Here is a 72,089-nt window from a genome sequence, read left to right as displayed (position 1 = left end):
CAAAGCACTCTTTTATTTACAATAATTTTCTAATGAAAACAAAATTTTAACGAGTTTATACATTTTTGGCAACTATTATAGTGGTATTAAAAGTTTTTGTTATATAAATTAAAAATTTATAATCTAAATTTCTGGAATTTGAAGGTATCTTTTGTACACATTATTTTCTCTGATTGAAATATGTTATTCTTTCGTCAGTACATAGCGAAACGTTTCAGTTAACGTGTATAACAAGGAATTCAAAGAACTTCTTTCTATGTAGAAATCTTACGTAATCTTTATTTTGTTTGTCTTGCGATTTTTCTTTAAATAAGGTTTTAGACTGAACTAATTATTTTCAGACAAGCAGGTAATAGATACCTGAATCCTCAATAACAAATTTCAGTCCGAATCATCTTAAATAAAATGTTTATAATTTCAAAAATTTATGTCCCACATTAGAGTAAGTAGATGTGTAAAAGGCGACAACAGTGTGCAAAAGATAAATCTTTCTTTTTTTGTTCCGAGGTATGTCCTCTATTCCAAAGTAAATGATGAGATGACGAACCTTTATTATTGTACGTTACACATACTATTGTACATAACAATAACCCAAAAGAAATGCTTCTATTAGTTAGCCTTCCTAAATGTATAGTGTGATAATTTCAGTTGCGTCACACATACAGAAGTTCGTATCGTGAAGTATACTTGATATCTCAGTAGACTATTTTATTAATTGAATTATGCCTACCCCCGTGATACATTTCTGCCTGTAACAATAACATGCAAAATATCAGTACAACTATTTACTTTGTATATGTCCTTTTATTTTCAAAGCAGGCTAAATACTCTCCCGCTTTGTATCACACCACTCTCCCTGCTGCCGCAACGACGGGTCGTCGTCCTTAGAACAGCTGTTTGCAGCTCCCTTTGTGTGTGTCTGCACACTACCTAATTAACGTGGAGGAAAATCTGTTGGCGAGTCGCCTCTCGCCAGCACTTCTCGCAAAGCTGAGGTGATAAAAGCTAAAACGTTCTCTTGCGCACACAGCCCTGTGGCGCTGGGCGAAAGTTAGCCTGCTGTATCAGACCACCGTTTACAACATCTGTACAGGGAACCCGCAGCAACGCAGAATAAATATTACTCTTTTGAAAGCTTTTTTAGTAGTAATAATTTATTTCCCCTATGAAATTAAAAGCTGTTTCTTATAATTATTCCATTCTCATTTTTTCCACTACCCATTTCAAACACTCTAAATCGTTTTTATGTATACTGAGATATAATTCAGTATTAAATCGTGGGTTAGTGTGTTAGTAGCGCAGATAATTTTCATGTTTTTATTATAACGAAGAATACTGAATTTAAAGTTAAAGGTTTTTTGTGAATAATGATATTCTTTTCTGTTTTACAGTCAAATGAGATGGACAATTGTGCACAATATAACACTAGTTTACCTTCCATACTCCATCAAGTGTTACGATAAGCTGGTTTGTACAGGTTTTTCTGTGTAATTTTGGATCACATAGAGTAAGGGAGACCTTCACTAGACATCAACCCACCACACTTTATATTAATCCACCACCCATAGCCCAGTTAAGTCTTCAACTTCCAAGTATTGCTTATGTTCAGGCAATGAAATGGATTAAAAAGAACGACGTCAAGCGTCTCAAATTTATCATAAAAGAAGCGATCACTCAATTCTGACTGCAGTTTCCCATTGCGCAAAACGTGCCCTCTTAACTGGACTAAAGCAGTGCTAAGTTCAGTCGTATGTTTGTTCCAACTAAGTTGTCGGCTATGGGCTAGGACATATTTTAGCACTCCTTGCCAATAGGCTGTAGACAGAGCTGTAAAACAACCGTAGACTACCGTAGACGGTCGTAAGCGCAGACTAAGGTAGTTTCGTCACTTAAGGTCGTACCCTCATTAGCTGTACGTTAGATGTGTTGCATATCTGTTGGGCGTTACCTCATTGCGATCGATTTCTTTGTATATTCAATAGGCGTCTCACTAGATTCCCCTGGAAACCGGAAGCGGTGGACTGTCTAGAAAGTAAGTGAGGGCCTGGTAACGTACGAAACATTTTTGTTCTGCATATTTAGCCTCCTGTCTATAAATTATAAGTAAACTATATTTACAGAAAAATTAAAACAGTCATTGTTAAATTCAGGTTTTATTCGAAAATTGTTGACCTGTAACGTGAAACAAGGGATGTTGTAGGAAAAAAAAAAGTTACAGATGTATCATAGCGCTAGACAACGAAATTTCCTCAACAAAGAGATAAAAAAAACAGAAGACAGAAATATATCAAACATCGCTTCAGTGCCTCGTCGAACTTACAAAAAACGTGTTCCTGTTATTCATAAACAAATTTCGCATTTATCAATACTAATAGGAAACTCTTGCCTTTGATTATGATTAAGAACGTTCTAATTAGTACAGAATAACAATAATAATTACATACAATTTCTATGTTCGTGCGTGTAAGCTGTACTTACATCAAAAGCAACTACTTTGGTTACATAAAGGAGTAGAAGTTATGCGATCAACTGATTTTATTGCCTATAAATTGCAATTTATATTTTGTTAGAACATAAAATATACAATGGACTAACACTGAAGGATGTGCGGCTCTAATTATGTGCAAAACAAATAAACAAATGAAAAAATAAAAGAAGTCGTCAACTCCCAGTTCCTCTCCTACACATTCATTTACGTTCGTTTCCCTGCCAATGCTACCATTACTCCTGGTAATCCTACCATTTACTACATCGTTTATGTAGTGCACCTAAGCTACCGAGCCGAAGTTTTGGTAGAGCGAAACTCTAGTTGTAGATCAGTATCGACTACACCGAACTTGATACAATAATGTCAAGTTCATTTTAGTGTTTCAATAGCTTCTAATGAATCCAGTTTCGTCTGATGAACTGTTGTACATTTTTAGTAACATCAATCAAATTGCAGTCTGAGAACACCATATACGAAAACTAAGATCACTGAATACCTCTTACATAGTTCACATGCATAATATATAAGTTAGTTGGCAGCCTGGATTTCCTGATCGACTGGTTATTCACTGACGTCATACGTCATTCACCAAGATAAAGAGCACAATATGCAAACCCCCGACACCAAGGTAACATGAACTAGCACAAAAGCCATAAAAATTATAGCTGTAGAGCATAACTCGTAAATAATTATTTGCTAAAAATACATTACCATCTTTATTAGTTTAATCAAAAAATTAAACACTTTGAGTTCACATTATGCTGATTTCTCGACGACGGACCGAACTTTCGGTCGAGTGTCATATATTTAGATTTTCGATGGCACATGCAACTGAGCTGTGCTCTTGATATGAATAAGAAAGGTGCAGATGGCTTATTCTCATCCAGACCAGTGCAGCTCAGAGTGAATGTTGGTGGCATTACTGACTGACCATTTCAGACCACTCTGAACCATCGCACTATGGCATAATGCTATAGCTCTCATATATTGAGAAATAATAAAAAAATCCTTCGGCAGTATAAAACGACAAACATTTTCCGTAACAGACTGGGGCTGGAAATTTCCGCTGCAAAATGTTTCGGCGGGGAGGATCTTACAAGATGGTTTACTGGTCGAAGTTACCAGTGGGAGGCTTCCGATGTTTTAGAGATAATCTAAGGTGAACATGGTCCGCTGCAAACTTTCTTACTCGTGAAATAGCGCTTCTGGACGGGAGGGACCGTCGAGTTCAGTGGATGGTCAATGTCGTAACTCCGAGAGCTTTTAGCCAGGCAGCTTGATGGTGGCCGTGCTGCGAATGGCTGCGGCCAACGAATGTCGAGGAAGGTACCCGGCTGAGAGGCCGTGGTTATATGGACTGGTTGAAACGGCGGAGTTCTAAACTAAAAAAAAAAGGCTGTTCTGGTGACTTAAAATGAGCATATACACTGCTGGACAATGATAAGGAATATCAAAAGTATTAAGGAAAGAATCTAAAAGTGTAAAATTTTATGGCACACATGGCTAAAAAGGATACGTTTTACTACAAATAAGAAAACTAAATAAAGTAAAATGTCTGTTGCTTTGAGCAGTTCTGACATCACTTCGACGGTTTACGTATAGTTGATGTTGTTTGTTTATTCACGTAGCTACTGATGTGGCCTGTGAGGTTCAGTGAACTTCTTTTTGTCCTTGTCACCGGAAAAAGAATCCCGGGGTGATTACTTGAAATCGCATTAAAGATATTGTAGTTGTAAATTGTCGTAACTGTATTGGGAAAGCACCAGAGCTCCTGAGCTAATATAAAGCACTGAAGCTCAAATAGCTATAGGTACAGAAAGCTGGCTAAAGCAGGAAATAAGTTCAGCAGAAATTTTTCTCAGACGATCAAACAGTGTTCAGAATGGATAGATTAAACACAATTAGTGGCGGAGAATTTATTGCTGACAGAAGTAGTTTGCCTTGTAGTGAAATTGAAGTAGATAGTTCTTGCGAAATAGTATGGGTAGACGTTATACTTGACAATCGGACTAAACTATTAAATGGGTCGTTTTACCGAACCGCCCCCCCCCCTCCCCCCTCCCACCCCGATTTAGAAGATATAGTTGTTGAACAGTTCAAAGAAAACTTGAGTCTCATTTGAATTAGGTACCTCCCTCATACTATTATAGTCGGTGGTGACTTTAATCTACCCTCGATATGCTGGAAAAATTATACGTTTAAAGCCGGCAGCGGACATAAAACATCATCCGAAATTGTACTGAATGCTTTCTCAGAAAATTATTTTGAACAATTAGTTCAAGAGCCCACTCGAAGCGTAAATGGTGGCGAAAGTATACTTGACCTCTTAGCAACAAATAATCCTGGGCAAATAGGACGAATACAGGGATTAGCGACCACAAGGCAGTAGCTGATAGACTGAATACCGTAACTCCTACAACCATAAAAAAGAAACGCAAAGCATATCTATTTAAAAACAGCCGATAAAAATGCACTTAACACCAGTTTAAGAGACAGTCTGCATTCCCTCCGATCTGATCATGTTAGCGTAGAAAAGTGGTGGAATGATTTCGAAGCATAGACAGCAATTGAGAGATATATACCACATAAATTAATAAATAAGTGATGGTACTGACCCCCCATGGTACACAAAACGGGTCAGATAGCTGTTGCAGAAGCAGCGAAAAAAGCATGCCAAATTTGAAAGAACGCAAAATCCCCAAGGCTGGCAAAGTTTTGCAGAAGTTCGAAACATAGCGCGTACTTCAATGCGAGACACTTTCAATAATTTCCACAACGAAACTCAGTCTTGAAATCTGGCAGAGAACCCAAAGAGATTCTGGTCATACATAAAGCACGCCAATGGCAAGACGCAATCAATACCTTCACTGCGAGATAACAACGGTGAAGTCACTGATGAAAGTGCAAATAAAGCAGAGTTATTAAACACGATTTTACGAACCTCCTTCATCATAGAAGACGAAGTAAATATTCCTGAATTCCAATAAAGAACAACTGACAAGATGAGAAACAGAGAAAGAGATATCCTCGGTGTCGCAAAGCAGCTTAAATCACTTAATAAAAGCAAGGCTTCCGGTCCAGACTGTATACCAGTAAGGTTCCTCTCAGAGTATGCTGATACAATAGCTCCATATTTAGCAGTTATATACAACCACTCGCTCACAGAAAGATCCGTACCTAAATACTGGAAAATTGATCAAGTCACACCAACACCCAAAAAGGCAAGTAGGAGTAATCCCTAGAATTACAGGCCCATATCACTAACGTCGATTTGCAATAGGGTTTTGGAACATATACTGTATTCGAACATTATGAAGTACCCCGAAGAAAACGATTTAGTGACACGTAGTCAGAACGGATTCAGAAAATATCGTTCTTGCGAAAGACAACTAGCTCTTTATACTCATGAAGTAATGAGTGTTATCGACAGGGGATGTCAAATTGATTCCAGATGTTTAGATTTCCAGAAGGCTTTCGACACCGTTCCTCACAAACGTCTTCTAACCAACTGTGTGCCTATGGAATATCGCCGCAGTTGTGCGACTGCATTCGTGATTTCCTGTCAGAAAGGCCACAGTTCGTAGTAATAGACGGAAAGTCACCGAGTAAAACAAATAATATCCGGCGTTTCCCAAGGAAGTATTATAGGCCCTCTATTGTTCCTGATCTATATTAACGACATAGGAGACAAATTAACTAGCCGTCTTTGATTGTATGCAGATGATGCTGTCATTTACTGTCATGTAAAGTCATCAGGTGACCAAAACGAATTACAAACCGATTTAGATAAGATATCTGTGTGGTGCGAAAAGTGGCAGTTAACCCTAAATAAACAAAGGGTGAACTCATTCATATGAGTACTAAAAGAAATTCGCTACATTTCGATTACGCGATAAGTCACACAATTCTGAAGGCTGTAAATTCAACTAAATAGTTAGGTATTTTAATTACAAATGCCCTAAATTAGAACCATTACACAGACAGTGTTGTGGGTGGAGCCAACCAAACATTGCGATTCATTGGCAGAACACTTAGAAGGTGCAACAGGTCTACTAAAGGGACTGCTTACACCACGCTTGTCCATCCTAATCTGGACTACTGCTGTGCGGTGTGGGATCCGCATCAGATGGGACTGACGGATGACATCGAAAAAGTACGAATTAGGGCAGCTCGTTTCGTATTATCGCGGAGTAGGGGAGATAGTGCCACAGACATGATACGTGAATTGGAGTGGCTAACATTAAAAAAAAAAAAAAATGTTATGTTTTTCGTTGCGACGGGATCTTCTCATGAAGTTTCAATCACCAATTTTCTCCTCCGATTGCGAAAACATACTGTTGGCACCCACCTACATAGGGAGAAATGATCATCACGATAAAATAAGAGAAATCAGGGCACGCACAAAAAAATAATTAAGTGCTCATTTTTCCCGCGCGCCGTTCGAGAGTGGAACTGTAGAGAGACAGTTTGAGGATGGTTCGTTGAACCCTCTGCCAGGCACTTTATTGTGAATAGCAGAGTAATCACGTAGATCTACAACAGTTATAGAGAATATTTAAATTTGAAAGTTCCTCGCTCATGCTGTAAAATATGTAACATACAGAAAATAACGGAGAAAACCTCTTTCCACCCATGTGTTTGATATCTAAATTTAAAAAAGGTCTTAGAAAAATTTTCCTTTGTAGCCACTGCATAGACTACTTTCCTTTCAGACAAATGAGATTTTTCTAGATATTTGCTAACGAGGTAGCTTTGGCAGTACTGAATATTTGAGTACATTACTGAAAACGAAATTTGAGGCAAACGGAATACTTATGATGAGCATTTTAGGTAATTTTCTTACCTGTATTCAGCCTGGAATTCGGGAGATGTTGGAGCAAGCTGCTTAATCCACCGCAAAGTATCTGAACGGTTTTTCATTAACCATATTGCAATGCAGAATCAGATTTACGCCCGTAATATCATATTTCATGTGAAATTGATAAAACCGAAAGATTACCTCCGTTGCTATTTACCAACATCATGTTGTATAAATAGGGATATTTGCACTATGCTGTGCCCAGTTTGTACTTGGTTATTCTCACCTACGCAATCCACGTGAAGTGAAGAAACGAACGGTGAATAGGTGAATATACTTATAGTGGGTCGTCAGTGGACATAAAATACAAAATAAATTAGTAAAAGATTCAAGATATGTTTATAGAATAATGTTAGAGCTGTACATAGTGACTACCAGGTTGCCAAAGGAAACTAGCGAAAATGTGAATAACTGCAGACCGTACAGAGATGTGCTGCAGTGTTACAGAAAATGTACATGCAGTTTTAAATTTATTATTACAGCAGCTGGAGTAAGTAGAGCTGCTAAACTCTGAGTTCAGGTCATACGACTCATTGGTCTGCAGAAATTATGAATCAAACAAAAAAATGAAACGGTATTATATTGTGTTCCATAGTAACGTGAGGCGTCTATATGGTTTCCCACAGTCACCAGACCCAAGTAGCAAATCCTTTAGGCCCAGCACAGTTCAATGCCTGTGGATTTTCCAAACTCACTTTGTCAACCTGATCAGGCCACAGTTAGCTACTTCATAGGTCGAACAAGTTGTAGCAAAGACTGGACCTAATAAAGATTCAGTAGCAACATTGCTTACAGTGAAACATAAAAACGAGCAAAATAAACGACTTCGCGGGAAATTTTCTTGTGCTTTGCAGCTCCATGCCTGTGATTCCCCACCGCCCTGCTCCGAGAGATCCAGAATTTAGCAACCGCCACTTTGCCAATCTGCCGCGGCTGCAAACATACCGCCAAAGATTAATAGAGCAGGAGATGACTCTCACCTCAAAGAAGTTTGTGCGCTTGTGTTAGCAACTATATGTTATCTTTGCCACATAGTTCAGCAACGAGGAAACCCATCGTGCATTAATTCATTTTTACTGCACAGATGTGCAGACGATGATAACACTGAAAAATCAACGAGACTCCCTTCAAGACCCCGTAAACGAACACACATATTTCAGTGTCTTTCCGCAACAATAAGCACTTTATGATTCCAAATTTCATGCAAAGTAATTATTGGAAGACATTTCTACTTTTACAAAATTTATCTCAGCGACATATACAAAAATCGTACGGCTCGTGAAGAACTAATTTTAAGTCTACTGAGTTTCTAAGAACAGGAGTTCAAATACATCCGTTGTTATCCTGGTAGTGCATTATGCTTCCATTGCTCCTGGCGAACCGTTCATCAATTCATCGAAAACCACTGAATACTACTGTTATCGTTTTCTGATGATTGAGTTAATCAAAGTTTTGTTTTATTAATGATATTTGACCACAAATCGACGAAAGTTGTTAGGCTCTGAAGACCTTGTAAAGAACCAACAGAAATATCTTATAGAAATTCCATCTTCTCCCCCATCATAAGGCTTTAGTTGTAAGTTTGAATCTATTACATCGTAGGCAGAGCTTCCTGATGAAGAAGTACAGGTCATAATTTTCGGAATCGTATGAGTTATAATATATCGTAAATGTTGAAGAAAGATGATTGATACAGGAAATGTTGAGAACTGCATGATAAATTCCCAACGTTATCACCAAAGGCGACGTGAAACTATTCTCGGCTAAATAATTCTTGCTGCTAGTAAGTTGGATCACTCACTGAATCATCACTGCAAAAGTGCCAAATTGATCATCAGCCCAACAGAATGACAGCAACTCGAAGTTAAACATAAATCATCTTTTCCTTTAAAAATCGTTCATAAAGTTATAAGACATTCAGACGGTGACAAAGGAAAATGTTAAAACGAGTGAAACACTATGGCTAATGTATTTTATATTTAATTAAACTACAGCTGCATTTGTTGTGACTTGATTGTACAATTAACAGAGCAAAATAATGAACAAAAGAACACATATTAGCTCCATACGTAAGAAGATAAACAACAAATACGAAAATTACAAATCAAGACTGTGGGGCATATTTTAACCTGGAATGTAAAAGAATTCTTCGAAAAGGAAAGGAATCTTAGAAACTTAGTGGAAATTTATGAAACAAGATTCCGCCTTTCGAAAGAGGTTCGACACAGTACCTGAATGTTAACAGACAGCAAACAAGCGATCCAGCCGATTCTAAATACGTTCGATGAACTGTGTGTGTTACCACGAAAAAGAAAAAAAGATGGCGTTGGGAGTGCTCTAGGCACAAAAGCTGTTGTGGCAGTAGGGTTTCGTCTATGCATGCATTAGAAATCTGTTTGACGGATTGGCGACCACAGATAGTATGCCGGCGATCCACTAATCAGCCGATAAGTATAGTTAAATATAAGAAGTTTGAGAGCAGCTGACATAAAATTAATACAAGCCAAACAAAGTCTTAGCTACAATTTTTACAACTAAACAATTAGTAGGGCAGTTGTCTTCTGGATTATTTGTTGTTTCTGTTGTGGTCTTCAGCCCAGAGACTGGTTTGATGGAGCTCTCCATGCTACTCTATCGTGTGAAAACCTCTTCATCTCCGAGTAACTACTGCAACCTGCATCTGTCTAAATCCGCTTACTGTATCCATCTCTTAGCTTCCCTCTACGATTTTTACCCTCCACGCTTCCCTCCAGTACCAAATTGGTGATCCCTTGATACCTCAGAACGTGTCCTACCAACCGATACCTCTTTCTAGTCAAGTTGTGCCAAAAATTGCTCTTCTTCCCAATTCTATTGAGTACCTCCTCATTAGTTACGTATCTACCCATCTAATCTTCAGCATTCTTCCGTAGCACCACATTCCGAAAGCTTCTATTCTCGTCTTGCCTAAACCATTTATAGTCCATGTTTCATTTTCATACATGGCTACACTCCACAGAAATACTTCCAGAAAGGATTTCCTGACACCTAAATCTATACTCGACGTTAACAAACTTCTCTTCTTCAGAAAGGCTTTCCTTGCCACAGTCACTCTACATTTTATATCCTCTCTACTTCGGTCATCATCAGCTATTTTGCTTCTCAAATAGCAAAACTCATCTATTACTTTAAGTATTTCATTTCCTAATCTAATTCCCTCAGCATCAACTGATTTAATTCGACTAGATTCCATTATCTTCGTTTTGCTTTTGTTGATGTTCATCTTACATCCTCCTTTCAAGACACTGTCCATTCCGTTCAACTGCTCTTCCATGGCCTTTGCTGTCTCTGACAGAATTACAATGTCGTCGGGGAACCACAAAGTTTTTATTACTTCTCCATTGATCTTAACTTATACTCCTATTTTTTTGTTTCCTCTAATGCTTGCCCAATATGCAGGTTGAATAAGATCGGGGATAAACTACACCCTGTCTCACTCCCTTCTCAACCACTGCTTCCCTTTCGTGCCCCTCGACTCTCATAATTGCCATCTGGTCTCAGTACAAACTGTAAATAGCCTTTCGCTCCCTGTCTGTTACCCCAGCCACCTTCAGAATTTGAAAGAGAGTATTCGAGTCAACATTGTCAAAAGCTTACTATAAGTCTACAAATGCTGGAAACGTAGGTTTCCTTTCCTTAATCTATGTTGTAAGGTAAATCGTAGGACCAGTACTGCCTCGGGTGTTCGAGCATTTTTACGGAATCCAAACTCATCTTCCGCAAGGTCGGCTTCTACCAGTTTTTCCATCCATATGCAAAGAATTTGTGTTAGTATTTTGCAACCTGCTTTCTTTGGGATTGAAATTATTATATGCTTCTTGAAGTCTGAGGGTATTTCGTCTGTCTCATACATCTTGTTCACCAAATGGAAGAGTTTTGTCAAGGATGGCTCTCCCAAGCTATCAGAAGTTCTAATGGAGTGTTGTCTACTCCCGTGGTCTTGTTTCGACTTAGGTCTTTCAGAGTTCTGTCCATTCTTCAAGCAGTATCATATGTCCCATTTCATCTTCATCTACGTCCTCTTCCATCTCCATAGCATTGCATTGAAGTACATCGCCCTTGTATAGACCCTCTATATACTCCTTCCACCTTCTTCCTTTCCCTTCTTTACTTAGAATTGGGTTTCCATTTGAGCTCTTGATGTTCATACAGGTGGTTCTCTTTTCTTCAAACGTCCCTTTAGTTTTTCTGTAGGCAATAACTATCTTATCCCAAGTGATATATGCTTCTACATCATTACCTTTGCCCTCTATCCATCCCTGCTTAGTCGTTTTGCACGTCCTGTCGAATTCATTTTTGAGACGTTTGTATTCCTTTTCGGCTTCTTCATTTACTGCATTTTTATATTTTCTCCTTTCATCAATTAACTTCAGTATCTCTTTTGTTACCCAAGAATTTCTACTAGCCCTCGTCTTTTTACGTACTCGCTCCTCTGCTGCCTTCACTGTCTCATCTCTCAAAGATAACCATTCTTCTTCTACTGTATTTATTTCCTCTTTTCTTGTCAATCGTTCCCAATGCTGTCTCTGAAACTCTCTAGAATCTCTGGTTCTTTCAGTTTATCCAGGTCCCATCTCCTTAAATTTATACTTTTTGCAGTTTTTTCAGTTTTAATCTACAGTTCATAACCAATAAATTGTGGTCAGAGTCCAGATCTGTCCCTGTAAATGTCTTACAATTTAAAACATGGTTCCTAAATCTCTGTCTCACCATTATATAATCTATCTGAAAGCTTCAAGTGCCTCCAGGCATCTTCCACAATGTATACAACCTTCTTTCATGATTCCTAAACCAAAGTGCAAAGTTCTACCAAGCGGCTTCCTCGTTTCGTTCCTTACCTCCAGTCCATATTCACCTGGATTATTTATCTGGCGGTAAAACTACGAACACAATAAAATTTAAATAAATGATTTCGGTTTATTTGGATACCTCAAAAAAAAGTGTGGTACATTTGCTTTGGATGTAAAATGCGAAGATTTGCACAACCAACGTGATCTTGAATTTTGTTCGTCGTTCATATCCGTCAAAAGTATCGATTATATCAGGCGAGGATCTGGTCAGCTGCATGCATCCTGTTGTTCGCCGGGCGGGCAAAAAGTCCCTGCAGTCAGCCGAAGGGACTGCTTTGTTATTTTCTGTGCTGTTTACTTCTTAGTTGTGGAGCATTGTGGAGTAGACTGGAAATAGACTCGTATGTACGGACTCGCTTTCTGATTTAGAAATGCTTACACATTGCTTAACTATTGTTATGGATGTGGTACTGAATGAACCTCTGATATATACCTGTGATGACTACGTCACCATCTTAGCATTAACTTTTATAATGGAATATATTTAAGATGTGCCAGCGTGAAACTAACGACTACTAGAGTGTCAGTATCGCGAATATCGCTGGAAAAATAAATGATCGTGTGGCATAGTTGGCCAGGAAGCCCCGTACGGAGAAGTTTCGCCGCCGGAAGCAAGTCTTATTTCAGGTGACGCCACACTGGGCGACTTGAGCGTTCGTGATGACGAGAACAACACAAAACTAGGTCCACGGGGGGAGAAAGAATCCAATCCGGCCGGGAATCGAATCCGAGCCCGCGGTCTGGTAGGCAAGCACGTTACCACTCAGCTAACCAGGCATGAAACGATAGTCGATACTCATCCACACGCTGCAATATTCCCCCCACCCCCTCCATATTGTATTTGAGGTATACAGTTTACATCTACATGGAGAAATGTTTGTGCATTTAAAGTACGTCAAAAACAGTGTTAACTCAATAGGGAAAATAGTGTAATGTTAAACAACAGCTTCGCTAGTGTACCAGCGATGTAGATGAAGCTTTGGGACGTGAAAATCGCAAATGAACAAGCGACACATAAAAACTATATCACACGATTATCATACAATAACAAGTGAAGCAAAACCGTCTGCATCCCGCACAAGCTGTGGTGTCAATCTCAACAAGGAGGCACAGCTCCAAGCGAACAGAAGACAACACTGAACAGCGTTTACTGACCACCCACTGCCCGCCTCATCCCCCGAACTAGCCCAATAGGCACTCCAGCAGCGGAACAATTAACCAAACAGTTCTGAGTTAGTGTAGACTAATATTTTATCTAAAGTAACATCTGTATGCATAAACAACTGATGATAAGCAAACCATGCTTGAAATATGTTAAGTTAAACATACAAGTAAAATAAATAAATATTACTGGTACCAGAAAAATAAAGATAATTACTCCACGCCGTCACGATTCCTAAACTTAGCCAGTATGACCACAATTAATAAGCCTTAACAAATTATGGCTCTGAATAATGGATCCCTTAAGCTTGGGTTATTCTTCTCTGGCTTATGAAACTAATGTTAAAAACATATCAAAGTGGTGAAAAGGCTATGCACTTGATGAAGCGTGCAAGTATTTATCGAATATAGGAAACAACATAGAACCGCGGTCATAATAAAAGTACTGTGCAACATAAGAAACGTGATCTGCAACTGCAGCATCTACTGAAACTTCCTGGCAGATTGAAACTGTGTGCCGGACCGAGAATCGAACTCGGGGCCTTTGCCTTTTGCGGGCAAGTAGAGCATTTGCCCACGAAAGGCAAAGGTCTCCGGTTTGAGTCCCGGTCCGGCACACAGTTTTAATCTACCAAGAAGTTTCATATCAGCGCACACTCCGTTGCAGAGTGAAAATTCCATTCTGCAGCGGCTACTGCTGTAACAAAATCAGCAGCACCAGATCAGATGATTTTGCAGTTAAATAACCAGAGGAACATTCTTTTTAAGGTAAGAATAGTTGAGTCGATGTAAGTTGATCCCTGACAGTTCCAGTGGGTTGCGTGTGGCAGCTTCGCGTGCCTACCTCAATCAATCATATAACGCGATTCTGTAAACGTCTCTACCGCAACAGCACAGTGTCGTCACAGCTCTGTAAACGGCTACTTTTTTCGTCTGCAGTGGTTGGCGCTTCGCAGCTGAAGGCTGGCAACAGTGCCGCTGGGTTTCAGGGATCTTCTTACGCCATCTCGACTATAGTCCTTACCATAACCCCCTTTCCCACCACTTGATGCTCAGTTAGACATTTTATCACTGGACCCACACCACATATTTTAAGGATTATAACCTTGAAGAATCTCACAAACAACGTGATATTTTGGGTAGAATCTTACAGGCAATGAGATATTTTGTTGTCCATTAGTCTGAAAACATCCTAAGTTTCGTCGCAAATAGAATCCCCTCAGTAACCCAGATGATGTAGATATTACAAAGGTTTTTGAGATAAGACTAAAAATTCCTTCACGTAGGTACTCCCAATACTGCCCGCTTTCAGTTCCTGCATTGCAGAAACCAACACCTTTCACCTAGTGGATAATTTACTTAAAAAAACTAAACCGGCGTATTAATTCCAGTGTGCATGCCCAAAGTGTAGGTGTTCGTATGCCAATGCTTTATAACGGATATTTTATTTCGTTATGCTCGAATTAACGCTTTAAAAATACTGGACCCTCACTGAACGACGTATTAGATACAGCACAAGCGAGCGTAATAGCCCCTGCAGCTAATTCGTTATATAGTGAGCTAGTAATCAATAAAGTGCAACACATTCCACAGTATCGTGAAGAGAAACATTTAGAAAACTACAGTTGTTGTACGTTGTTCGCTATAATTAGTAAGGCATGATACAACCCTCTAAAAATAGATCTCAACCAACATCCGCCTCTAACGAGTCAAACAGCACTAAGAAAATAGCGTTGCAATCTCTGTTTATTAGTTAAAGTTGTTCATCTTTCTCGGATATGTCCAGTGGTGACAAAAGGGCAACTCCCACCCGTAGACACGGGAAGATAATTTCTCCATCACAGCCCGTGTGGTTTATTACAAACTACCGTAGAAATGATGCACATTGAGAATCAGTACAAGTGTGTTGGCAGAAACGAGCTATAAGGTGTCTGTCTGTCAAGGAAAATTCCACCGTAGCTCTGCATTTCAGACAGCGCAAAACCAGGATGTAAGCTACGTGCTACCTGTCACAAATGAAACAATGAATGCGCCTCAGAAGTTAATTATCAGGCAAACAGCTAGAGACGGTTCTCTGTTCTCTGTTTTCTAATACGCATCCTTAAAGTAAATAGACACACCTTTCTTTACCCACAGGATGCAATAGATCCCTCTTAGAGTTCAACCAAAGATGGCAGTTGCGTAAAGGAGTGTTCGTATTTTTTAAAATTATTATTATAGAAACTAACGTCATATGTATTCGATAATCTTCACACTTTCATTATTCAGAAATAAAGTAAATGAATGTAGTTCGCACCTGGTGCAAGTTGTTAATGGTCGAGTATCTTTACACTGTTTCTTTGTTAGTGTTTACGCATTTGCATGGTGCAGACACCTAGTGAACATCCAGCACGCTTTTACGAACATGAATATCAGTTTGCAGGTAAATGTCGCCATTTATCATATTTTTTTACGAATTTGCAGTTTTCATTTCAGTCACATTCGTATCACTGACACGTAGAACTGAGATCGTTATTTTTTTACTAGTGATAATCTTATGGGATGAGATATAATAGTTTGATTATACCTGTCAGGTTAATGGCCTTCAGCAGTTTCCTCACATTTCACAAAAGGCACCTCCACAAATCAAGAATCAGCACATTGTTGGTCACCCTTTCGACAGGAATGACAAGATCCACTTTAAATCTGCACCTACGAGGCAAGTAATGAAACGGCTCCTGCTGAGCACGTTAAGTGTTGGCCCAGAACTGCACAGAAATTAAGAGAGGAGTCTTCTGCACCACGATGCCCGTTCCGACGCAGTGATTCCTGGACATCAGCTACTTAACAGTTCTCGCAGATACACTGTATCATCGGATCTGACGACTGTAAATTAATTTTTAGTCTCCCATATGGAAGTATTCCTGGAATGTACATATAACGTCAACGTTTGCGATCACTGCCACGAAAAGCCTTCGCTAGTTGTTTGCAGCAAGTCTGAGTTTTTAAATGTTGTAAAATGTGTATTGAAGACAATGAAGATTACTATAAAGCCCAAAACATCTATTTTGTTTGTATTTTATGTTTTCTTTGTTTTATGATACCATCCACCTAACTTTTTTAGAAGTACTGGAATAAATAAAAGATAGGAATTGTAGAACTTCTTATGCATAGGCAATGACTAGGGCGTCACTCTCACAAAATGCTTAACAGTTTTTTGATGAACGAGCATACTTTTATTTATGTATGTGATCTGAAATACTTTCAGGTTCTGGAAGGTACCGACAAGGATGTGCAGCCATGGCGTCATCAGTGCCGTGGCCCGCTGTGCTAAGTTTTTCGGTTGAGGATCCACGATGCGAACAGCCCGATCGAGATGGTCCCGCAGATTCTCAATTGGGTTTGGATTCTGCGAATTTGGTGGCCAGGGGAGAACGGTAAGTTCCTGGTGCTCTTCAGACCACGCACGTACACTGCGGGCTGCGTGACACGTTACATTGTCCAGCTGGTAGATGCCACCGTGCCGAGAAAAAACAAACTGTATGTAGGGCTGGACATGGTCCCCAAGGATAGATTCATACTTGTGTTGATCCATTTGAGCTTTCAGAATGACGAGATCGCCCAGGGAATGCCACGAGTACATTCTCCAGACTCTAACGCCCCTTCCTCCGGCCTGGTCCGTTTGTGGTAAGTTCCTATGGGACCAAACTGCTGAGGTTCAAAATGGTTCAAATGGCTCTGAGCACTATGGGACTCAACTTCTGAGGTCATTAGTCCCCTAGAACTTAGAACTAGTTAAACCTAACTAACCCAAGGACATCCCATGCCCGAGGGAGGATTCGAACCTGCGACCGTAGCGGACTCGCGGTTCCAGACTGCAGCGCCTAGAACCGCACGCCCACTTCAGCCGGCAAACTGCTGAGGTCATCGGTCCTTAAGCTTAAACACTACTTAATCTAACTTAAACTAACTTAAGCTAAGGACAGCACACACACCCATGTCTGAGGGAGGACTCGAACCTCCGACGGTGGGAGCCGCGCGAACCCTGGCAAGGCTCCCAAGACCGCGCGGCTCCAGGGCCCTTCCAACGGTTATTGCGAGGTGTCGTCCATGTATCCGATGGAGAATGAAACTTCATTCATCTGAGAAATCCATTTGTCGCCGCTCAGTGGACGTCCGCTCGCGGAACTGGCGTGCAAATTCCAGTCTTCGTAGCCGATGAACAGCAGTCAGTATGGGTGCATGAACCAGGCGCCTGCTGCGACGGCTCATACGCAGAAACTTTCGCTAAACAATCGTTGACGAGATACCGTTGATAGTCCCTTGATTCATCTGAGCCGTCAGTTGCTCAACAGCTGTACATTTATCAGCCTGCACACATCCTCGCAGCCGTCGCTCACCCCTGTCCTATCCGGCCGGTGGTGCATCACAGTTGCATGGGCGCCGGTTTGGATAACGCCATTTTGCCATGCACATTATACTTTACCCACGGCGGCAGGCAAACTGTTTACAGAGTTAGCCGTTTCGGAAATACTCCCACCCTTGGCCCGAAAACCAATGATCGTTTCTTTTGTACGTCAGACAAACTGTTCCGTTTCCGCATCACGACAACGACTGCACTCTTTTCGAGGCCTCTCCCCCTCCACCCTCCAATTGCTGGTGCTGCCATCTGCCGTCTGCGAGGAGTTATTGTACGGTGACGTCAAACATAGTAGGTTGTGGTCACACTAATGTGACTGGACCGTTTATTTTACTGTGGAGGTTACCGGCACGCTTACGGCACCGTTGGAGATCAGCTGTGGATGTTTAGGGCAGCAGCAATTATACCGTACATTTGGGATGGGAAAGAAAGTTGTTGAATAAATCTGTAATGGCACAGGTAGTTGTTAAATTTTGTAGAAAAAGGACAAGTGTAAGGTGCTCAGTGAGAGAGTCTTACTGGTTCTGTGATCGAACAGAGCTGTTATTTTAGTGGACAATAGCATCTCCACCTTAGGCTGTATACAGTAGGTTGTCAGCAGGATATAGCACATGGGAGAAAGTGTGGGATATGTGGTATAACTTTTAGGCGCTACAGTCTGGAACCGCGCGACCGCTACGGTCGCAGGTTCGAATCCTGCCTCGGGCATGGTTGTGTGTGATGTCCTTAGGTTAGTTAGGTTTAAGTAGTTCTACGTTCTAGGGGACTGATGACCTCAGACGTTAAGTCCCACAGTGCTCAGAGCCATTTGAACCATTCTTGTGGTATAACTGGATAAAAGTTTCATTGAGGATGAAGGCACTGGGAGAAGATATCCGCTATTAGAATTTTGTTTGAAGAATGGAACGGGTATTGTGGAACGCGGTATTGTATTGCAGTCACGTCCTGTGAACAGCTAAGGTATGGCTTTAGGTTGAGTAAAACTCTTGACTGACATTTTCAAGTGAAATGCCGAGATAATTGAAAACTAAATGTATCGTGTTGCGGGAAATAATGGGTATTTGTGTGGAATGTCAGATGGGCTGAAAGAAAAATTTGCTGACGGATGTGTGATATTACTGCTCCCCGCCGGGACACTCATCTTGTTGGGAGTGTTTTTGTGTTGAATTCACCATGGTGCTCTCACGAGCAGCTAGGCATATATAAGTCCATCCAGCCAGAGTTTTGCTAGCTTTGGTGAGCCATATATATATCAGAGCGGAAGACTCTCTACTAATTAGTCGTTAATGTCTGTTGCGCCTCAACAGACAGTCCTCAAATCGTCGTGCGTCACACCTTTGGACTGGTGTGTTATTATGATTACAGAGGTTTGTGTTATACTCTAGATCCGGGCGGCTAAGTCAAGATACCAGTTCTATGTGAGACACAACACATCACCGCTATGCCGCACAGTGGTTGCTGAATCATATCCAGAGCGTACGGTTCCAGACGGCTCGTGGCACTCACCAGCCCCAGCTCATGAGCTCCGGGTTCCCCAAAGAGCATATAAAGCCATCGAAAAAGGAGCTGAGGTGCTCATCGATTGGCAGCATCCAGAAGCCAAGTGAAGCTTATGGTGTGCCAGCGACGCGGCGAGCGTTACATCCCAGTGTTTAAACATCTTTCCTGCCGAATACAAGTGCAATATTTTAATCACTGTTCCACTTACCCTCTTTTGTCTTCAGGGGATTCTAACTGGTTACTGATGCTTGCGTAAGACAGGTCTCCCTCGCTTGGTCGTGTTTGTGACTCCTGCAGCGCTAGGATACCTGCAGCCAGTCAAAAGAGACCGTACTATACGTTGTATAAACCCCATCTGTTTCTAAAACTATGGGCGCTAGATATTTATCAACTTATCATAATCATAATTTAATATCATACATAATAAAATTTTCTCTGATAATTGCCCCATAGTAACAACTTACCAACGGAAGGAGGTTTAATACTCCATGTAAGATGAAAAGTACTGTGCATCCAAGAAATGCGTAAGGACTTTCTTGTTATAACTGACTCGGACCCCTTTTTGATATGGTTCAAGTAGTTTTATTCCTTTTCTGCCCCTTACTTCATGTTTTTTCTTTTTTCTTTCTGACTTTTTGCTTCTCTTTCCTTCTTTTGTCCTGTTTTCACTTTTGTCTTCGTCTCTTCCATATTTTTCTTTTTGTATTATTCTCGTTCTTCTACCGTGTGGTTCTTAAATAAATATAGCCTGTGTGTTAATTATTTCCTTGTAAACTGCTTAAACGATTCTTTCCTGGACATGATTCGCTACAACTTGCAAACTAGCCACAACAAGTAACAATTCAGGCATACTTTCATATTATAAAGAGTATTACAACAGACAATCAAAATTTGTGAGTGAATACAAGATTAAACAATTTTCGTCTAGAATTGTCAGCCCAGATAATAAAATCAGATCTGTATGACGTGTTTCCTAAAGGCAGACAGCGAGGGAATGAAGGCAATCCAATTAAGCGGAAGGGATAACTTACGCAAAACGTTTTATGTGTAGTTGATATTTTTAGCAAGTCCCTTTTAAATGTAGGTGAAGAAATTGGTGCATGAAGTTCAGAAGAGAAAGAAAAACAGTGTTTTCAAGGAGGAGAACCGCACCGGAAATAACCGCGGAGAAGCCCTCGGACGTTGGCGCGCCAGGTACATATAGTCTGCGCCCGCGAGCTCGGCTCCAGTTCATCACCGGCAGTGGAGGGTGAAGCTTTGACAATGCCAGCCACTCGTGCTGGCGAAACGTCAGAAAAATCATTAGATGAACGTCGGCCGAAGAACCCGAGACAGAAGCCAATAGGCAGTTTGTCAGCATTTTCTGCTACACATATCAAAAGGAGCCATGTTAGGCGTCTCTATAAGCTAGGTGACTCTACAGATATCAGTAACTGTCAGCCAGTGTTTCGTCTTACATCAAATTCCATTATTTTGAGACAGTCATGAATTCACGGGCTGTCAACTAAATGTGTAATAAAGAAACATGTATCCACCACAATTTGCATTTAGAAAGGGCAATTTTGCTGATAGTGGTATTTAGACACTCAGTAGGAGTGTTTAAAAAAATTTAAACGATCATTTATCACCAAATGAGACCTTCTGAGACCCATCAGAGCCTTTTTATTTTGTGAGTCTCAGTATTCTGTTAGATCCATTACGTTTTTTGGAATACGTGGTTAAATAAACACCTGGTTTGGTACCTATTTACGAAACTGAATGCATTATCTTAGCCTAGGCCATCAGGTAATTCAGACAGATACCACATCTTACGCATGGTAATAAATTACTAGATCATTTCTGCAGAGTTGGATGACACGCCCACTACTGCTCGAACCCTATTTCAGTTATCTGCCGTTTCATATGAATCAGTTGACAGAACCGATATTTTCTTGAAGATGATACAAACATTGTTTTTAAGGCTAGTAAAGAGGAATCTTTGTAAATAAAGTAAATTATGTTTTGTGAAAATTATGAACTACTTTATAGAACTGATTGAACTTCAAACTTTAAAAAGAAATACTGCTCAACCAGTCTTTTACGGTAGAAAGAACTCCACCCCTAATTTACTGTGAGGAAAAAATACGCAGTATATAAAATTATTGGATGACCACACTCATAAAAACGTAAACTGCAAAAAACAAAACATACAGTACACCTGCTACAACGCCAATGTTCAATTATTTTCTGTAAGAAAATTGTCTACTTTAGAGATATAGAAATCAAGACGTATCATTTTCTGTCGTTTATGTTAAGTAGGGTAACATTCTAGGGTAACTATCCAGTTGCGCAAATGAATTCAACATAGAATTTAGTGTGTTCACAGACATGTATCCCGTAAGCATCTATTTAAGCAGTTGTAAATACTAACCATAGACTTGTTGTTATTTTTTCATTGAAGAAATTTTTTATGAACTTATATCTTAATATGAATGAAATGGAGATAGTCACAAACACAACACGTCAAAAATGCAGGCTGTATTGTCACCTAGTAAACGTAGCACATCACAGAAAGCAGCGATAAGCACAACTGTAAAACTCATTGACTATCTTCCTTCGGGAACAGAATGTTGCAGTTTCTCCAAATGAAGATTTAAGTTGTTGATAATCAGTAACCTGTGTGTCATGGAATAATTCTTGTTTGCAAATTAGAAGTTAATTGCAAATAAATGTTCAACATTTAGCCAAACAAACTTTCAGTTTTAGGAATGTATACAAGTTTAATGTAATGAGTACGTCCCTTCTGATGACGTTCAGCGTCTTTAAGGACTGCGAGACATTAATTATCTAATTAATCAACTGTTGATATTAGTAAATGTTCATTCAAGAGAGAGGGAATGTGATCTTCAGCTTGCAATCTAACACTAATTCATCAGGGGATCCAATACTTACATATTCTGAATGTATGTGGTTAATTGAATTTTTAACCAGTATGAGTAAATAATTAATCTGATTCCTTGAGAGCTAGCGAGGGACAGTAACATGCCCTAAAAGTACATCCAGTACAGAATTCAGTTACTCAATAATATTAAAATATGACAATATTGGTATTACTGTCATTGTTATTATTATTATTATTGTTGTTGTTGAAACTCTACTATGACGCAAAATCCAGTTTCCACACGTTCGTGTATACTTCTGTTCAAGGTGTCTCGAAATTCTTTCATTGCTTCCTACTTCATATACGCCCTCAGTTTTATGGTTTATAATACAAGAAAAACTGAAACGCACAATCAGCAGAAAACCTACTAGCATTTTCATAGCACTTTCGTAACCATTGTACAGAAAAATGCGCATTGTTCTTCAGGTTCTCGTTTTGATAGGGAAAAATGGGAGTTTACCGTTCGCCTTTCAAATTAAGTTCACACAGTTCTTTCTACCGAATCAGAGGTCTTTGAAGCAGTTCGGAGGCTACCACTGTAGTGTAGTAATCACTTAACACTCCATTACACGCTGTGTATCTGACAGATACACGGCTGAGGATGTGTGATGACAGGTTTAGCCGCGCGAAGGCGACGTTGTCTTCCTCTCTTCTGTTCCTCAAGCACGTGTTCCTCAACGGGTTAGTTAACCGTTTTCGTGCGTCCCACGCACGAGAGGCGATTAATTTACTTTTGTATCTAGCAGATACGAAAAACGCGTGTCTTTAAGTAAGTGCTTTTCAGTGTTTCATTTTTAATTCTGCCTTTAATTTTCTTTTTAGCATACGTTACATTGTGATTATAACCATTTTTGTGAAAATGGGTTTGTGTACCTAATGCATACTCACGTATCTCTCTCATACAACGTGTGTATTTATGTTAGTTTGACTATTCCAAATGCTCTCAGTAACTTTATTTTGTCCAAGATTTTCGTGCATAATCTGTTTTTCCAAAGTCTAGTAATTTTCATTGTCACGTTCAAAATGGCGAAAAATACAGCACAGTATGATCTCGATGATCCCGCTGACATCCGACAAATTCATCAATTTCTATTTGATGGCTTTGATCTAAGTGACGACGATGAAAGTCTACCTACGTTAGCTTCAGCTCCTGAAGGAACATCAAACCTCATTCCAGAGGTTCCAGAAGAGGAAGCTGACACTGATACAGAAGAACAGGTTGAAGAACGCGAAGAGAAATCTGCCACTGAACAAAATGATTCAGACACACCACCTAATTGTGAAAAGATCTCTTATGTCTATCTCAAAAAGCAACGAAGAAAAATATTGCATTCAATTTTATGAAAAAAATTTATTATTCATGTAATAGGAGGAGCAAACACACTCTCATAAGACAACTCCCAGACCCAGTCGGAAAGGCAAAAGTCAGAGACCATTCTGGAAAGCTGCCTCTGTTTATTTGATGACAGCATGTTAGAAATGGTTGTAGTGTCCACTACCCAATATGTTAATAGCATCCAACATAGTTACTCACGTGACAGAGACGCCAAAAAGACGGACAAAACCGAGATAAAAGCATTTATTGGCCTTCTCTACACTGCTAGAACTCATAAAGCAGGGAAACTGAACATTTCAGATTGATGGGCTGGTGATGTATTCGGGACTGAGATATTCTGTCTCATCATTGGCATTAATAGGCTTCGTTTCTTACTTCTAACTCTAAGATTCGATGACAGCCAAACCAGAGAGGAGCGAAAAGGGCTGAATCGCCTTGCCCCTATCAGAGACATTTTTGAAAACTTCGTGAAGAACTGTAAAGAGAGTTATCAAATGGGAGAAGATGTCTCCATCGATGAAAAATTGAACGCTTTTAGGGGTTGGTGCAACTTTCTTCATTGTACACCTTTCAAGAAAACTGAACACGGAGTTAAAATATTATCTGCAGTCGGTTCAAGCGTGTGTCACACATGCAACATGGAAATTTATGCACACAAGAATCTTGATGGCCCTTTTGCAGGTTAGTAATAAATCTGTAGATGTTGTTAAATGCTTGGTTGTCCCTCTTAGTAAATCAGGTAGCATTACAATAGCTGACAACTGTTTCAGTGATGTTACTCTCCTTCATAACTTGTCAACAACATACGGTCTGTCCTATGTGGGGACTTTGAAAAAGAACAAATGGCAAATTCCAAAAGAAGTGTAAGGTTTGGGAGACAGAGAGGTATTCTCCAGAGTTTTTGCTTTCAGTAAAGAAGGCACTGTGGTTTCATATGTGCCACACAACAGAACGAATAAAAAGAATGTGCTCTTGATTTACAGTATGCATTTGGACGGTGAAATTGACGAAAGAAGTGGTGAGAAAAGAAAATCAGAAATGATTACGTGTTACAGCAAACATAAACTTGTTGTGGACATTGTTGACAAGATGTGCTCTGCTTACAGTGTCCAGAGAGGCACGAAAAGGTGCCAATTGGTACTGTTTTCCACCATTTTAAACGTAGCTGGTATCACCACCCAAGTCATTTATCCGGAGAAATGACAAAACGTGCCAGCTTGCTGAATTTTCCTTCGTGAGCTGGGAAAAAGAGCTCATAAAGAATCACTGGATTGGGCGGTCACGTCTTCGTGAGCTTCTTCCTCAAGATCATACACCACTAACTTCAGGTAACTCTGCAACAACTAAAAGCGCTGCCAACCATGCTGCGACGATGAAAATAAAACAACACTTGTCAAATATACATACAAAGGATGCAGCCAATATTTATACCTACAACACTGCGACTATTTTTGTGTCGGTGGTGGTAAAATCGATCGTTACAATGATGAAAGTCATTCAGAGTGACATTTTGTAAAAGTTGGGGTTGTTGGGGACATTTTTTTGTTTGTCCTAGTAATACTAGTCAGGTTTAACTCCTTTGACTGAATTTCTATGAACTAGTTTATAAAAAGAGTTTATACATAGTTTGTTTAATACATAACATTCTTAATTTGATATTGTACTTGCCTCTTTTCACCTGAGAAATCCGAAACATTACTTTTTGTCAGTTAACTAAACGTGTATCTCACAGATACGAGGTGTGTACCGGTGTCCGATCTGGTGGCGCGTGTAAACGAGTGTTAGACTAAAACATTGTGATCACTTCCTACCAGGAGACGGGATGTCGCATGGCGGTGTACAGGACACGTGACGCGGATGACGCGGGAAGGAAAGTATATAAGCAGAACAGAGATGAATTAGGAATCAATCTGGCGAAGATACAGGCCGAAAATGGGGAAAAACATTGACAATAACGACTATGACAAAGGGCGGATGGCTCTGGCCCGACGCCTGGGAACGAGAATCTTACAGACGTCGAACCTGGCAGACTGATATGTGCTATTTTCGCGAGCGTTTTTGGATATTGGTTGAAGGACGATGAAATCACAAGTAGGCCACACGGTTTTGAACGTCCATGCCTCATCACAGATTTGTTTCGGCATTAAGTTTTCATCTTCAGATATGATTAATACACTAAGATATTTAACAATTACAGCTAGGCACTATGGAAATCATGAAATCTACAATACGTTAATAAGTATAATAAGTATACATCATACCAGCACATGGTAAAAGAGATTGAAATGTAAATATATGTCGTGCTATTTATATAGCGATTATGGAAGAGAGGGGTGAAGAAAATGGGGGAGCAGAAAGACCATATGCGAAGCGGGGCGACTACTTTACCGCCTCTCCCCAATAATCAATATATAAACAGCACACGGCACAATACTTTAATGTCAGCCTTTTTTTAATCATGTGACGATACTATGTTGTACATTCATTGATGTATTTTAGATTTCACGACGTTCATAGAGCTTGAATATAATTATTATATATTTTGGCGGTGCTTTTTAATGTATTAATCACATCTGAAGAAGGCAAATTGGTGCTTAAACCGGTAATATGAAATTAGATTTTTGAGTAATTGTAACTAACTAGCACACAAATTTTTATGAAGGTCACTTACTTCCATTTGCAAATACGTCAGTTAAATAAATTAGTCTACACATTATGAAATATTATACAGTAAATGATCCCTTGTCGAAGAAATCGTATGCTCTTCATACTGGTTTACGCAAGTGACTTCGCGCAAGTGCGGAAAGCAGTGGAAAGTGCGCCAATCTTACAGCGAGCCAGCCGTGTGGTAGCACACCCCCACCGCCTGAAGCCTGTCAACGATAATCAAGACAGATGCGATATGTTAGTGTAGAGAGGGTCGCTTCTCCTGCGTTCATTCACTGCAGGCGCTGTTCTTATCCATCTCCCTATCCAAGTTACATCTGCGGTTCTGAGTAACAAAGTGCTAGCTAGCTACATAGGATACCCTAACAACTAGAAGTGTTTTGGCCTCTCGCTAAATGCCATTTAAATGTGTTAGATTTAACACATAACAGTAATTTATTCCTCACAAAATACGTTAGTGACATTCACCATTCGTCTCGAAAGGTTGATTCCAATGTTTCCGTACAGATTTATCTCCCTCCTTCTCTTTGCTAGTGTTTATCCTGTCGTATGGGAAACTTACCTTCTCTTAACTTTGTGGCTCGATGCCCTTCTTTTTGTAATTTCTGAGCCACTATATGAGAGTATACAACCACTGTCTAGCCATCTGGATATGTTGTCCCAAAAACGTCTGGTCTAGTGCACGAAATGTAGCCAAACACGTAACTCAAGAACAGTTCGTGTGTCTATCTGTACGCCTGAAGCTTTTCTGTTTTCTCCTGTTGTGGCGATCAGGCAACTTACTGGTGAAGTTATGCTGATAGTACCTAGTCCTCACGATCTGTCTGTGCAAACATTACAAAAAATTTCAAACGACTAGAAGTGTGAAGAATAGAATACGCAAACGAGAAAGAACAGCAACGAGAAAGAACAGCAACTGATGAGAGAAATGAAACTAATATTTTAATGGGGTAATACGCAATCCACACCTCCTTCTGAAGCATCTTGAGTATGTGAGTTGAATCGACAAAACTACATTCCAACGCATTTCATCTTTATGATGTTTGTCTGCATCCACAGCTTAATGGTTATGGTTTTCGAAAACTATCACAGTTCTTCGAATGGTGTCTACGAAAATTGGAAAGTGATGTTACGATTCTATGCAAGATTTTGTCTACAGATGAATCATCGTTTACAATGTATGGACAAATCTGTCTTCAGGTTTTCAGGTTTTCAGAAATTACTGCAACCACATCCACATCCACATCCACATCCACATCCACAATGGATAAAAATCAAATCTGTCTTCGTAATACGCATTACTGGTCAGTTGAGAATCTACGCTGACTGAGAGCAGTGGGTAACAATCGCTTTGGTCTGTCTACGTGATGTGCATGAATTTCATCGTTAGCCCCTGTTTCACTTTAAGTTAGTTGTTTATTCATCTGTACATCATTTAAAAAATTGTATCGGGAGTGTCATCTTAGGTGAAAAACGAAACCTTTTTTTTTAAATAAATCAATACATTTATACAGTAATACTATAACAAAAAATACTTTCACACACACACACACACACACACACACACACACACACACACACACAGAGAGAGAGAGAGAGAGACACACACACATTGACGATTGATGGGTGTCTAAATAGTCACAACGGTTTACAGTTCCTAACAGATATCCTGCATAGCTATTGTATGACATCCCACTGGATATATGGCTTCTCATGTGATATCAACATGATCCGTTGCGCAGAGAAAATTACAGATCCTCTTAACAGAATACTTGGAAATCGGTGAATCGGTCGTTCGGGAAACACAAAATGTCGTGCAGCTCACCATACGTAGCACCTCTGTACTTTTATCTGTTGGGAGAATTAAAACAGAAGTCTAAAGAAAACACCAACGACACCCATAGACACGAGATGCCGTATTACATGGTCATGTGTTGTGAAAATTACAACTGAAATTCAGCGTGTAGTATTGTCTGTTCCTAGCCACTTTATAGCATGTAGCAGTGTTCAAGATAAACATTTTGAGCGCTTGATATGACATTCATAATAATCACCACACGAATCGTACCTGAGTTACGTCTTTGCCTGGATTTGGTTCAGTGGGCCAGATATTTGTGCGACATCTTCTGACAGCGGGAGTGTAAATTGCAGCGCTGATGAATTGCTACCACTTAAATTCCACACGTGTTCTGCCTTGAAGTCCTCTTCGAAGACACTTTTCAATGTCATAGAAATAATATAAATTTTCGTATTAAAAAAAAGGTCGGTGTTATATTTCCGTAGCTATGAACGCCAAAAATTCCGTGCGTAAGTCAGAAACTTTGTTATAACGACAAACGTTACTCGATATACACGGTTCAGTCACATTAATGATACACCTATGTTAGACGTCGACGTGTAATAACCACTCACAGACGGCAGGTGGCAGCATTGGCGTTGGAGGGTATGTAAAATGTGTCGGGGAGACGCGGGAAACAGTTCAGTCGTTAATCAAAATATCCACGGGTGTGCTGCCGGTCTATAGTGTCCAACGGGCACAATATTTCGGCGATCATACATGTCGCCATCATCAGGTGAACTGACGGACTGAGCTCCTGTGAACGTGCCGGCACGGAGATCCGTACGCTATGGCTGCTCAGAGGGAACTGGGTTCGGTCGCGGCGGCGGCCGATTTAAATACCCTCCGCCCGCGGCGCGCTCCCTCCGCCGTCCGCGCCCCGCGCCACGGTGGCGCGGTGGAACAGGTTGCGACGGCGTCTGAGATGACGTCGGTGTGATGGCTCTGTCCGCCGTGGTCGTCACAACTATACGTTTGCTCGATTTACTCTTGATTAACCCAATCGCTGGTTCCCAAGCCTTTCTAAGATTATAGCCACAGTCACGGTTTATGAGGTCGTCATTGGTGCGAATTTCGATGGCCTCTCTAACAACGCTGTCCCAGTATCTCGACGTCTGTACCAGAATCCTCGTGCGGTCATACTCCATAGCGTGATTTTCCGACAAACAATGTTCAGCGACCGCCGACTTGCTCGGATACATCAGTCGAGTGTGCCTCTGGTGTTCACGGCATCGATCCTCGACGGTACGCATCGTCTGACCAATATACGACTTGCCACATTGACACGGAATCTGGTACACGCCGGCCGTCCTCAAACCGAGGTCATCTTTGGCGCTCCCCCCCCAGTGCACGAGTTTTATTCGGAGGACAAAGCACAGTTCCGACCGCGGGTGGAGCGTATTTAAATCGGCCGCCGCTGCGACCGAACCCAGTTCCCTCTGAGCAGCCATAGCGTACGGATCTCCGTGCCGGCACGTTCACAGGAGCTCAGTCCGTCAGTTCACCTGATGATGGCGACATGTATGATCGCCGAAATATTGTACCCGTTGGACACTATAGACCGGCAGCACACCCGTGGATATTTTGATTATCAAATACGCCGGGAGAAACTCAAGAATCACAGTTCAGTCGTTGTCTTAACGCGGAAACAGAGCTATCGATCTGAAGTCAGAAACGGAATGTTCATTGTCTTTAGAACAAAGGGTGAAACATTTACGAAACTGCTAAGTCTGTAAACCGTTCGCGTGCCACTGTGGTTAAAGTAGCCCGTGCATGGCAAAATGGCGCTATCGAAATCGGCCTGAGGCAACTGAGGTGCACCGTCGCCCATAAAATGACGGGGACGAACGATGGCCGCGGAGATGTGTACGGGCGAACAGACGTGCAAGTAATGAGCAGCTAGCCGCCCAGATGAACCAAGGGGCTACCAACAGTGTCTCTTCAACTATCATTCTACGACTGATACTGCATATGGGCCTCGGCAGCAGACGGCAGGTGATGCACCCATGCTGAATGCTGTTCATCGGCGACGAAGGCTGGAATTTGCATGCCATACCGCAGCTGGACGTCCACTGTGCGGGGACAGGCGGCCTTTTAAGCTGAATCACGTGTTATGCGTCTACGACGTCAAACGTCTGAAATCAAACACCGTCCAAGAAACGTAGCAAAGGTTCAGCCCGGAGGAGGGAGCGTCAGGATCTAAGGAAGATTTTCGTAGCGTTCCCAGGGAGACCTCTGCATTCTGGAAGGATGCATATATCCTTGGGGATAATGTCCACTCCACTTTGATTTTCCTCGGCACTATGGCATCTAGTAGGAGGACCATTCAACGTTTCACACAGCTCGCGGTGTATGTGCATGTTTCGAAAAGCATCAGGATAAGTTTACCGTACTACATACCCATATCCACCAAACTATCCGAATTTAACCCCAATCGAGAATCATTAAGATCACCTCGAATGGGTTGTTCGCGCCATTGATTCTCAAGAGGAAAACCTAGCGCAGATGGCCTCAGCACTGGAGTCGACATTGTTCCACACCCTTGCCGATACCTTCCAGAACTCCACTGACTCTCTTCTTAAACGTCTCGCAGTAGATGTGTCATACAGGGTGATTATAATTAAACTTCCAAACCGCAGTAGAAATAACACCACCGGTCATAATGACATCAAATTGAAACGGAATATTATCGGAGAAGGGGGAAAACGTATGGCACAAGAAAAATAAATAGTTACAAAATGTAGCAATAGATGGTGCTGTAAGCATCATTATTTAATAAAATGGCTCTGAGCACTATGGGACTCAACTGCTGAGGTCATTAGTCCCCTAGAACTTAGAACTAGTTAAACCTAACTAACCTAAGGACATCACACACATCCATGCCCGAGGCAGGATTCGAACCTGCGACCGTAGCGGTCTCGCGGTTCCAGACTGCAGCGCCAGAACCGCGCGGCCACTTCGGCCAGCTCATTATTTAATAGTGACAAATGACAAATGAATCGCACAACAATGCCTAAAGTATACGTTTGACGTTAAACAAACTGTACTACACAGTGTGCATGGGTGTACAGGTGTGATACTGTTAGTTACGCAAGCCCATCCACCACCGCAAGGTCATATTACATCGGATGGGAAAAATCGGTTTTTAATTGTCCTGAGGCGAAAAAGCGCATAAAAAGCATCACTCACATCGGTTTTTAATTGTCCTGAGGCCAAAACCCGCATAAAAAGCATCAATCACGTCGATTTTTAATTGTTCTGAGGCTAAAAACCGCATAAAAGCATCAACCACATCGGTTTTTAATTGTCCTGAGATCCAAAAATCGTATAAAAAGCATCAATCAAAACCATATTGGATTATTAATTTCCGTGTGACTGGCACAAAACTTGTTCAGTATGCTGTCCGCCGTTTTCTGCAACAAGTTGGAATTGAGAAATAGCATGCTCCACCATTCATCGAAGTGTTTCCGGGGTCACGTTCAGAATGCGTTGCGCAGTGCATGCCTTCAGTGCAGCTCAGTTTGCAATTGCAACACTAAACAGAACACCTTTCAGATAGCCCCACAGCCAGAATCACACGGATTAAGGTCAGGTGACCAGGACGGCCAGGCTGTATGGAAATGGCGGCTGATAATTCTAGCATTTCCGAAATGGCGATTCAACAACTGCTTAACTGGATTTTCGATATGTAGAGTTGCGCCATCTTGCATAAAAATTATCCCATCCACACAGCCACGCTGTTGGAGAGCTGGAATGACGTGGTTGCGCAAAAGACACTCATAGCGCTTACCAGTGACGGTACAGCTAACAGGACCGGAAGCACCTGTCTTGTCGAAAAAATGACCCTATCATAAATTATGTCGTAAATCCGCACCACACAGTGTCCTTTTCAGGCTAAAATAGTACTGGTTGATTTGCGTGTGGATTTTCCGTTGCCCATATTCGACAACTTTGTGTATTGACATATCCTGTCAGATGGAAGTGGGCTTCGTCTGTCCACAAAATCTTCCACGGCCAATCATTGTCCACTTTCATGCGAGCAAGAAGTTCTAAAGCATAGGTCTCTCTTGCTGGCAGGTCAACAGGAAGCAACTCATGCACATGGGTAATTTTGAATGGACAGCAAAGAAGGATGTTTCGTAGGATTTTACGCATCGTGTTCATGGGTATGTCCAATGTTCGGGCAATTCTCTGTGCAGTACACGTTTACACTCCACCACTCGTCTCCCGCATTGCTGTGGCCACTGCTTCCACTGACGTCGAATCGATTCGTTTCCTCCCTGTACCAGATTGCACACCAAAAGAACACGTCTTTTCTAATTTCCGAATCATTTTCTCCAGACGCACGACAGTCATCGGACCAACGCCTTTTTTCAAACCCTTCAGCGTCCGGAACTTCTGCAGAGCGACGTATGCACAGTCATCATTCTTGTAATACAGCTTTACAAGCAGAGCGCGGTCCTGCATTGAGACAATCATGGCGAACGTCGCAGACGCGAAAGGAGGAAAAGCTGTTAGTTATAGCGTGTTGTGGGGTTGAGTACCACTGCGGGCTACGGCGGGGACGAAACCTCTCCGTCATTTCTATGTCCCCAGTTCCATACAATACAATACAAATTAACTATCTCATAAATGCATATACCGCTAGCTAAATAAAATCTGCTACTAAGGGTTAGATCGCCTATGTGCCCTCTAACCCGCCCCTTCCCCGCCCCCCCCCCTTTCGCCACACACACACATACATACACACACACACACACACACACACACAGATACGCGCATAACAAAAATAGAAATAAATATATAAATATATTAAAAGCATTTTATACTTTTAAAAATATAACAGCAGTTATTTTGCACATTTCTTCCGGGATGGAAATTATTGTAATCATGTGTCATTATCAACTGTGTAACATATTCTAGTTGCGTTTAATTCTCAAAACCGGTAGTTAAATAGTTAAACATAATTTTTTTAAAGTAAGGGTAATGTTGAAGCTTCAGTATTACCTTTAGAGCAACCTTTGAGGCAAATTTAAGCCAAATGGGTGCAATTACCAATTTCTCATATCTAGTCAGTAACTGAACTTTAACAATGAGTCCTGGTGGCTTACGGTGAAATATTTGAATCGGGGCAAGCTGATTCGATGTGCGGCTTTATATGGTGTGAAAGCTGCGGAAGGAGTTGGTGATACCGCAGAAACCTCGCTTAGTTACAGTCGAGGTTGACCGCGGGTAACGACCATCTCTGATGACCGATACGTTCACTTGGATGCTCGAATTAACAGTCACACCACATCAAACTCGCAGCGAGCGTACCATTCGGCGACCTGCACACGACAGTGAGGATCATGTATTTGCCAAGAGACCAATAGCTCACGCACCACTGAAAGAAGTGAGTTTAGACTGACGTTAAATATTGGTGACAATTTCCAAGTTATTTTCACATATGAGTAGTTCTTTTCTCTAGATAATAGTTCTCGCTGCTTATTTATCTACCTTCGAGGTTATGCAGCGTCTTGCATGGTTTTAGTACGCAAAAATAAACTTTTTGTATACATTATGAAGATATACTGTGCTGCTTCAGGCTTTGCTAAGAAAAGGAACTCTTTGTAGTCAATTGTAAATTAGTAGGAATCTTTCTGATATAAATATGTTATGTGAAGAACACATTGAAAAACCACATCTGTTACACTGGGTAGTAACGTAGACTCACCATTCGAGCTATCCGGCTATTATTTCTAGAGCTAATGATAAAAACATGGACTCATTCATATTCTGGTGCATTAAATTTACTTTAAACATCTTTCTGTCTTCACATATTTCAGGCTGAAAATTTTCTGTTATCCTCACTACTTTTAACATAGATAGTTTCAACTTTCAGTGAACTCCAGTGAACGCTAATAGCCCCTATGCTGCTAATAACGTCTCGTAAAACTCCACCTGACATTGCTATCGACAGGAATGGCGCCCCTGTTAGTCCCTGTAAATAACAGACATAGCTTCTGTTCACCCTGTCAGTACTGGCTTCTTCATCGTCCACTGTCAAAACGTGTTACTTCTTTCAAAACTGCTCAACAATTCTAAGTCCTCCGCCACTTGGCGTTAAGACGGTTGGGACGTAGGTGTTACATTAATTATTGCTGCAGCAGCTGGTCCTAACATCCTCCGTGGCTACTACCTAACAGTAGATTTCTCCTCTTCTTTCCCACTACCTCTGAAATTAATGACTTTCTATTGACAACCAGCTGAATCCCGCTACATATACATCTACATCTACATAGCTGCTCTGCAAATTACATTAAAGTGCCTGGTAGAGGGTTCGTCGAACCACCTTCACAATTCTCTATTACTCCAGTATCGTGTAGCGCGCGGAAAGAATTAACACCTATATCTTTCCGTACGAGCTCTGATTTCCCTTATTTTATCGTGGTGATCGTTCCTCCCTATGTATGTCGGTGTCAACAAAATATTTTCGCATTCGGAGGAGAAAGTTAGTGATTGCAATTTCGTGAGAAGATTCTGTCGCAACGAAAAACGCCTTTCTTTTGATGATTCACAGCCCAAATCCTGTATCATTTCTGTGACACTCTCTCCCATATTTCGCGATAATAAAAAACGTGCTGCCTTTCTTTGAACTTCTCACACCGCGCAGCAGTATTCTAAAAGAAGAACGGAGAAGCGTAGTGTAGGCAGTCTCCTTAGTAGATCTGTTACATTTTCTAAGTGTCCTGCCAGTAAAACGCAGTCTTTGGTTAGCCTACCCCACAACATTTTCTATGTGTTCCTTCCAATTTAAGTTGTTCATAATTGTAATACATAGGTATTTAGTTGAATTTACAGCTTTTAGATTAGACTGATTTATCGTGTAACCGAAGTTTAACGAGTTTCTTTTAGCACTCATGTGGATGACCTCACACTTTTCCTTATTTAGGGTCAACTGCCACTTTTGGCACCATTCAAATGATTCATATGGCTCTGAGCACTATGGGACTTAACATCTGAGGTCATCAGTCCCCTAGAACTTAGAACTACTTAAACCTAACTAACCTAAGGACATCACACACACCCATGCCCGAGGCAGGATTCGAACCTGCGACCGTAGCAGTCCCGCGGTTCCGGACTGCAGCGCCAGAACCGCACGGCCACCGCGGCCGGCTCCTCTTCTTCTCCTTTACCCTTTGTAGTTCCTTCGAAGCAGTGTCCAACTCAGACTTAAGGATCCAGATAGTTTCGTTCTATTAAGCTATATTCATGTCTTGTGCACAGAGCCTACGCTACAATGGAAGAGCCTTACTTACCTCGTCGTTTCTCAGCCTTTTACATCACACACCCGGCCCCAGTGAATGTGTGTGTCACAATAGCGGCAATGAAAACACTTGACGTTGAGTTTTGTTTACAAGTAATGTGGGAACATGGACCAAATAACAGCAGTAAATTCTTTATGTGAAACAAATCATGAAACAGATTACAGGATACTCCATGCGTATTGTTATTAATGATAACATAAGTAAGGAGCAATTATATGAAATTTTATTCATCTCTAGATGGCTAAAATGTACGTCTAGAGATGCGTGTTCGCTACACAAATGATACGCAATATTTCTAAAGATGCGAATCAGTGAAATTTTCAATGACTCATTTATACATAATGCTGGTATATGTACGATTACAACCGTCTATAAACACGAAACTTAACGCTTATGTAAAAGGAAACAATATTTACAGTAAACTGATGTCCCCCAAAAACAAGTTCGCGAAAAATTTGACGTATAAAATTCTGCCGAGTACTACCGCAGGACGTCCTTAAGGCCAACATAAACAATTGGATCAATGGGCTAAATACATTCACAAAAGACAGAAAACTACATTCTACAAATTCTGCAGACGAGTAATTAGTAATTACCGAGTCATTATAATGATATTTATCATAAACGAATTTAGTTTTGATTTAATCATCAATGTCGGTTGTTCTACAGGCAATTATTGAGAGAGATTTTCAGTACAGGGTCTCTGAAAAAGTGTGGTTCACTGAGAACTATACTAGAGTTGTCGAACGTTTGTTGATCGTATTCTGATGCCAAAGTAAGTTAGACTATCATGCGGGGGCTCAACCTGAAGTAGGGTTCGGCAAGGTGTGAAGAGAGATTAGTGTAGAAGCATTATTACATCACGCGTACTTAGTTGACTCAACATGTCTATAGGACATTTAAGTTTCATTTACTCTTAAGCACATTCATAATCTTTATGTAGCATTTAAAACCACCACTGGGAATCCTCGAGGTAAGATTCTGTTGAACTGCGCATTAATAAGCAGCGAGAAACTTCTGTTCGTATAACTGAGGCAGAATCAAAAACTTCTTGCGGGGTCTGACTTTCGTCCAGAGACTATTATCTCTTCGAGTATACCCGGAGCTGAGACGCGCCACAACAATTCGAGGAAGGTTAACAGTTGAAAAGTTAATTTTAAATTGTTTCCACTTCCAGGAAGCGGAAATTTATTCTTGGAATGCTTGTTTTATTATGTAATGAGTGTTAGGAAAGTAATTCTTACTTTCTTGGTCAATGCACGACTCTTTAAATTTTTTTCTTATTAGCAACTGCCTGTCTTCTGCGTCTAAAATACGTCAGACAATAGGTGTATTGTAAAATGAATACCCGCTGTTACCAGAAGAAATTCTTTGGGTTAAGAAGGAGCGTATTTTCATCATTATGTGTAACGAATTTTCTAATTATTCTAGTGATAGGGGGAAACGTGAACTGTAGTTACATTCACTGAACGCAAGTGTATTCATACAGGACACGTTGACTGTTTACCAAGGTCCTTGGGACGTACTAAGACTTATAGGTGTGATAAAGAATGCAAATTACAGTCTACCTGTAACGGTAGATACAGCAAAAAAAAAAAAAAAAAAAAATGGCTCTGAGCCCTATGGGACTTAACATCTATGGTCATCAGTCCCCTAGAACTACTTAAACCTAACTAACCTAAGGACAGCACACAACACCCAGTCAAGATACAGCAGACCAACGCCTTTCCTGCATTACGAACATCGCTACCCTCGTAAATGAACCAGAAGATGCTACACGTACTGTACCAATAAGAGCCAATATTTACCTGAGAGTCGGTGGCGAATTTACACTCATGTGCAAAAGTTAACAGATCATAGAAATCCACAAAATAACTTGTTTTACGACGGCCATATGTACACTAAGAGAAGACAGGCACCATTCTAACAAGTGACAGTAATTCTGGCACAAGGTATACGGGAAAATAGTCTGTGAGTCGTGGCTTCTATTTAAAATGTATGATATCCCTCAGACTGTAGTACGCAGACCGTCAGTACAGGAAGTGATACCGTTCCCTGGCTATATAGGCTGCAGAACGGCTGCCCATATTTATGATCAGGCCATCCAACAAGGCTTGCAATAATGACACCTGCTAATGAACAAGTGCGCTATTGATATTCGCAAAGGTGGTGGTTTTATTGGAATCCTAAAGCATAGAACATGCCGCTCATGCTAAATGGTAAAGCGAAGTGATCTGGCCACATTAGATGCTAATGTCTCGATGATGCAGGCTTTCATCTACCAGACCTGCCCGGGAAAGCAACCAGCTGGAAAAAAATGGACTTTGTATAACGTTTTTGATTTTGAAACACTGCAGCTGCTGCCGCTATGGATGAGCAGGGGATTGTGTCTGTAGGTAGCGGTGGGGAGGAACGGATGATAGTCGCCATTTAGGTCCACAGAGCAGCTGCCCCTGTGGATGTCGTTTTACGCAACCCGCAATGTTATATATGGTCTTCATAAACCACGGGCAACATTTTCATATGCTCTCGCTCGCTACGTGCAGCCTGTTATCCTACAGAAAAAAAATGAACAGGACCTTTCTGTAGGAATTTTAATGTACTTAAACATTTCTTGTAATTCTTTTTAGCTAGAGGCCGAAGTTTTCAAGCTGTTCAAGAAAAACGTACAAAACTGACTTTCAAGCGCACCCACGATCCCACAGTCAGCCCCCACAGGTTAAGATTTCTAGTATGTCGTTCATGGTACTCACTCCTACCACTGTACAAAAATTTATGACTGCACGAATTATTTCCCATATTCGACCTTTTTTAGTCTTCTTTGATTGGCCTTATTACGCCACCGGTATAGTCGAGCACTTACAAACTGTAGAATTGACATTTGCGGATATTTTACCAAACAGTTTTGTAAATTTTAACAGCATAACATAAACAATAACAACGTTGTATTCTTCAGGCCTTCTGACTACGAAACTACTGTGCTTTGTAAGTTCTAAGCTTGGAGCGCACTTTCAATGTAACTAATTATAGCATAGCGTTTACAAATGTCGTTTTTCTTTCATTATTCTCATGTGCACGTTTAAATTAATACGAGGAACGTTAACGAAATAGCTGACTATGCTGGCGGCGCAATAGCCCAATCAACAGAGTCTAAAAAAGGTCAAGATCGGGAATAGTTCGTGAAGCCGAAAATTTTTGTACACTGGTAGAAGAGAGTGCCACTAACAATATGTTAGACACTTCAGTCTGGAACCGCGCGACCGCTACGGTCGCAGGTTCGAATCCTGCCTCGGGCATGGATGTGTGTGATGTCCTTAGGTTAGTTAAGTTTAAGTAGTTCTAAGTTCTACGGGACTGATGACCTTAAAAGTTAAGTCCCATAGTGCTCAGAGCCATTTGAACCATTTTGAGCTTGAAGAATAAAGTTAAAAAAAATAAATCAAATGGCTCGGAGCACTATGGGACTCAACTGCTGAGGTCATTAGTCCCCTAGAACTTAGAACTAGTTAAACCTAACTAACCTAAGGGCATCACAAACATCCATGCCCGAGGCAGGATTCGAACCTGCGACCGTAGCGGTCTTGCGGTTCCAGACTGCAGCGCCTTCAACCGCACGGCCACTTCGGCCGGCTATCTGAAGTAAGATACTTTGGCGAGTTGAAGCGGTAGCCAATGGTAAGCCAGGTTTCAGCGTGGCCTCGTCCTGCTTGACCGTTTTAACTACACAATGGGGTCTAGTCTTTTTCTGATGGTGTTTTCGGGCGGTCTGCTGCGATCGGTTTTGACTGTTGTTTCCATGCTTCTGCTATGGACGAGATGTGTAGTAACTTGCTTTGAAGCTGTTTCTGATGGTCGTTCTCATGCAATGAGTTATAAAAAATATGGTGATATTGCGCCTCGCATCATGAAGCTTAGCGTAATATTGTATGCAGCATTTTTGCATATTTAGTGTGCCTTTGCTTGTGGTCGTTTTTCAGTATATTCGTTAGCTTTCAATGCAACATGGTTCAGAATTGGGTTTTCGTTACTCCGTTCGAATAACTGGCTCGTTGACTGAATCACATTCCTTTCTATTTTAATATTTCCAGGGCCTTCTACTGCATCTAAAACTTCATGTAGTTTAATTCTTTCTTATGTGGTAGGCCAGTATACCACGCATTTCACAAACAGAAAATAGTATTCTTTATGTATCAATAATTATGTTTTGATACGAAATAATTGCCAACTGAACTGAAACTTCTCTGATTTATTCACTGTTCCGCGCCACGGACGACTTCATGTTCAAAGATTTGATTATTTACATGGTATCGTGCGCAGTTTGTATTCTGCATTTAACTTAATCCTGAATATTCATGTCTTTTTTGCCTTCAGCAGGAATCCTAGTTAAGGCGGGAAAGAACTGCAACCAGTATAAACTTCTTTAAGAATTGTAGTTAGCAAGAGGCCTTTGGTTTTCTTTGCATGCTTTTCAGGTTAGCAAGTAAGTGATGGCGTGAGGATTCCGTGACTGGTAACTGTTTATCATTTCATGTTCGATGTGACTGCTATGCATTTTTGTTTAGGGTTATCAGACTGGGCCATCTACGCACATTTCACATAACTCACCTATAAGTGCATTATCTGCACGTTGTTTAAACCAAATTACGAAGTGAGTCTGATCATGAAATCCACTTAAATATTTGTGTCCTCAGCTCTTTCCGTTGCACAAAGTAAGCATTAATTTATCTCTAATACATTTCGTGAAATATTGTCTTTGTTCTAAATTATTTCTTGAGTCTAAAATTTATGTAGAAAGGGGGATTCATTCAGGGCATTCTTTCTGAAGTCACATTTTCGTGTACTTGGATGAATAGGGAGTTTTGAACGTCAGTTATTTCTTCTTTTTTTAATTTATTGGCTTTTAGTAAGTGCTCATACAGCCATCTCAACACTGGAAATTTGATTCTACAGTTTGTATTGTTCTGATAACGCAGAGTACACATTATTTTAAGTCGTACCCTGGTACGAAGTTACATAGGCTTAATAAAGATCAGATTCCGTCATAAATCAATTTTTTACTTCCACAGTATACTGAACGGATAAACAAGACGAAAATGTATCACGGGGTAACACAATAAGAAATGATAAATAGCCTTTGGGAAACATTTGGAATATTCCCGGTTCTATCCATATTATTGACTATGTATCTAAATTAACAATAAAATACAATACTGCAGTGCCTGTGTTGTTAAGAAGAACGATGCATTTTATCCACCGATACGAGGCAGCCACTTTCGGTTACAATGACTTCCTCTGTGCGGGAATCACATAATGTGTGTACGAGTACAGATTGTTACGCAGGAACGATGACATGTGGAACCTTGGGTGTGGCCGTGGGTAGCGCGCGGATATCCAAAACGGTTAAGAGGAGAGCTCGAGTAAAGAGGATATCCGGGTTGGATTCCCTGCCTGGTACAAATTTTAATTGTCGTTGTTTCCTTATACAGCTGATGGGTGTTCGCGTTCGCAGCTGCGAATATATTCCATTTCTAACAGTAGAATGTTCCTTTGTATGTCCTGTGAGACTTGTGAAGCTCCAGATAGATAATTGAATATGTGTCCAGGTCTACAAGTAGCATCCAGACAGAACATGAGAACGGTATACAATATCCAGATTTGGGTATTGTAGACATGCATATAACAGCACCAGTATTTAAAGCATATAGACTAGAAGGAACTTAGTGACATGTTTCTATACATATATTGAGCGTTCCACATTCTGGTGAATAGCACGTGGAAATATAGTCACTTAATTGTATTTTGGTGTTCTTCTTGAATTCTAGTTATCAAGTAGATTAGCAGTGGAGAGAGCTCTATCTGTATGTTGCCAATGTTAACAAACTCGTAGAATATTTTATAGGTTGCTATGTAGTTGAATGCTAACAAGGTATGGAGGCTGCTTGGAAACTAATGACCAAGCATCCGAAGATTACTTGTAAGGACACTGATGTGACAGGTGTTCCGAGGACATTGTAGCAATATATGGTTTGGATCTTCTTCCTCTCCGCTAAAACATAGAGGGCTGGCGTTTACATCGAGTCGATAGAAGTGTTTATTGAACTTTCAATGATCAAAATTCAGCAGTGCAATGACTGTCGTTAAGCTCTTCGATGTTTTTTCTCTTATTATACCGTGGAACACTTGGAATCGTGGGATGAGTTAGTGTGTAGTGACTGTCTTTAATTTTAGATTCCAGTCAGACAGCCGTTTTCTGAGCATGGGTAGCACATCCGTGAGAGGTAGTTTATCATATTTAATAGCTCCATGGATAGATCCTTGCTTTGCTAGCAGATCTACGTGTTCATTTCCAGGTATCCCAGAGTGGCCTTTCATCTATACCGACACGATGTTGTGATAGTTCCTCTGCAACCGAAACGCACCCATAATTGCAGCAACTATGGAGTTGTTACAACTATTATGATCGTTTATAATCAGATGTAGGGCTGACGTACTAACAAAGTTTATGGCTGTTGTGTCTGCTATGGTTCTCTGTACGAAAATGAGGGCTTACAACTGGCAATCAGCTCGATTGTCATAATAGTGGAGTGTGAATCCAGTTGATAAAGTCGTAAACCATAACATTACGACCACTCCCCACCGCAACGTTGGATACGGCCAGGTGGCGTTGCCAGCACGTGACGCGGTAACGAAAGTATGTAAGCGGAGCAGACACTCATGCGGGATGACCCTAGCAAAGGTATGCAAATGGGGAAATCCATTGAGATAAGCTACTTCGGCAAAGGGCAGATTATTATTAAGCATTGCCTGTGAGCGAGTATCTCGAAAACGGCGAAGCTGGTCGAATGTTCACGTGCTACTGTCGTGAGCATCTATGGAAAGATGTACAAGGAAAATTAAACTATTAGTCTACTAGGAGATAAGGAGTTGGACGTCCACTACGCTTTTAAGAACGTGTGGTTCGGAGGCTTGTCTGCTCTGTAAAGCAAGATAGATGGTGATCTGTGGCATCTCTTTCGAGAGAGCACAATGCTGGTGCACGCACAACTGTTTCGGAGCACACCGTTCATCGTGCATTGTTGAACATGTTGCTCCGCAGCAGACCACCCCTACGTGTTCACATGTTGATCCAAAGACGATTGCAGTGGGCATGGGACCATCGGGATTTGCCTGTCGATCAATGAAATGTGTCGGCTCTTCGGGTTAATCACATTTTTTGCTACAATATGTCGATGGTCGTCCCCACAAACACCGTCGTCGAGGTGAATGGCGGCTCTAAACGTGCAGCGCACCACGGACACGAGGTAGTGGGAGCAGTACTATGTTATGGGAGACATTTTCCGGCGCTTGCATGGGATCTGTAGCGGTAATCGAAGATACGTTGATAGTTGTGAACCACCACCTCGCCTACATGCTTGATGTCTTCCCCAACGGCGGTGTCATCTTTCAACAGTATAACTGTCCATGTCTTGGAGCCAGAAGCGTGCTACAGTGGTTTGAGGAGCATTATAGTGAATTCATTTTGGTGTCTTTACGACCAAATTCGCCTGATGTAAATCCTATGGAACCCCTATCGGGGGCCATCACCGCGTACGCAAATCAGCGGCCAGTTATTTACGTGAATTATATTACCTGTGCGTAGACATTTAATGCAACATACCTCCACAAACTTACCAAAAAACTGTCGGATACGCTAAATCAGTTGCGTATTTGGTTCCAAAGACGCACAAACAAGCTATTCAGCAGCTGGTCACAATGTTTGGTCTTGTCATTCGCTTTGGGATACCCAATAGGCACTACCAGCATACGTCACTAGACTTGAACTCATCTGTAAACATCATGCATGTATCGTGATAGCGAGACAGGAATTCCTTGCCCGTTGCGCTAGACGGGTCTTGGTTTTAAAACGTTAAACTGGTCCTGGCGTCAATCTGCAGAGTCGACATTTCGTTTAGACTGCTGTAATTCGGTAAAAGAGGAATTTTCCACACCTTGCGTGCCTGCATTTCCAAATATTCATGCGCAATGGATGGAAATTGCTTATTTAACCTACATCTTCCGCTCACATCATACGATTTTAATTCCCGGGTTTTTTCGTCAAGGGGCCCATATTAGTCGAGAATGAGCCGTAGGAGTAATTTATTCCAGAGGAATATTTGCCCCGGCTTTAACGGTGGTTAAATCGCTTCAGTCCGTAATCGGTGTTTTGGACTGACATGAACGCCCCCGTAACTGTACGTAAGGTTTTGTACTACATAGTGTCGACTCTTCGGAGTGTGCTGTCTCATGGTGATCCGTAGCACACGTCAGAGTGTGTCCTTACGTGGATCCAGTATAAAGCCATCGCTGTCCGCCGATCAGAGCCCCACCATACTCCAGTCGATATTGCATGTTTTTTCACATGTAGTAATGATACGTCGGATATGATGAGCCCAATTTAGTTGGCCATTGATAACCACCACAAAATATTGTGTTATTTTCGCATCTGGAAAATTATGCTGTCCCAGTTGCATTTTTTGAGGAAGTGGAACTCTTAGAGAGTAAAGCTCATTAGAGCACACTTGCTGTCAGAGATTTCGAGGCCATTAATGCAGATGTAAGAGAGCTGTGTGCGTTTTCAATCGACAGTACTGAAGAACACTGTCTTCGGAACAGAAGCATACGTCGTCTACGTATTTCAATACAGACATCAAAAAAAGTTTTACATTATCTCCGTTCCGAGAGTTCCGGAACCTGTACAGAAAATCGGAATAGAGATCAACATAAACATCATTTCCGCCCTTTTTATTGCTCATGAAAACCACACTTGCATGTTGTACCACCATACAGCGAGACCTTTAGAGGTGGTGGTTCAGATTGCTGTACACACCAGTATCTCTAATACCCAGCAGCACGTCCTCTTGCATTGATGCATGCCTGTATGCGTCGTGGCACACTATCCAAAATTTCACCAAGGTACTGTTGGTCCAGATTGTCTCACTCCTCAACGGCGATTCAGCGTAGATAGCCGGCCGAAGTGGCCGCGCGGTTCTGGCGCTGCAGTCTGGAACCGTGAGACCGCTACGGTCGCAGGTTCGAATCCTGCCTCGGGCATGGATGTGTGTGATGTCCTTAGGTTAGTTAGGTTTAACTAGTTCTAAGTTCTAGGGGACTAATGACCTCAGCAGTTGAGTCCCATAGTGCTCAGAGCCATTTGAACCATTTTTTGAACCAGCGTAGATCCGTCAGAGTGGTTGGTGGGTCACGTCGTCCATAAACAGCCTTCTCAATCTATCCCAGGCATGTTCCATAGAGTTCGTGTCTGGAGAATATGCTGGCCACTCTAGTCGAGCGATGTCTGTATCCTGAAGGAAGTCATTCACAAGATGTGCACGAGGAGGGCGATCGATATGGTTTCACTATCGGTCGGAGGTGGCATTCACGTATCGTACAGCCGTTACGGCGCCTTCCATGACCACCAGTGGCTTATGTTGGCCCCACATAATGCCACCCCAAAACCTCAGGGAACCACCATCTTGCTGCACTCGCTGGACAGTGTGTCTAAGGCTTTCAGCCTGACCGGGTTGCCTCCAAATATGTCTCTGACGATTGTCTGGTTGAAGGCGTATGCGACACTCATTGGTGAAGAGAACGCGATGCCAATCCTGAGCGGTCTATTCGGCATGTTGTTGGGCCCATCTGTACCGCGCTGCATGGTGTCGTGGTCGCAAAGTTGGACCTCGCCAAGGGCGTCGGGAGTGAAGCTGCGCATGAAGCAGCCTATTGCGCACAGTTTGAGTCGTAATACGACGTCCTGTGGCTGTACTAAAAGCATTATTCAACATGGTGGCGTCGCTGTCAGGGTTTCTCAAGGCCATAATCCGTAGGTAGCGGTCCTCCAATTCAGTAGTAACTTTTGGGTGGCCTGAGCGAGGCATGTTATCGAAAGTGCCTGTCTCTCTGTATCTCCACCATGTCCGAACAACATCACTTTGGTTCACTCCGAGACGCCTGGACAGTTCCCTCGTTGAGAACCCTTCCTGGCACAAAGTAACGATGTGGGCGAAATCGAACTGCAGTATTGACCGCCTAGGCATAGTTGAACTACAGACAAGACGAACCGTGTACCTCCTTCCTGGTGGAATGACTGGAACTGAGCCGCTGTCGGAGTCGGATCGGACCCCCTCCGCCTAATAGGCGCTGTTCAAGCATGGTTGTTTACATCTTTGGGCGGGTTTGCTGACACCTTGGGACAGTCAAAGGGACTGTTTCTGTGATACAATATCCACAGTCAACGTCTGTCTTCAGGAGTGCTGGGAACCGGGATGATGCAAAAGTTTTTTTTTGATGTGTGTATTTGGATGTCAGTGGCAAAGAAGTCATGAAAGTCCGTAATATAGAAACTGAAAAATAAGGGAGCCTATACTGATCCCTGGGAAATCATCCGCTAGTTTCTCTGGGTCCCAGTGCAGTTCGTGTTGCAAAATGATTGTATTCCTGTTGCTCAGGAAGTTTACAGTGTTACGGATGAGTGGTTTTGAAATCTGAAGTTTGTCCAGTTTCTTCCCTAAAAGTGACAAGACGACGTCGTCGTATGCTTCAGTCACGTCTTTGAGCGCAACTATCACATAATTATTCCGAGAGAAATTTAGCTGTGTGTTAGTAATTAATCGTAGAAGGTTTTTCAGTTGTCCCTTTCCCTTTGCGACACCCAAGCTGTTTTTGCGGTAATATTTTCTTGTTTTCGCACCACCATGTGGTGTATGACGAGAAATGTATGACGAGATAAAAGAAATTATTCAGGTAGTGAAGGGAGACGAAATTTTAATAGTCATGGGTGACTGGAATTCGTCAGTAGGAAAAGGGAGAGAAGGAAACATAGTAGGTGAATATGGATTGGGGGGAAGAAATGAAAGAGGAAGCCGCCTTGTAGAATTTTGCACAGAGCATAACTTAATCATAGCTAACACTTGGTTCAAGAATCATAAACGAAGGTTGTATACCTGGAAGAATCCTGGAGATACTAAAAGGTATCAAAAAAATGGTTCAAATGGCTCTGAGCACTATGGGACTCAACTGCTGTGGTTATCAGTCCCCTAGAACTTAGAACTACTTAAACCTAACTAACCTAAGGACATCACACACATCCATGCCCGAGGCAGGATTCGAACCTGCGACCGTAGCAGTCCCACGGTTCCGAACTGCGCGCCTAGAACCGCGAGACCACCGCGGCCGGCTAAAAGGTATCAGATAGATTATATAATGGTAAGACAGAGATTTAGGAACCAGGTTTTAAATTGTAAGACATTTCCAGGGGCAGATGTGGATTCTGACCACAATCTATTGGTTATGAACTGCAGATTGAAACTGAAGAAACTGCAAAAAGTTGGGAATTTAAGGAGATGGGACCTGGATAAACTGAAAGAACCAGAGGTTGTAGAGAGTTTCAGGGAGAGCATAAGGGAACAATTGACAGGAATGGGGGAAAGAAATACAGTAGAAGAAGAATGGGTAGCTCTGAGGGATGAAGTAGTGAAGGCAGCAGACGATCAAGTAGGTAAAAAGACGAGGGCTAATAGAAATCCTTGGGTAACAGAAGAAATATTGAATTTAATTGATGAAAGGAGAAAATATAAAAATGCAGTAAATGAAGCAGGCAAAAGGGAATACAAACGTCTCAAAAATGAGATCGACAGAAAGTGCAAAATGGCTAAGCAGGGATGGCTAGAGGACAAATGTAAGGATGTAGAGGCTTGTCTCACTAGGTGTGAGATAGATACTGCCTACAGGAAAATTAAAGAGACCTTTGGAGAGAAGAGAACCACTTGTATGAATATCAAGAGCTCAGATGGCAACCCAGTTCTAAGCAAAGAAGGGAAGGCAGAAAGGTGGAAGGAGTATATAGAGGGTTTATACAAGGGCGATGTACTTGAGGACAATATTATGGAAATGGAAGAGGATGTAGATGAAGATGAAATGGGAGATAAGATACTGCGTGAAGAGTTTGACAGAGCACTGAAAGACCTGAGTCGAAACAAGGCCCCGGGAGTAGACAACATTCCATTAGAACTACTGACGGCCTTGGGAGAGCCAGTCATGACAAAACTCTACCATCTGGTGAGCAAGATGTATGAGACAGGCGAAATACCCACAGACTTCAAGAAGAATATAATAATTCCAATCCCAAAGAAAGCAGGTGTTGACAGATGTGAAAATTACCGAACTATCAGTTTAATAAGTCACAGCAGCAAAATACTAACACGAATTCTTTACAGACGAATGGAAAAACTGGTAGAAGCGGACCTCGGGGAAGATCAGTTTGGATTCCGTAGAAATGTTGGAACACGTGAGGCAATACTAACCTTACGACTTATCTTAGAAGAAAGATTAAGAAAAGGCAAACCTACGTTTCTAGCATTTGTAGACTTAGAGAAAGCTTTTGACAACGTTAACTTGAATATCCTCTTTCAAATTCTGAAGGTGGCAGGGGTAAAATACAAGGAGCGAAAGGCTATTTACAATTTGTACAGAAACCAGATGGCAGTTATAAGAGTCGAGGGGCATGAAAGGGAAGCAGTGGTTGGGAAAGGAGTGAGACAGGGTTGTAGCCTCTCCCCGATGTTATTCAATCTGTATATTGAGCAAGCAGTAAAGGAAACAAAAGAAAAATTCGGAGTAGGTATTCAAATTCATGGAGAAGAAGTAAAAACTTTGAGGTTCGCCGATGACATTGTAATTCTGTCAGAGACAGCAAAGGACTTGGAAGAGCAGTTCAACGGAATGGACAGTGTCTTGAAAGGAGGATATAAGATGAACATCAACAAAAGCAAAACGAGGATAATGGAATGTAGTCAAATTAAATCGGGTGATGCTGAGGGGATTAGATTAGGAAATGAGACACTTAAAGTAGTAAAGGAGTTTTGCTATTTAGGGAGTAAAATAAATGATGATGGTCGAAGTAGAGAGGATATAAAATGTAGACTGGCAATGGCAAGGAAATCGTTTCTGAAGAAGAGAAATTTGTTAACATCTAGTATAGATTTTAGTGTCAGGGAGTCGTTTCTGAAAGTATTTGTATGGAGTGTAGCCATGTATGGAAGTGAAACATGGACGATAACCAGTTTGGACAAGAAGAGAATAGAAGCTTTCGAAATGTGGTGCTACAGAAGAATGCTGAAGATAAGGTGGGTAGATCACGTAACTAATGAGGAGGTATTGAATAGGATTGGGGAGAAGAGAAGTTTGTGGCACAACTTGACTAGAAGAAGGGATCGGTTGGTAGGACATGTTTTGAGGCATCAAGGGATCACAAATTTAGCATTGGAGGGCAGCGTGGAGGGTAAAAATCGTAGAGGGAGACCAAGAGATGAATACACTAAGCAGATTCAGAAGGATGTAGGTTGCAGTAGGTACTGGGAGACGAAGAAGCTTGCACAGGATAGAGTAGCATGGAGAGCTGCATCAAACCAGTCTCAGGACTGAAGATCACAACAACAACAACAACACCATTCTAAGAGTAGCTTAAAAATCCTTTCCATTATTTTCACCGATCACGGTAGTGAGGCAAAAGGGCAATACGACTTGGGTTTATCATATCTTATTCCAGTAAGTGGTTGGAGACGACACCACGTGTTTTCAGGGAGTCGATTTGGATCTTTTGTGTCCATACAGTATTGTAAATTTTGAGCGGTAGCGGAAACTCTTTGTGTGGGATGTGTCGTAGTATTGGGGTGGTCAGTATAATCTGGATCAGGTGCAGTACCCTTCCCTTGAGAGAGCGCGATCTGGACCTCTTCCAGCGAAAAGGGATGTGAAATTACACTGTTGTGCTCTATACTCCTCTTCGTCTTTCTTGTCCATTACGTCAGGTGGTACTACCATACAAAAGAACTATGCTAGAAGTTCGTCGCTAGGTGAAGGCGCGTGCATCTCCGTTGTCAGACAGTTAGTTATGTTCCTTTTTACGTTCCAGAAGACAGTGCAGAAATTTTGCCACGATTTTCTTCGTTTCGTACTTGAAAGTTTTGTCTGTAGCTTGTGCCTTCTTAAGAGCAATAAAGTTTGTATCATTACAAAGATTCTTGTATTTTCTTAATGCCTCCCTGCGTTCCTTGAGGACTGCGTCACATTCTGAATCCTACTAACAGGGTGATGGCCGATGAGAAGCCCGCTTATGACCTTTTTGAGGTATTGAGACTTTCGCTGCTTCACTGGTAAGCGATACCAAGACACAATAGTCTCTTTCGGGATCCACAGCTTCTACGATCGATTTCATGTTTTCTTTTATTTATGTTTCGTATAGGTGCCAGTTAGCTGCGTTTGTGTTCCATTTCCGGCTGACTGTCTCCGGAGGTTGATCGTTTTTTATAATTTGAATTGGCAAGTGATCCGAACCTAAAATACCACGTATCACTCCCCATATTGTTCCGGTAGACAGCGCAAGGGATGTTGTGCTCAAGTCTACTGCCGTCGAGACTTCATTTGGTCGGACTATTCGTGTTGGTGAGCCTTCATTTAGTACAAGGTTTTCCGAATCCACTAGTATTTTTCCCGTTGCGTTGGCCGTTCTGCAGCCTCGCTGTGTATGGTGGCCGTTAAAAATCACCTACTAGCAGAAGGGGTATCCAGATGGATTCAGTTATTGTTGTTGTCTGTTGTTTGGATAGTCTTTGTATGATGAGACCAAATTCAGATGGAGGTCCTTCATCCGCAGGCGGACACCCACCACTTGCAATTGATCGTGTTGAGTGCCAGTATTGTCAACGGAAAAGAGGGGCTCTTGTTTTGCTAACAACGCTGCACCGCCGAAGCCATCATATCTATCTTTGGAAATGATACAGCAGCCCGGGAGCGCGAATGGATCGTTCTATTTCAACCATATTTCGGTGAATGAATAGATGCATGGGTTAGTTTCGAGCGCAAAATGCCGAAGACTGTCTTTGTTTGCCTTGAGCAATCTTCCATTCCACCGGCTGTTTCTATAGGCCATTTTGGGGGTGTAAGAAGTAGTGTTAACATGTTTTGGATTGAAATCTGGATCGAATCTTTGTAATACTGGAGTGTGCCCATTCGTAGCCTGCTGGTATGTTATATCATTTATCACAGCCATAATTATACTTGAAATGATATCAACGAGGTAGTTCCCAACATCTCTCCACTGGCTGAGTCTATGAAATTGTGGGGACTAGGGCTTGGGACCGATTGGAGAAAGAGGAAGGCAGAGTTCTCATAGTACAGTTGGTCTCGTGGGACCATGCTTTCGTGGGGTCCTCTATGTTATACAAAATTTATGCGATGCTGGTGGTGTAGCTGGACATGCCGTATTCGAGGAGTGGGCGGTGGTATCAGCTGTGAATCCACTGCAGCCACCGTTCCTTACGGCTGCTGCATTGTCATGGTATGGGTTGACTGCTTTATATCGTAGGTGACCGCGCTTGTGTTTGTATCGTACCGTTGTTGAGTCATAACGGGCGGGAATTCTGAAGCACGTCTGGTAAAGTTTGGGCTTGAAGTAACTGCATTCACATAAGACCTGTTTTTAAACACAGGAGCTGCTTTTAGAAAGGAAATATTATTGAGATACACGATTTTGTAAATTTCCTTGTCTTTTACGAGCATTGGGCAAGTTCGAGATACGGCAGGTTTGTTGACTGGCCCTTCCACAAGCATAATTCTATGTGATCTTGCGCAGTATGCACATATTGTGTTACATCCGTACAGTTTACTGCCATGTACAAATCGCAAATAACTAAGACGGAGGGGATATACACGTCCACTGGACAGCTAACTCCGTGAATATTCGTATATAGAAACTGTGGGGCACGTACTGCCCTAGAAGGAGCTGAGTGACTGCGATGACTCTCCTGCTTACAGCCTCGACCTATCGTCTGTTTAGCGACGTAATTTTTCTTATTCACTCTTATTTGGTTGCCTCTCTCTTTTGATGGCAAAATCTGTAGAATATGACTGCGTACTCGTGTTTATTTTGGAAACATGCTTAAAAAAACATTTTAAAGGGACGCAGTATTCTCTTGCATACACTTATAATTGCTTCCTTCGATCGAGTCCATATTCCTGAGAGGGAAGTTTCGTTACATTTTCTACTAAGTACCTACGTCTTGGGAGAGATGTCCCTCCGCAAGAGCCTTCTAGAAGCCGCCACGACATCGTTTCTCTCACCCCAAACGATCCTGCGTTGCGCTTCATGGTAAAAATATTGCGTCTTATTTTCTGGTGCGTAACAATGAATCGAATAAGAAAACAATACTTTAGAGCTCGGATTTGGGAACCAAATAATCGTGCCATTGCATAGTAATCATCACTACATTTGCCACAAATGATCTGATAAAATCACGGGAGACCTACATCGGTATGAGTATCCGGGGATTGGAAACTCCGACGTCTCGATCACGAGTCCAATGTCTAACCACTGCCGGAACTCGCTCTGTAGGCAGAATATAAAATCGACCAAATATTTTCTCTGGCATCATAACTGTTTTAACAGTGATCAAATTTATGAGCATGGATTCACGTTCCTCATTTATAGTCTCATTCAATAACTGCCATTCGAGATTGCATCTAGTACAGTGAGATTATCAATTACATGTTTCATTATTTACAGGGGAATGCTTTTGAACCGTTTGTACTGATTATACACTGTTGGAGAATAATGTAACACACTCAAGGACTGTGTTCAATGGCACGTGGGATTAATACGAGTATGTGCGTAAGAAGGAGTTGTAGTGCTAGTGATTCATTTGTGATGGCCATTGGTGATCAGGCTGTGCTCAGGACGCCTGTCTGTGTTTCCTCTGGCTTGACTCTATAGAGTGTAACATCATTTGGGGATGAAGTACGTGCACATGTTGCACTTTCTGTGTCACTAGGTACTATTGGGAACCATCTGCTTTCATCAAGACTAAGATCACGTGTGTCTGTAGCCAGTCCTATCACTGACACCATGAAACTGCCGGGCACGGCTACTCTGGTGTCCTGAAAGACTAGACTGGAGGGTGGAATAGCGCTTTGTTGTCGTCAGAGATGAGAGTAGTTCCTGTCTGTATGTGCGTGATGAATGCACTCACATACAGGGTAAAACTGGTGAGCGACCTATTCCCAAATGAATTCGTCCACGACACACATGTCCCATACCAAGCTTCATGGTGTGGGAAGCTATTAGTTATAGCTCACTGTCACATTTGGTCTTTCTGCAGGGTAAACTAACCAGTGCCCATTATATTGCACAAGCTGTTATCCCCGTGCTTGGCTGGCTCTGAGCACTATGGGACTTAACATCTGTGGTCATCAGTCCCCTAGAACTTAGATCTACATAAACCTAACCAACCTAAGGACATCACACACATCCAAGCCCGAGGCAGGATTCGAACCTGCGACCGTAGCGGTCACGCGGTTCCAGACTGAAGCGCTTAGAATCGCACGGCCCCACCGGCCGGCTATCCCCGTGCTACTGCCATTTCTTCGGCAGGGAGAGGATGTACTTTTTGAACAGAACAGTGCACGTTCAAATATGGCTACTGTAATGTAACGTCCTCTTTATTGTATAAAACAACTGGCTTGGTCAGCAAGATCACCAGACGTACAGTCGTGGACAAAACGAGCGAGACCCCTCGCCTTTTCGTTATGCTGATCCGCACAGCTTTAAAGTCTGCTATACAGCATAACAGGCAAGGCGATGAAGTGCTACCAACATACTATGCAAGTTCGCTCAGCTGATGTGCTGAGATAACGTCGAAAACGCCACAGCATCGTCTGCCACCACTTCATGGGAAACGAAATACCTCAAGTATAAGCCAATGTGTGGTATTCACATATCTGTGACTATGACTTGGATCTAAAGTGTGGTTATGGATAGTACGTATGCTCAGATTGCGAATCTAGCATCATGAATAAAGACAAGGGAAATGAATTAGGCGTCCTTCCTCCTCCGTAACATCGAATATATTTTAGTTATTCTTTCTTAAATGAACTGCGCAGAAAATCATTCACCAGAAGTCAATAACTTTTTAGTAACACCAGATGATATTAACAGCTTGCCGGCGCGGGTTAGCTGTGCGCGCAAAGGCGTCATATCACGGACCGCGCGGCTCCTTGCGCCGTCAGTTCGAATCCTTCCCCGGGCATGGATGTGTGTTAGGTTAGGTAGGTTGAAGTAGTTCTAGATCTAGGGGACTGATGACCTAAGTAGTTTGATGACTTAGGTCTTAGAGCCAATTTTTGACCTTTCCCATAAATTTTCTTTACATAAACGGCCGTATCTTTAGATTGCGTTGACGTAACTCACTTTTTTACACCACAAAGGGACCGTATACTGCAGGAAGTTCGATACATTTCCTCTTATTATGTCCACCCACTCTCGAGGTAAACGGGTTTTAAGGGTTGGGTAGACAGATAGGTCGTCAAGAAAGTGAGACTAGTAGGGTTCCATTTTTACCGATTTACATGACGAAATCCTAACAACGAAAATAGCTACCACAGTTACTGAAGATGATGGCCGCATAATAATTTCCCCTACTCTTTATTCGAAATGTTCCAGTTGCAGTCGATACATCAGCATATTAATCGTAGCTACGCTTTCTTTCCAAATCACGTTTACAGGAATGCAAATAAAATCCATTTGCCTATAGACGTGGTAAGTCAGATCCCACTATCAATGCCACCACGTTTTAGATATGCGAGCATTCCCATTACTAGCTACCTTTAGGAACACTTCGGCTAATGAACGTTTTCTTGCTGGGGCACGTCTAATGGAGAATTCGAAACATTGTAGAATACGTTTGGCAGCTACGTCGCCGTTTATTTCCTGGTATGGTACATAATAATCCTACTAAATTTACTCGCTAATAACAGTTTTTTGTTATTTCGATAAACATCCCGAATGATTGTCATATAAGCGGTGACGTAAATGTAGACAATTCATGTTTTTGAGTCCAGAAAGCTCTATGCAACAGAAACTGCAGATCATTTTGCCATTTTCATTGCGAAATTTCCGGCTTATTGATGTCTGGGGTAATAATAGAGGGCTGTTTGCCTGGGTTGCTGCTAACGTAGTGAAAGGTGTTTGCTACTGCAAGGGAGGTCTGGTTTGTCTTCGGTTCTAATCTCGATGGAGGCTGATAGACTATCATTAAAGCTATTTTAAGAAATTCTCGCGCCCCCAATACGTTTTATTGCTACCTTTATTCTGTACCGACGCCCTGTGGATGTCGATATGAAACTTTTGTAGAATTTCGTACTTGTTACTGCCTACTTTTACCGCTTATGTCAGTAATTTAATTGACTTAAGTGTGGCACTGAATGATTTTTAACTGAATTTCGTTATGAATCCTAACGCATCGCTAAGTTTGCACACTTTCATGGTAGGTCAGCAACGGTAATCCGGTATGACTGGTCTGAAAGTTGACACAGACCATGTCGCGGCCGAATGCGTATAATATTTTGCTAATTCGTAACGATCTGGGGTACTCTGTCTTATTAAAACAGTTCTAGGCGCTCAGTCCGGAGCCGCGCGACTGCTACGGTCGCAGGTTCGAACCCTGCCTCGGGCATGGATGTGTGTGATGTCCTTAGGTTAGTTAGGTTTAAGTAGGTCTAAGTTCTAGGGGACTGATGACCATAGATGTTAAGTCCCATAGTGCTCAGAGCCATTTATTAAAACAGATATGTTATCTCAATAAGCTGAAATTCATTTTTATTAGTACAGTTCATACTAATTGGCGTTTCTTCTTTCATTTATATCTTATATTTAGGTGATGTGGTTAACACACTAATCAGCATTAATATAATCTTACACATGATTCAAAACAGTCTGACAAATTTCGGATAGATTTTCAATTTCACGCCTGTGCATAGTATATTGGTAGCACTTGGTCGCCTTGCCTGTTATGCTGTGTAGCAGACTTTAAAGCTGTGCGGATCAGCATAACGAAAAGGCGAGGGGTCTCGCTCGTTTTGTCCACGACTGTACATGCCTGTTTGCCGACACAGGGAGAACACTTTGTACTGGTATGACTGGACACGCTTCACTGTGTAATCGGTTTCATTCGGTCTGAATTTCTTATTGAATACTCTTACAATGATGAACTACAAGGATTGGAACTTATATAGTGGCAATTATTTATTTACAACCGATAGAAAAGAGTTACATGTTTGCACTTGTTACTTTCCTTCAAAGTAGTCACCAGCGTTGTGTAGAACCCGTTGCCTGCGATGTGGAAGGAGTAGTATACCGTTAGCAGAGCCTGTTGGGAGGTAACAGGCGAGTCGTGGCGCCCTGAAAATATTCTAATTTCGGAGTTGACGTGACCGAGCTGGGGCCTCTCGGCGAGTCGCGGGCCGCTCGGCAGGCCGAACACGTGGTGCCGGACGTTAGCTTGGCAACCGCATGACGCCGCACAATGGCCGGTCCAGCCGCGTGTCTGGGAATTCCATGGGGACGCTGTGTTGCTGAAGGAGACACGCCGGGAGTGCCAAAGATGAAACCTTAATGGAAGGCATTTCATAGTCCGTATAGAAATTAATAGTAGCCAGATGAATCATGATACGACTATTCTGATGGTGTAATCATATTTCCAATATCTTTATTAAAGTTTAGTATCTGACAATACATTATACAAGTAACACCCAGCAACGAATTTCCAAAATCTAAACGCTTCATCCCATTTCGTCGATCGACGTGTCTTTAGAAAGCTGTTAGTGGAAACCTAAATTGGTATAAATTGCAGGCACGTAACTTCAATAGTACATGAGTTATTGGAGGTCAAAGTGGCCGATTACTATCGATCGCGTCGGGCCATAAGTACTCCACTGTTACACGAAAAAACGTTAGCAGCATGCTTATAAATATATTTATTCATCTATGTCTTTGTTTGTATCCGATATATACTATTAATGAAGAAATTGGTTAATTATTTACTGTGTTTTAGAAAGTACAGAGGCATTTGGTTACTGGCCTACTTTTGTTGCTATTCCTTTGATATATGTTTATTTAATTTGTTTAGGTATTTAATAATGTGTGTTAGAGCGTGTTTATGGTCCAGCCGTAGGAATATTTATTTAATTTCAAGTTATTTAAACTAACTGATTACACGCAGTAGGAATCTATTGTTTCCCTGTTGTTCAAGGTATAGTTTATTTAATTGCTGGACCATCGACACCAATAAGTGTTTTGCAGAAATATACCAATTCTCAAAAGTACTTCTACTATCGTACTCATCATTTAAAGTCGTTAATATAGTACCTGCAGATTTTATTTAATTGCAATCTTTCATTTATAAACGTCTATGTTACGTTCAAAATTCGCAACTGCCGAGTGATAGGAACTTCGACCATTCGATTCATGTGTCTATTCATATTGTATACTATTGGCTCAGTAGTATTTGGCTTGTAATGCGGCAACTACGTATCCCAGCCCCTAGACAACGAAACCAGCCAACTCAGAGTCGGAGGGTACGTAGCTGAGGGCCATCATACCATCATTACATTTCATCCTTATCTGAAAGCCCGCACTGTTCTTTTGATGGCGCGAATTGAGTGGTCTACTGCCTATCGAATTTCTAGAACAGTTCTGAAGCGAATGCCACTGTCAATGTACAGTATTACTGTTCGTTTTTAGAGCATCGCCTGCGACCAGCTTTGCGAAAGAAGTGGCGACACTTTCTGCGCAACCATCATTTTGCACGACAATGCGCGGTCGCATATAGCGCAAGCTGTGGCTGCTCTGTTTGGTCGATGGAAATGGGAAGTACTGTACCATCCACCATACTGGAAATTGGAAATTTGTGGTAAGTTCCTATGGGACCAAACTGCCGAGGTCATCTGTCCCTAGGCTTACACACTACTTAATCTAACTTCAACTAACTTACACTAAGAACGACACTCACACCCATGCCCGAGGGAGGACTCGAACCTCTCTGAAGGGGGGAAGCCGCGCGAACTGTGGCAAGGCGTCCAAGACCGCACGGCTACCCCGCGCGGCTCCACCATACTCCCTGGACTTAAGTCCTTGTGACTTTGATTTGAACCCGAAGAGGATGGAACCACTTCGTGGCATTCGCTTCAGGACTGTTCCAGAGATTCGACAGGCAATAGACTGCTCCATCCGCACCATCAACAGGGCAGCTCTGCTAACGGCATACTACTCCTTCCACATCGCTGGCAACGGGTTCTACAAAACGCTGCTGATTACTATGAAGTTGTAACAAGTGAAAACATGTAACACTTTTGAATCAGTTCTGAATACATAGTTGCCACTATTTAAGTTCCAACCCTCGTACCTGTCAAATCATCAATGGTTCAAATGGCTCTGAGCACTATGGGACTTAACATCTGAGGTCATCAGTCCCCTAGAACTTAGAACTACTTAAACCTAACTAACCTAAGGACATCACACACATCCATGCCCGAGGCAGAATTCGAACCTGTGGCCGTAACGGTCGCGCGGTTCCAGACTGCAGCGCCTAGAACCGCTCCGCCACGCTGGCCGGCCCTTTCAAATCACTTGCGAATGAAATGACCTTATCCTTAAGTGTGTTGCATTCTTTTCTAGCTGTATATTTATGCATTGTGCATCACTAAGCTATAACTGAAGAAGATGCAAGAACCAACAAACCAAAATAATTTATATCAATGTCTACATTCAAATCGTATAATACATACAGGGGAAGGGGAAGGGCAATCTGTTTCCCGTGGCGCACCGTACATGTATTGATCTTCATGGCGCCGCTCGCAAATGAAATGCATAGGGTACTGCCACCCGGTGCAGTCAAATTAATGTGACCTTGGCCTATGTTCGACGTCCGCGAGCAATAACCACTCACAGATAGCAGGCGGCAACACTAGCTGTGTAGGGTATATAAATCGTGTCGAGGGGCAGCGCAAAACAGTGCAGTTCTTATCATAATGTGGAAACGAAGTGATTTAGCTGACATCGTAAGTGGTGTCATCACTAGCCTTCGAGGCAAGGGTGGAAGCATTTACGAAACGGCTAATTCTGTAAACAATTCGCGTTCCACCGTGCATGGCAGAATGGCGCTATCCAACACCAGCGCCGAGGCAACTGTGGTGCACCACCGGCCATAGATGACAGGGGTGTGCGATGGCCGCGGAGTGTGTATGGGTGAACAGACGTGCAACTGTTGAACAACTGACCACCCAGGTGAAACAAGGGGCTAGCAACAATGTCTCTTTAACGAGAATTCAGCGAACGTTGCTGCGTATGGGTCTCCGCAGCAGGCGTCTGGTTCATGCACCCATACTGGCTGCTGCTCATTGGTGACGAAGGCTGGAATTTGGTCGAAAATACCGCAGCTGGACGTCCACTGAGGGGCGACAGGTGGCCTTTCCAGATGAATCACGTATTATGCTCCGTTGGGCACATGACCTTTGGCGTGTTCGGCCCTGCAACAATCGTCGGAATGGTTCATTCCGCAGGAGGGAGCGTTACGGTCTGGGAAATGTTTTCGTAGCATTTCCTCAGTGATCTCGTCATTCTGGAAAGCACAATGGCTCAACACAAGTCTTAATCGATCCTTAGGGACCATTACCATCCCTACCATTTCGTTTTTTGTCCTCGGCATTTAATAGCAGGCCAATGCAACGTGTCACATAGCTCGCAGTGTACATGCGTGGTTCGAAGAGCACCAGGATGAGTTTATCATACTCCCCTGGCCTCTAAACTCCGCGGATTTAAACCCGATGTGTGGGATCGCCCAGATTGGGCTACTCGCGCCGTGGGTCGTCAACCGAGAAACGTACCGCAGCTGGCCAAGGCAGTGGATTCGGCATGGCTCCAAGTCCCTGTCGATACCTTCCAGAACCTCACTGATTCTCTTCCTGTACGTCTGCACTGCAAAAAGCTGTTAGTCAGGCTTTTGGTTAAATTTACGTGATAATATTTATGCTCCACGAAATATCGTGTAGAGAATGCTGTGCTCGTAGCTTCCATTGCAAGTAATGTGGTTTAGAACAGCGTAAAAATTTCTTACGAATTACTGTTACCAATTTTCACTGTTTAAAGAACGCTGTTGTAAACGCAACCATTATCATAAGAACATAATAGACTGTTAGAAGTTACTTTTTATGTTATAAGAAAAAGTAATAAAAATTTCTTACAAGATACCCTGCAAATGGTCTGGAGAAACTAAGATTATTGCGATACAGAGAAACGCTAGCAATATTCAAAGATAAGTAAGAACTAAAGCTTTCAACAATTTTAAGACTGTTTTGAACACACAGTGCTTTACTAGGCATAGTCCTGTTGGATGTGATTTGCCTTTGCCTTCCTTCTATCTTAGATGGACTTACTCAGCAATTTATAGGGGGAGCTACAGGTTCACGTGGGCTCGGAACCACTGTGGAAGTATTCACTTTTCACATCAACAAACGTTTCCAGAGGTCAAAGAAATGATAATTCGAAGCTACAAACACAAAATTTCTTGACTAATCTTCTCAAAGAGTAGATAAACAGTATATTGGGAAACAAGCAAATCAGTAGTTACAAAAGACATCTTAGTAAGTTCGGTGAACAGTATTTTCTATTATGATATGATGTAGTATTGAACAGCATGACAACGATACGTCAGCTGGTACTCGCTATTTATTCCATCAAGTACGAGTTAATTGTGATGGAGTTAAATTCATGAGATCAGGCAGGTGATCGTTTTCCTGGAGTGTCAGAAATCCGTTACTCGTTTTTTAACACACTCAAACATAAAAATTAAAGCACAAACGATGCAGGTGAAAATAAAATACTGAAAGGCGTCAGTACCTACAGGCAGTAAAGTATGGAGGGATGAAGGCAGCAGCGCTGGGCGTACCGAACGCCTATGTCAGTACATTCTATCAAATTGCTTAGGGCGGACGAAAAATATATTTCTACTGGCAGTTCTGAAATCACAATCGCGGGAAATAAATTTGTGCATGTAGACACATAGTTTGCGTTTCTTTTGTAGTATTCATACCAAGCCCTTTTTTCGATGTGGTGACAGGAATAAGCGACTTAAAAACGCTCGAAATTTTATTTGACAGCAAATTCTGCGTATGATCGAGTCAATTTTGCGTGATGCTTCCGTCATTAGCGACGCATTTACCCAGCAGCGTTTTCATTACTGTTATTGCCGGAGGATCTGGCAGTTCGGATAATTCCAACGAAGGGATGATGAATATACAGCTGAATGTGACGCAGAACGCTGGGGAAAAAACTCGATATCCAGACAGGAACCGAAGCCTGCTGATCTCCTTTAATTGATCGTAAACGAACTTTTGCGCTAAGTAACTCTTGTTCTCTGAGTCTCATTACACAATGACCAGACGCTGATGTTTTACACACTGCTGGCTAATAAAACTGAAGCACGCAGAAGGGGAGGAGGAAATGAAATGAAATTTGACGGATTGATGGGGGTATGTGATGTTATTGCAGTGGTTACAAAACAGAATCAAATATACAAAGAACTTGGCGCTACGAGTCCACTTATCAGTATGACGTTGCAGCCCCTGTGGCCTGGATGCTTTCACTGATTCGGTTGGGAAGGCTGTCATAAATCAGTTGTTTCCCCTCCTCAAGAAAGTTGGCCCACAAATGTGGTATGCAGCCGTTAGTATTCTGGATACTGGCCCTGGGAGTGAGCTGATGTCCGAGCTGGTCCCACACATAGTCTTTTGGGAACAGATCTCAGGGCCTTGCTGATCACTGTAGTACCTCTACATCACACACAGTTCATAGAGAAACGTGACGTTTGTGGACGAGCATTACATTGTTATTTTGAAAAAGTGGCGCCACGATACTGTTGCACGAGAAGTAAAACATGAAAACGCAGGAGTTCCCTACCAGCGTGAAGTCATACCCGATGGTTGCTCACACCATGACCGCAGTAGTAGCGCTGATGTCATTCTACAAATCATTGGAAGAATGGTACCTTTGCCCATGCTGCCGCCATACTCACCGACGATGTACATCCATGGTAGTGCAGAATTGCGATTCATCGCTGAATGGAAGTGACACCAGTAATCAGTACTCCATACGTCCCAGTCACGGCGCCATGTCAAGTTCATCTGTTTGTGTCGTGTTGTTAACGGCAGCCTGCGAATGGGGAATGTAATTTCCTACTCAGACTACCGAAGGTCTTCGAGCAGTGGTGAGGGATGACTCAGAAGGAGACGGCACGACCTTGGGGTCGGGGATTTGTCCGCAATTTTGTGTGGTGAAAGAGGACCCCTAACACCTCACGTGGTTAAAATATTAGGACACACTACCCGTAAAATCCCGGGAAAAATCGATCCAAAGTTTCTTAGGTGCCTTAAGAGTGTAAAATGTTAGTACACTGCCGAGCCGCCGTCTGGACTAGGTGTTTAGGGCCAGTCCGCCTTTAGCCGCGGACCAGCTCGGACTTGTTTACGTCCAGGCTGCGGACGTTCGCGGAAGAAGCCGTGTTTACACCGACGTCACTCGCGTGTGTTACTGTTTGAATCGAACGCAATGGCACACAATTTCCGAAAAACCACGATACAGTTCACGTTCTGTAACGAGTATGCACGACCGAAGGCTTTCGAAATCGAACGTTTCTTGAGGGACGAAGTGCAACTTAATTACACGGAGATTATTGGAATTCATTTATCAATCGTGAGCAGCGCTCTTAACGTAAAGATGATTGACGACGCAGCATGCGATAGGATCATTGAAGCCGCCAAACGAGGATTCCAGTTCTGACACTCCGATGGTCATATTGGCGAAGTTTTAGTCGCTTATTCGGGCCTGGGCGTGCGTACGATTCGAGTCTTCGAGCTGCCTTTCGAGGTACCAGAATCATTGGTCACTGAATCGCTCCAGCCATATGGCAGAGTTATCAGTCATGCGGTCGAACGTTGGGCAAGTTTGAGCACGTATCCAGTGCTCAATGGTGTCCGACAGGTGCGAATTGCCCTTACGAAACATGTGCCATCGTACATCAACATCGGCGGCTGTCGAGCTATTGTCATCTATGATGGACAGCCCCGGACATGCTCCGGGTGTGGTGGTGAAGGACATCTTCGATCTGCGTGTATGCAGAGGAGAATCGTGCAACTCCCCAGCGAAGACCTCCAGAATTCGACTACACCAACGTCACTGCCGATGACTTACGTGGCGGCGCTTCGCGGGGAGGTGACGCCGAGGTCGGAGCGCACTATCGAACCGACGCCGCAGTTGACTGAGGCGCCTTCGGACCCCACTGAAGAAGGAATGGCTCCGACCAACCTCCAATCCCAGACATTACAGGTGGTGCAGAATGAGGATGACAGCATCACAACAGGCATGGAAGCTGAAGTGGAACGGCCCCAGGGCATTGTGGCGGCGGCGAGAACGCAGGTGATGCAAGATTCGCCAACACCAGAGGCCGAGGTTAGGGCCCGCAAACAACGCTCGCCAAAGCGCCGCAAGAAGCGCCGACTAAACTCTGCGGAGACGCTCCCTTCTCTTCTTGGGAGCCCAGATGAGTCTAACACTATGGACCTGTCTGACTTGGAACCACAAGCTTCGGATGTCGCAGACCATATGAATTCGGACAGTGAAAAGATGTCATGTCGTTCAGACGACGCATCCGCTCAGGGGCCTTCTACCCCTTCTGCGGTGGAGTCTAAAGCTGCGAAAGAACAACAGATGTCACACATCAATACCGCATAGGAAAATTTGGGGCACCCCAATAATATCAGCTGGTATGAGCAGGACGACAAAATCACCGATGCGGACCATTCTACTGGTGTGGACTCGCATCCGTCAGCATCTCAAGAAACCTAATGCCGCAGGGACACGTCCGTCGGGCGACCCTCTGCGGATGTGCAAAGGGACTATCGATACGGTGAAACTTTGTCATTTTAACATCATGTGGAGATGACAGCTACTCGACCCCAGGCATACAGAATAGGGACAGTGAATGTAAATACCATTAGATCGCCCGTGAAACAGCAGTTGTTTAGGGACATGATATACGCGTCGGATGTGGATATACTGATGGTGCAGGAAATTTACATTCCTGAGTTCCAGGAAGTCCATGGATACATCTCCTACACCTCGCCGCACTCGAACAACGACAGTGGAACGGCGATATTGGTCCGGGACGGGATTCCGGTTCGCGACCTGGCTTATCTACCTTCGGCACGAGGACTGGCGATAACTGTTAATGGAATTCGCATTCTCAATGTTTATGCTCCTTCCGGCACAGACAACAGACGGGCGCGTGTGAGATATTATTCGGAAGAGATTGTGCCCTTATTTACCGACAGATTCGATCATTTCACTATAGGTGGTGACTTCAATTGTGTTTTAGCCCAAAAAGACCAGGCTCCACATTACAATACCTGTCGTGAATTGCATGTGCTATACCGGGAACTGGAGTTAAGCGACACCTGGGACATGATTCATAGGAACCGTGAGGGATATACTTTTTATACCAGTCACTCGGCGAGCAGACTCGATCGAATATATGTTTCGGTTGGCCTACAGGTTAAGGTGGTCGACGCGGAACGATGGCCTGCGGCATTTACTGATCATCTGGCTTACATTTGTACCATATCACTCCCTAGGCAAAGTGTGTGGAGAAGCCGCGGGACATGGAAGCTCAATTCGTCACTTTTGGCGGACCCCGAATGTCGTCAGAGTGTCGAGGAGGTATTGGCCACATGTCAACGCCGTCTACCAACATATACCTCCGTGCTTCAATGGTGGCTCGAGTGTACTAAGCCGGAAATAAGAAAAGCTCTCATACAGAATGGTCGGGATAAGAAGAGATGGCAAAGAGACACTCTTGATTATTATTACATCATGCTTCGTGAGCTGTCCTTCCAGGTGCCGTCTGCAGAACATCATGCGGAAGTTCATCGTGTCAAGGCACAAATCCTATCGATCACGCGACGACGACTGGGTGGCATCCCAAACGGGCAAGATGTCTCGACACCATCACTGGGGAACGTACCTCGATGCACCATGTGTCGCGGGAACATAAACGTTACCACCGGGCATTGGTAACAGTGCTCCACGGTTTAGATGGCCGTCAACTGACAACACAACAGGACATTGCAAATGAATTTTTAGAGCATTTTCGCCACCTCTATGCCGGTACACCGACGGACCGTCTGGTGGGGGAAGAGATACTGCAACACCTGCAAACGACACTGACAGAGACGGATAAGGCAGCGCTTATGGAGCCACTCACAGAAGACGATATAAAGGTGGCACTCACAAAAGGAGCGGCCCATAAATCACCAGGGCCAGATGGGATTACGCTAGAGTTTTATCGAGAATTCGTGGACATGATGATGCCACAGTTGGTGTCGATGTACAATGAGGCGATGCGTCCGGACATGCGCCTACCGTCGGATTTTGTGACGGGCTTTCTCCTCCCCATCCCGAAGATGGCGGGGAGTTCAAAAAAATGATTCAAATGGCTCTGAGCACTACGGGACTCAACTGCTGTGGTCATCAGTCCCCTAGAACTTAGAACTACTGAAACCTAACTAACCTAACGACATCACACACATCCATGCCCGAGGCAGGATTCGAACCTGCGATCGTAGCGGTTGCACGGTTCCGGACTGCGCGCCAAGAACCGCAAGACCACTGGCGGGGAGTCGCAGTGTTAATCAATATCGGCCTCTCACTATGCTAAACACCGACTATAAAATCTTTGCACGACTATTAGCGTCTCGTCTCAAGCTGGCGATATCCAGGAGAATATCCCCTGATCAGGCTTGCCTATGGGTGCGAAGCAACATCTCCTCGGCGTTAAGTGAATACCGTGACGTTATCGCCCTTGCGGAAACGTGTAAAATGCGAGCAGCGATGATATCTGTGGACTTCGATCGGGCGTTCGACAGGATAAACCATGACTTCTTGGCGTCAGTCATGAGCCGAATGGCGATTCCACCTGTTTTCATCTCCATCGTTATGAGGCTAATACGAGGGGCTACATCGAAGGTGATTGTAAACGGTCGGGAAGCGGGCTCGATTCCTATTAACAGCTCATTCCGACAAGGGTGCCCACTCTCCATGATGCTGTTTGCGATAGCGCTTGAGCCGCTGATGTGTGTTATGAGACACTCACTTACTGGGATAGCGCTTAATGAGAACTCTTTCGTTTGTCGCGCATATGCGGACGACCTGATCCTTCTTGTCAGATCAGGACAGGAAGTGCGTCAGGCTTTTGAACATCTAGACTCTTAAGGGACGGCGGCAGGCAGTGTCGTTAAAATGACGAAATCCAAAATTATGCACATTGGACGGAGTCTGGAGGACGTACCGGGACCGTTTCAGACGGTGGAATCGCTGAGATGTCTGGGGATTACATTTACCCGTTCACTACGGCGGTCAGCGGCGGCCAATTCTCGGCGGCTTCTGGAGAATGTTCGTCTGACGATACGCAACAACTCACTGAGAGCCTTTGGCATGATCCAACGTGTGGCATACACCAATGTTCACATAGCGTCACGACTGCCCCATTTAGCGCAGATCCTACCAATACCGAAGGGTATTGCAGACCGCCTCATGGCTGCCGTTGGTTACTATGTTAGTACTGGGATGTTATTTGAGATCAAATATGATACGTTAACGCTACAGTTCCGGAACGGTGGCCTCAACCTCACAAACGTGCGAAACAAAGCTCTGGCGCTTTACATGCGAGCGATGATACGAAATTGGCAACAAAGGAAGCATACCATAACGTCAGCTCAGATAGAAGTACTTGTTCCGCCTTCGTACGAACCCCCTATTGCGGCGGGCAATATTTCGCCTTCTCTTGCACACATTGCCTCATTTCTTGTTGATTACAGTTATGTTCGTCTGAACGTACCTTCGACGAGAATACCCACGACTCGGGAGATCTATAGATGCTTGATGGATCACCATTGCCGCAACATAATGGAATTCAAATACCCGTCGAGAACGTGGAACTACATTTGGTGTGCAGTGCATACTTCATTACTGTCAACAGCAGCGAGATCGATGTGGTATATTCTTATAAACCGTAAACTTGTGACCAGGAGTCGATTACTTACAATTCATATGGTCGATTCTCCTCTTTGCACAAACTGTGGACTGTTAGCAACGGAAGAACATGGTTTAGTGTGTGGCGCGGCGAGGGACGTCTGGATGCTGACGCGTCGAATACTGGCTTTCCTTCAGCGCACTAACTACACAGAAATCACATCGGATGTATTTCTTCTACCGGACAAGACCTTTTTTCCCAAACAAAAGACGTATGCGGTCAATTGGATCGCTGGACATGCGACGAAATATTTGTATTCGTACGATATTAAGTCCGTGATGGATTATTGGATGTATTTACAAGAACAACACGAGCTCATACGGAGTCATACGAAATACAGGACTTACTTTTCCAATATTTTAGGAAGTGTTTTTCACAACCCGCCCGACAGCTGGGGTGTCCCAGAACTGAGAAGACTCCTGCAGCAGAAAGACTAGAGACAGTACTGCGCGGTTCAATTATATTGGCATATAGTAGCACACTGAGAAGAAAACTGGTCTCTACCTGCGGGCGCCAATTATGACTGGATTATGTTAACGTGAAAAAAAAAACCAAAACAAAACACACACACACACACAACGATGGTAAACACCGAAACCGCCTCAGATAATGGTCCTTCGAATGGTCGACGCAGGAGAAATACATACCGACCACACTGGCAGAAATGGTCAAGATTATATGGCTTTCTGCCAGGTTTATGATGCGACACCATTTGCTGCAGGGATTGTGATGCAGATGAGAACTTCATTTTCACTCCCGCCCGTGATTAGGATTGTCATTTACTTTATTCATGTTACAAAAAAAAACAAAAAAAGGAAAAAAAGGAGGGCGGCCTTTGCGTTGATTTTAGGGTTTCCAAATTGTTTTTGCTGTCTCGCTACTTTTCTTATCCCTAGGACAGCGCAATTGTACGAATAAAGATTGTTTGTTTACCTGCCTTCCTGTTCCCAAAAAAAAAAAAAAAAAAAAAGTGGTCGCGTTGTTGGACCATAAAGCGGAGGAACCGCGTTTTCATTTTTATTTTATTTTTTCTTACAACATAAAAAAAGAAAAAAATGGTCAGCGCAACGGACTGCCGTCATAAGGGACCCGGGTTCTAAAAAATAAAATAAAATAAAAAAACGGGACAGTGCCTTTGTCTAGTAAGTGGGAGACCAGGGTTCGAATTCCGGCCTTGATAACAATAAAAAAATAACAAAAATAAAAAATAAAAAAGGGCTCAGATTATTAAGCCAGAGGTCTCGTGTTCGATTCCTTCCCTGGCACCTTTTTTTCCTTCTGTTTCATTTTCTTTGGTTATTCCACCAATTATTCAGAAAGTTTCCAAGACCTACATTATCTTTAACAAATTAGTTACATAATTGAATAAAAATTATTTGCTTTTTGTCCAACAACACAATTCATGGCGGTGGGTTTTCCATTTTTCATTATAAAGTATATGAGGAGAAACATTGCCTTTTTAATCAGAATAACAAAGTCGATTGGGAAACATTCAATTTTTATACATATAATAATTATAAACGAGAACCTCAGTGGTAATTATCGTAAAAACAAACAAAGCAATAATTTTTGCGATATCTTGCGCAACATATAAAAGCGGATTTTTACAATCACAGGGCATATGCAATAAATCTGTACAAAAACATGCCCCATTAACATTTACGAAAATGTTTTGAGTTTCTGACAATTTTGAGGCAAACCAGTCAGGCATATTAAATCATGTCTCGGAATATTGGTGACGATAATTGATGGTGAATTATATAATGAATTTTTATACAATCTTCCCAGGAATCAACTTCACGATTCTCCTATAACAATGCGCTTCAAGTTTGCAAGCAACAGAAGAAAAAGAAAAAAAAGTGCCAGAGGAGGAATCGAACTCGAGACCTCTGGCTTAAGGGTCCGAGCACTAACCATGTTTTTTTTTTCATAAAAACATTTATTAAAAAAAACAATGTTACACATTCCAAATACATACTAAGTTATACATACATGAAGTTATTTAAACAAAACGGTTTGATCATTTCAATTACGCTGACGTTAAGGGAAAACAACAGAAGATTGTTCAAAATGGCTCTGAGCACTATGGGACTTAACAGCTATGGTCATCAGTCCCCTAGAACTTAGAACTACTTAAACCTAAGTAACCTAAGGACATCACACAACACCCAGTCATCACGAGGCAGAGAAAATCCCTGACCCCGCCGAGAATCGAACCCGGGAACCCGGGCGTGGGAAGCGAGAACGCTACCGCACGACCACGAGCTGCGGACACAGAAGATTGTGTTACTGACTAAATTACCAGAAAGAATTACGTTAAACATCAAGAAAAATTTTTTTAAAGGCATTCAAACTTCAAACTGAAGAAGTAATGAATTACATGAGCTGCAATCTTTACAGAAGCATAATTTCCTTATGATGGATATCAGCAAGTTCGTGGGATAATTTTAAATATAAAACAATTTAATAATCATATTAGGCAATTTCTGAAATACTTGAGAATGGCGGAAAGGAGATATATAGCAAAGTTGACTAGCCTTCCAACTACACTTTCTGGACATTAATTGAATCTTAAGTATCTGAAGTGATCAGATCTATATAGTCAGACTTTCACTGCGAAACTGACTTACACATCACAGTGCAAAAATGAACAGGGCAATGTGCCAGCCATTGTATATTACATTTATCAGATAGAATCTTATGGTTTTAACCAATCGATAAGGACATTTCTATAAAAACTGTCTATTTCCAAATTTCTAGTATAAGCCAATAATGCACCTTTAATGTTTTGCGTTTTGACATTATTAGACACACAATCTCAATGTCACATAAGTTCTGTACATTAGCTTATAAATTTTAAACACTACTCTCTGAAGTAGAAAAAGCACACATCATAAATATACTGTAAAATCGTAAATAGTATCCTTAAGGTAACCACAATACATCATTGTCATCACAGCCTTCTTTTTTATATTAACCAATGCCCATTCTTTCAAATACAATTTTTAACATATTACCGAACTTTTTCTTGTGATTCGAATAGCTTCTAATTTTGTGGAACTCACACTGCATGTGTACCTTGAACTCTATGATGCTATCGGATCCTAATTTGTTAAGGACGTAGTTAACAAAATTTCCCAGCAACCAGTACACAGCGCTATTTTTTGCTTCTGGGAAATAGCGTGCTTCAGACCTGTGTATCAATGACAGCGATATATACTCAGGGGATGTTCTTGTAATCAGAGCTATTTGCTCCCGGATCCACTTCCAACTATTCATGTGACCACTGCAAGTATATCTATGAATTACTGTGTCAACTAGATGGCATTGTTGACATAAATTTGTTTCACAGAGTCCGATTGCATGCAGTCTTTCATTGGTGCAAACTATGTTGTCAATTGTCTTGTACCATGACGTTTTTATAATAGACATGAGCACATTAGCACTAATGTTTTTCCAAATCTCAGTCCACTCAATGTTTGGAAATTGTCGTTCTATTTTGTTCCTTCCTTCGCTTTTCTTTCGTTCCCGCATTATGGCTCTCGATGTTAAGTGTCGGGACTGCCTGAGTTCGACACTGACATAACTAAACTCAACATAGAAAATCCTCACGTGCTGTAAGCGACTGTTGATCTTCTGCACGTCAGTCGGGGGAAGCAGGCTTGGAGGTTTAATGATCTCGAAAAGTTGGCTGGTTATGCTTTCTCGCTAGTCTCTTATTAAATTAAATTGCCTTTTGATAAAAAGAGCAGAGGCTTTATCCGTTATATCAGTTAATCCTAGTCCACCATTTTTAGGAACTAAAGTGGCTACTTTAGCAGGTACTCTGAACACTTCACCTCTCCTCAAAAAGTTGCTGATTTTAGACATTATTCTCCTCGCTATCATTCTCGGTATTGGAAACAGCTGGGCAGTATAATAAGCCTTAGCAAGGATGCATGAGTTGATATACTGTGTTCTTTGAACTTGGTTCATATATCGAGTTAAATTCTCTACAATGGCTCCTTGCACTTTATCTGCTGCAACTTTCCAATTTAAAGCCGTCATTTTCATAGGGCATGCTGTCTGGGTGATCCCAAGTGTTTTATGTTGTCGAACTAATTTTGCCCACTCGACGTTTATATTATCAAAACCTCTGAGATTTAACATCTTACTTTTTTTTCGTTTGCATTGGCTCCAGATGCTCTACAGTACGAATCAATCACTGTTGCTAGCGTGGTTACCTCGTCATTGTTCCTTATAATGACCCCTATATCGTCAGCATAGGCTCTTATAACTGTTTTATTTCCTGATAATGTTAAGCCTTTTAATCTAGCATGGACATGTCGGAAATGTCGAAGAGCGACATGGCCAGAGGACTTCCTTGAGGAACACCTCGTTGTATTTGCATCGGCCTGGATTGTTGACAATTCACCGCTATTTTAGCATTTATTCCAGTTGCTATGTTCTTAATCAACTGTATGACCCTATCGTTGAAACTTATTTTCTTCAATGTCTGTAGAAGATATTCATGATTTACTACATCGAACGCTTTATAAAAATCTAAAAACAATAAAGCACACTTTATGTTTGTTACCGAAGTTATTGCAATGATATCCCTGAATTCCGCTAGATTTTGAAAAATGGTTCTGCCTTGCGCACAGTTCTGATGTTGACTAACAATTTTATCTGTAAGGCATGAAATTCTCTTGTTTATTATTCTAGCTATTAATTTATAATCAGAATTCAGCAGTGAAATTGGACGAAAATTATTTAAATCTTTGTTTCCATTATTTTTTGGCACCAGAACAATTTTACTCTCCTTAAACTCAGCCGGAATCATTTTACCCTGAATAATCTCATTTACAATGTCCGTGATTTTCGCACCTACTATTGGCCAGTAACTGATGTAAAACTTTGCTGGCAGGCCATCCGGTCCTGGGGATTTTTTTGGTGGTGAGGCGCACAGAGTCTCATACACGTCTTCTTCACTGACAACCTCGAGAAAATTTCCGTTGTCATCTTCTGTCAGCTGTGGGGCTAGGATGTCAAGGAATTCTTCCAAGGAAGCATCATCACTTTGATGTATAGAATATAGCTCGCAATAATAGCTATAAATCTCGTCCATGATATCCTGCTGGGTTCTGAGAGTCGTACCGTGTTTTGTTCGAATTTCATCAATAAAAGTCCTTCTCCCGTTTTTCGTATGCTTCACTAAATGATATAGGGAAGTAGTTTCATCTTCTGACACCGAATTTACCTTCGATTTTATTTTCAACCCTTCCATTTGACTTCTCTTGATATTAAGTAACTTGGCTTTGACTTTTTTGATGTCTGCTATCCGAAGTGAGGAACCTGCTCAGACTTGATCATATAGATCTCTCAAAACGGAATAGTAATACTCTATAGTGCATTTCATTTCCCTTGCGCTCTGGGCACTGTATTGAATAAGAACTTTCTTCAACTTTGGCTTTGCCATTTTAACCCACCAGTCAATAGCAGTGGCATATCAACTACGGGCTCGCAGGCATATTGCCCATGTTTCTTTAATCAGATCTTCTAAATCATGATTTACTAACAAGGAAGTGTTCAAATTCCACTGATTCTTGAATCGGCGAACCGGCTGTCTTGTTAGATTTATGCAAGCTAAGACACTTTAATGGTCTGAAAAGTACGTAGGAATGGTTTCTACTTTTCTCACGGAAGTTTCAAGATTTTTTAGAAATATATAGTCTATCAATCCT

The sequence above is a fragment of the Schistocerca nitens genome, chromosome 3 (assembly GCF_023898315.1).
Source record: "Schistocerca nitens isolate TAMUIC-IGC-003100 chromosome 3, iqSchNite1.1, whole genome shotgun sequence".
NCBI lineage: Eukaryota > Metazoa > Arthropoda > Insecta > Orthoptera > Acrididae > Schistocerca > Schistocerca nitens.
This window is presented reverse-complemented; position numbering follows the sequence as displayed.